Raw genomic sequence first — 71,722 nt, forward strand, 5'->3', positions numbered from 1 at the left:
CGAGCCACATCACATCACATCAGGCAAGGCGGGAGAGAGCGAGCGACATAGAGAGCTAGAGACGGAGAGAGAGAGATAGGAGGAGGAGGAGGGAGTTTGGAGGCAGAAAACTGTGCTGGCAGTATTACATAAGCCGGCAGCCCAGTCCCACTGCTCACATTAATGTGGTTAGGCACTCGGAAGTGATGTCCATTAGTCACAAGTGACAAGGCAGGTGAAGACGCGGCATCCAGCAGTGATTTTTAAAAGCCATTGTTGTTTATAATGGAGAGCATTACGAACAGATGAGTCACAAAAAAAACACAAAAAACAGGAAAACAACACACACATTATGAGCAGATGAGTCGCCTACTGTGCCGTACAAACAAAACAGACAGAACCGGGACTGATAACACCCCGTTGGGATGGTTTAAGACAAACGCACACGAACATAGGCACACACATACATGATAATGACGTATGGAATGACATGCGAAGGTCCCTGTCGGAGGATGCATGAGCTCTCATTTGAATGTGAGCGGGGGTGGGGGTGTTTGTGTGTACATAAAAGCTGCGTCAATCAACACCATAATCAAAAATACATCAAAGGCTAAGATGAAGATGAAGTGGAGCTGCTGCTGTGAATGACAGTCTATACATGATCAATGCATCTGCATTTCCACACATGACACAATACACACATTCTATCTCAAGATGTAACCAGCACATCTCTGCCATCTACGAACCATTAAAGTGATACCCAACGGCTCTGATTATTAAAGATATTACTCATCATTTGTCGGTAACTGCAAAAGAGCTATCTCTTCTGTACTTCCTCCACAGGAGATGCACATTGTTACTGTACTTACATTATAACATTATTTTCTCCATGCACCGCTATGCAAAAATCTGAATCCCTTGTTGCTTTACTGCACGAACAGCACTGATATCCAATATTAATCTCAGTGTTTTAGTGTAAATATTCAATGCCATTTTCTGTCATTTTTCATCTGATAGCTAACTTATTAAGAATGAATGCTAAGAATGCTCAGTATTTAGAAAATTTAGAGACAATAAGACATTTGAGATTTGACGTAATGTGGTGGGTGACGATGTAAGTCACTGAAAGTGAAAAAGTAATTTACACATGTCTTGTTATTGACAAACCTGTTAAAGGAATACTGTGAATTTTGGGAAATACACGTACTTGCTTTCTTGCTGAAAGTTAGATTAGACCACATTCATACCTTCTTATTAAATACAAAGCTACATCCAGGTTTATCTTAGCTTAGCAAGGACAGGAACCATGGGGAAGCAGCTAGCCTGTGCGACTACAAAAAGTCTGCCGACCTTAATCTCTTCAGCTCACTAATTACATACAATACTACATATCGTGCTAACTTAATTCACACATAAACCGAAGTGCAAAAAACAACAAATAGCGGTTTTATCGGGGTTATGTGCTAGACTATTTCTTAAGCTAAGCTAACTGTCTCCTGGCTGTAGCTTCATGTGGTATCAATCTTCTCATTATGCTCCTGGCAAGAAAGCAAATGGGAATTTACCCAAAATGCCAATCTATTCTGATTAAAGGAACATTTTCGACCCAGCATTGCTTTTCAGTTTATCTGCATCAATGTATAATTACCCAGCAACAGGCCACTTACAGGCCTTAAACCTAACCCAAACCTCCATCCCAGCCCAGGCCCTTCAAAGCTCCCTGGGGATGATGGTGAAGGGCCGGATGGGGCAGGAAGCCTCCAGATCCAGGGCTGTCAAGAAGCAGTCTGGGGCCTGGCTGGAGTTCCGAGACTGCAGGGCCTCGCCCAGGCCACTCCACGCCTCGTGAGAGGTGCTGTGGACTTGAACCGCATCACGCAGGACCTTCTCGCCAAGGTGGAAACGCCCAGTTTTCACCAGCAGACGACCCTGAGTGGATGGGGGGATGAAAAATGTAGTCAAAGACTCAAAGTTGACCTATGGCATGCATTTTCACATCACAGGATGGTGTTCAGTACCTTGTCCCAAATATTTTTCCATCCTAAATGTCTACCATTAAAACATTTTTTATGACAGGATAAGATCAAGTAAGCAGATGGTGGATTATAATGCCTGCCTGTGGACTAGTTTAGTATGAGAAAAAAACAAAACAGCAACAACAACCAACTGTACAACACTTACGACTAGAGTCATATTCAACTGGGATTGTACAACTGAAGGGAGAAAAATCCACAAATCGTGAGATTAAGAGCAGCCCTCTGCTGAAAGATGATGCAGTATTTTAGGAGTAGGTCACATAGACACACACACACACACACACACACACAGGGTAATGAAAGCTGTGTGATGCTGTGTTTAACCTGCGTGGTTCAGTGAAGGGGACCATTTAAGTGCAATCAGGTTATGTACACTACAGCTCACTGCTGATGATTTGCCAAACCCTCACTTGGTTTTTCCTGTAACCAGGCAAACGGAAAGGTTTGTGGTTTTACGCATCTCAGATAATGTTAATACAGAATGACAATCAACTTGAGGTGACTTCGATCCTGCTGAGGAAGCTAATCCATTACACTGCACTCTCTTTTGTCTGTAAAACTTATTGTTGCATTGTAATCCTGATTCGAGGAGCCGCTGCCAAAAAGCAATACATTTACAGGAAACAGTGGCAGAAAATCAAACCCAGATGATGAATAAGCAAACATGGGCGTCCTGGAACAGACATGTAGCTTCCTGCAGTTTTGCCTGTAATTTTACTTTTCAGTCAGGCTTGTTGCCCTATTTTTTTTGCAATGTTTTCCAAATCTCAGCAATTAACTGACTGAGGACACATTGGTTATGTCATCATAACCAAAATTATATATTTAGAAGAAGAACCATCACCAGTGTTGGGCCAGCTACTTGAAAAATGAATCAGGCGCTTGAAGGCGCTGGGTTCACACACACTCCAACTTTGAACAAATCCAAGCGATTGCTGGATACTTGCATACCAATGTCTAATGACAGCACACACAACACAACATGTAACTCAGACGACTTTGGAGTTACCAGAATTTGTATTTCTCCTCTATATTAGAGGTTAGATCACTGCACCAAGCTAACACAATGCTACCAGACCAGTCTGTCCAACACAGAAAGACTAATCGGATAGCGAACAAGCCCACACCAAAGATATGGAGCGCTACTGGGATTACTAAATGTAATAACAGATTTTAAAATTGTTGTCCCTTACACTAATAATTAGGTTTACACAGTTTGTGCTAAATTGCCTAAAATATCCATAGACATTGGTATGTTCCTTTACTGAACATGTTATTCCAAAGTCTTCCTTTGTAGTGGCGTGCTGGGAAACTTCTGCCCAGGGCTCTGCCAGGAAGAGTGGTGGGTATGCATGCAATCTCCACACTCACTGGTTTTATATTGCATGAATGTATATACTGTGTGTGTGCGTGCGTGTGGCATAAAAAGCTGCGGACGGAAGAATGAGAAGTATGGAACTGGCATTTCATGTAAAATGTATGGCTATATATACTGAATAAATGGTTGTTAAAGCCGGCAGTAAGCTGTCAGGGCGTGTGTGTAAAAAAGAATATATGTGAGAAAGAGAGGGATATAATGGATGATATCGGTTGTCACCATGTTAAAGGTCACACAGAACTTTGTGGGAGTGTGTTCTGTCTCTTCATAGCTCAGCTCAGTTGGTGTGCGGTGTGTTTGAGCGCCCAGGAGAAAAGGGCGTCACGCAACCGACCAGCAGCGTGGAGTCTCCAACACAAACATACTGCACACACACATACAAGCTACAGTGTCACATGCACGCTCAAGGTGACAACAGGCAGCTTGCACAATATCATCCCCTCACTTACGTTGACTGTGCTGCACACGCACACACACACACACACACACACACACACACACACACACACACAAGCGCACACACGCTGAGCTGGCCTGAGGTCAGACAGACAAGTCTTGTTATGTAGTCTCTGCTCACAAGCTCCAGATTAATTGGGCTGAAATTCACATAGCTGTCTAGGGGCTCTGATGCAACTTTCAATAAAAGCGCACACACACACACACACACACACATACACACAGAAGGAGAGACACAGACGCACAAACAAACAAACACACACAGATTTTCTCTCTTCCCCCCGTCTCCCTTTCTTCACTGCTGCTGTGAGGAAAACACAGCGGAAGATTGAAACTCTTGGGTCTGGAAAAAAAACCTGTCACAGGATGTACGCTGGGTTACAAGCTTGAGCGTGTGTGTGCGTCTCTATCAGTTTGTGTATGCACAACCTGTTCTCGTTCCAAGGTCGTCAAATACCGACGCACGAGGTACCCTTTAGCATCCGTATGAGACATCATCTGTGACTTTTGGTTTCACGTGGCTCATGAACAGTCATCTCCTGGTGCATGAAAGCCATCCATCTGCCCTGACCTGCTCCCCACCCTACCTGACTTACTCTGAGCATCTCATTTTACTGCAGATGGGTTTATATTAGAGTTAGCTGAAAGCCAGATGCGTCTCTTACAGATGCTGAGGGGTACCTTGTGTGTCTGCATGAGGCGCCGAAGGGGGTGGCAAAGTGGTTTTTGAGGACCTGGCACTGAGAACGGTCTGGTGTGCATGCATGAGTGGATGTGGGTGTATGCTCCAGGTGCATGATGCATTCCTTGCCAATGCTTTGGCCACTGGCTTCCGCATCTCACTGTCTGTGCTCTTGTCTCCAGACTCACAGGGGTTACATTGTTCCAACGTTTCTAGCATAAACACAGTCGGCTACTGGGCTAACACACACACACACACCAACACTGACGCCGTGCCATCTGTGCCACATGTCAGTAATGCTGGTAACCATGGAAAAGTTGATCCTTCTAGGTCAGCAGCTCAATCAAACAAACACTACTGTATACTGTACACTGTGGTCTGACATAAACACAGGAGAGACTGAGCATGACAACCTGACAGGAAAGCACACACACCAAAATACACACACAGTGGCCAGTGGTTGTCTGCAAAACCTAAAGGAAGAGCTCAACAATTTAGGAAATAAACGTCTGTTTTCCTTTTGTTTGTGAGATGAGTCAAACAATAGAGCCGGTTACGGGATGCGGTTAGCCTAGCTTAGCAGGGGGAAACGGCAATCCTGGCTCCGTTCAGTGTGAAAAGATAAGCCTACCATGACCTTAACAGTTTCAAGGCACAAGTTTCATTCATCATTTTACAACACAGGGTTGTGGAAATGCCAGTTGGATGAATACATAATAGGAGATAAAAAATAGTTAAAACAATTTTTTTATGGTGGAGTGGAGAGGATGAATTGAAGAGTCTCACAGCCTGAGGAAATAAGCTGCTCTATTTCTTGACAAACAACAGTTTACCCACCGCCCGGAGCGGCACTCTCTGGCTATAGTGTGGGTTGCCAGACAGCATGAACGGAGAGACCGTAGGGGTTTTGGTCTCTGCAGGCATGGTGCCAAACCTGAGAACCTTAAGGCCTGGTCACACCAGCATTTAAAATGGCTACATTTAGCAGCGGCGTAATTCCCCAAATAACCACAGTTTGAAATGTCTTGTGTCACATTCAACTTTGGTGAAGTTTAATCTACAAATTAAAAGCACTGACCAACAGCAAACGTGCTGATCTTTGAGGAAAAAGTGTGCCAGGAGGAAGACATCATAGCTTATTAGCTGTGTTGCACCATCCAGTTTAATTTAAGAATAAACTTCTCCATAAAAGAGACATGTGATGGTGCAAATGTGTCTTTTGATTAAACTGTATTGACTTATTGCCCCTTAGTTTGAGTTAATGAGCAAGCAGTTAGCTGGCTTGTTGTTTCCCTTTTCAGTGAAGCAATAAAATGAAACCCTGTTCATTCCTGTGAACACCGGCCGAAGTAAACAGCACAGTTCAGAGAAGATAAAACGAAGCTCAGGGAGCTATCGTGATTGATGATCGCTAGCATGTTTGGGAAAACGTGCAGATTAATTTCACTGTGCAACTGTCTGGTGTGACCAGAACTTTCCTGAGACGGGACTTTAGGAAACAGTTTGGGCACAGTTACTGCTAGTCAGCTGTTATTAAGAAAAAGCACCAGCATTTACCATTTAACTGACGTTTGTAATCAGCTTTAGAGGTTTTGGAAAGTGTTTTTCTTTTCATTTGGACAGAGCCATGTGTGCTGTTTCCCCCCCTGCCTCGAGTCTTTATGCTAAGCTAGGCTAACAGCATCCTGATTTTGGGTTGGTACCTAACCCGCAGACGTCAGATTGACACTGATCTCCTCACTCTTGGAAAGAAAGTGAGGTATATGATCAGATCAATCTAATATCAAATATATGTCAGATCAAGCATGATCAGGGGTAAACTGATGTTTGGAATGGAGACCACTTTTGGTTGTGGTATGTGAGGCCACGTAGGGTCGGATCAGGAAAAGATAAACAAGAGGTGGTAAAGTTTATAGAGGGGGCTATTAGGACTAAATTTACTATAGATGTAGACATAGATTGCCACAAAAGAGAACATTCCTCAGTGGGACAATACCCAGAGCATGATCTGGTCTTTGAGATAGGAAAGGTATGGGTGGAGTTAGACAAAACGTCATGCTATATATTGTGTTGTCTGTATGTTAAGGGCAGAGTCTTCTGATCTGAACCTGAAGCTCTCTCGATTGGCCGGCATCTGATCTGATACTGCTTGTTAATAAAAGTCTCTTCAACTCAAGCTTGTATCAGCGGAGTTCTTCCGACATCATCATCATACCACTGCTTGGCAGGACCTGGCTGATAAACATCAAAAGCAAGGCTGCATTTCCCAAAATGTTGAACCTTTTAAGTTAAAGGGTATCAGAGAGAGATGACTCTTATGAGAACAGAAAATGAGTAAGAATGGCCCAATAAGGAACAAAATGTCTGAGGGAGCATGAGAGCGAGCAGAAAGGAAAGGAAGTGAGTGAGCAAATGCGTGTTCAAGAACATTTAGATTGCTACCAAGTGTTTCTGGCATTACACTGATAAAGCTGGTATCTATTGGTTTTGCTTTAATTACTCGCAGCCATCTGTCTCCAGTTTTACCTCAGCTGATCCCATTGGGCTTGGCAGCGCAGGTTTGTTTCTTGTCGTGCCATTAAAGCACAACTGAGCTGAGCTGAGCCAAAGTGAGCGAGTGGGCAGTGGTGTTTCCATCCATCTATCAAGCTAAATTTAAGGAAACTTTTGAGACGCCGCAAACAATACACAGCATTTAATCAAGTGTATTTCCATCAGCTAGATTGAACAGAATGAAAAAAAAAAAAGCTTCCTGAATGTCACAAACAAACACACCCAACTGAGATTTGATTATAGGATTGATTAGCATTGGGTAAATGAGTTTTTGTTCTTTGGTGTCAGCTGATATTATTCATATTTCATACTGTGCAAAGACAAAAAGAGTACTTTGTAATATTCAAACGTACCAACAGCTAAGCAGCAACCAGATTTATTTACGGGAATAATATTTATTGGATAACTTCTTTATTACCAAAAACTTTTTCTGCCTCAGGCGAGCATTAAAACTTTTCATTACATCATAGAACTGGGATGCGAATGCAGCTAATGTATAAAGCCACACACTGATTAAAAGATGCAGCGCACGTAGGCTTTAAACAAATGCGTGACTGGACGTGGGTCCAAACTGAACGAACAGATACTGAGACTGCTGGTCAGCTGGACGCATACTTACATGACATAAACATAAAATCAGTGACAAAATGGTCATGTGAGTCAGTTCCCAGTAAAAAACAGCACATAAACGAACATCTTCTAGACAGTGCGGAGACAGCTGAACTCTAAATTTAGACTTGCAATCTGCTGTTGTCAGCCATGCTGCATGCAGAGCTTGACTGACCAGACCAACCGGAAAATAAGAATAAAGATATAAATAGTCACGTTTTGGTACAAGGTTATAAATTGTTATTTAGTTTTGGCGTAGACATGGTGGAGTGTGTGCATGGCATGGTTCAGTCCAGAAGGTCCAGAATAATGCAATATGGCAGCCAGGGGGCAAGTTATGTCAGCAAACTTGTAACCCAAGTCTGCTGAAAGCCTGTAGGCCGACATCTACTACACACATGCACACAGAGTAACCCAGTGGCCTAATGCCCTGCCACTGAACCAGGAACAGAGCCTGTACCTGAACCTTTAATCCCATCAGTGGTTAAGTCTGGGCAGGCAGGGAAAGTCTGCTGTATTTACCTTGGTCATGTCGGCCTGAGCTTTCCTTACTTAGTAATCCCTTAATATACAGTTTCACTCTTTTATTTCCCCTCAGCGTAATAGTTTGCCATTTGGTGAAGTATGCTGGTTTGTGTAGTTGTCTGGAGTGGGATCAGAAGATTGATACCACTCTCGTATGTGTCACTAAAGTATAAAGATACAGCCAGCAGTTGATTATCTTAGCTTAGCATTAGGACTAGGAACAGGGAAACAGCTAGTTTGGCGCTAGATACAATGCATTAATTTGATGTCTTTAGAGGTGTTGGTAGGCATATAGAACAGGGCAAAGTTAGTCTAGATGTTTATCCCTGTTTCCAGTCAATATTACAAACTAGCTTTCTGCAAGAAAGGGCATAACCAAATTCTTCCAAATGAGAAACTATCTCTGAAAGTAGAGTGGGAAAATCACCTTGTTCCATCTGACTGACTGTGTCATATCCTTTCTGCTTGAGCTTGTTCCAACGTTTCAGTGAAGATATGTGATGTTTATACTGAGAGAATAGCAAGTAGGATGTGCACCTAATCCTACGGTGCGTGTGAACTCGTAAGGGTTAAAAACCCAGCACACATGGTGTCTAGAATCAATTCCTGCATTGCAAAGTACTTTCTCACCTCTCCACAGATCAGAGCAGATGTACGAAAATAACAGTATAAAATCAACATGGCACACAGGCATAATTGCATGTGCACACTCGCATGGGAAGACAGCAACAGGAAGGGAGAAGAAGAAGGAAAAGGGGGAAGGCAGAGGGATACAGGAGCCACAGAGGAAAAGGAAGAAAGCAAGGAAGAGAGTGTGAGTGAGCAAGCTAAACTGGGAACAATGAATAGAGAGAGGGAGATGGAGTGAAAAAAAGAGATGTGTCAAAGAAAAAGGAAAAAATAAGTGAGCCCAGATGAGCCATACATAGCAACGGAGGCACCAGCCAACTCCCAATCGTCTCTCTGATGAGGCCCCCCCATTTTTTTTCTTCCTCTCTCTTCCTCACACACACACTCTCTCCCTCTCTCTCTGGTTATCAGAGGTCTTGCTCAATAGAATATATTTCCCTGGTTGCTAGGCAATCCCATAAAGCGGCAAGAACGTGCAAAGTGTTATAAATAATGTATTTGCATTATCTAATCAGCTGACAGCCACCCCCATCCACACACAGAGAGAGGTGGGGGGAGACAGAGAGACAGAGAGAGAAAGAGAGAGATGGGGGGCATTTGATAATTGGAACGCGATTAATTCAATGAGCACAAGTCCGCGTCCTTGAGAGTATGCATGCATATGTGAAGCAGTGTATGAATATGCTTGTGTCGGAGATGAGGAAATGTAAAGTGTGTGTGTGTGTGTGTGTGTGTGGCTGACTCAGAGCAGGCTGGGCTACAGAACAGGAGGGATGAGATGTGGAGGATGTAGGGAGTGGGTCAGATTCATTTCATACCATCGCCGGAAGCAAGGCTGGGCTGTGTTTCAGTATCAGCTACCCATCGGAGCACACACACACACACACGCACATGCACCGCATGCCACATGTACACACACACACACACACACACATCAACCAAACACTTACCATAATGAGGTGAACGCCACAGACAGACAAATGTGTAAAAGCTGACATGGCTAATACCTCGACAGGTGAACAAAATAGATGCTTAGGTTTAGCCTCTGGACTGTGACAACCAAGACACTACAAACACACATATACGCACACACACACACACACACACACACACACACACACACACACACACACACACACACACAGCATACCATAGTCCTATACTGGTTTCCCTCACTACCACACCCTCACCCATCCAAAAATACTCTGAAACCAGCAGCTGACCAGAGCTGTGAGTCACTGTCTCGTCACTGCATTTCTCTCTCACACACACTCACTCACACACGCACACACACTCAAAAACCATGTGGACATGGCTGATGCTAATATGCAGAGTGAGTGAAGAGCTGTGTGGTGAATAAGGGAAGATGGTCGTGGAGTGTTGATATGAACCACACCGCAGGGGCTGCTGAGCTTCTGCACGGCTTCCAGTTATGGGTTTCCCTTACTCACATTTCCCTTTCCTCATCGACTGTGGCCCCTGTGGAGAAAATTACGACTTCACTCCACTCTGCTTGGCTTAGGTGAAGCTACTGTATACAATGCTTTTATAAGAGTACACCTGACTCTCAATGTCTACAAGAAATTTGGTTGTCACAGGCCAGAAAAATGCTTTCAGTCTTAAAGGAAAGAAACAGAAGTCAGATGGAGATTAGCCTTGCTTAGCATCAAGACTGGAACATGGAGAAACAGCTAGCCTGGTCTTCTCAAAGGTTCAAATATCCACCTTCTGACCCCTCAAAGCTCACCAATTAGCATTTTATATCTTGTTTGTTTGATGAGTGTGCAAATGCATAAACAGCAATTCATGGTCTTCAGGAGGGTTTCCTAGTTGAACTATTACTTAATAACACTTCCATCAGGAAGTACTTCCCTGCAGCAAGGAGAAGTCACTGCTCATGGCCAAGTTTGCCAAGTAATGGCTCCAGTATGTAACTCCCAGGAAAACCACAAATGGTTGTTTTTACATGCCTGTTTGTGTAAGGGAGACCCAGAGGGGACAGCTTTGCTAAGCTAAGATAATCACCTCCCAGCTCTAGGTTTCACAAAATGTCAAACTATTCCTTTGAGACAAAATTACATTTATGAGTGGAAAATCAGTTGTATAGATCAAAAGGCATAAGAAAAGTGTTGGTCAGGCAGCTCGTGACACTGATTAATGCAGCGAGATGTAATGTCTTTTCAGTGGCTTTAAAAAAAAGAGCCTCTTGCTCCCTCTCCCTGTATGTTTCTGTTCTCTATATCACCACTGTAAGCTGTCCAATACAGGCAAAAAGCCTCAAAAATAATGTGAATAACATGCATCTTTTTAAAGCAATAGAGGCTTCACATTGATGATACTGTCTCATACTGATACTGTGTCTATAAAAAACTAATCCACATAGAAGATCCCAAGAATGTCGCCGTGAAGCCACAGTAGGAGTACGTCGTCTTTTATCTGTTGCCCTAATAACACAGAAAAAGCTGAAAAAGATCTTAAGGACATTCAAGGAAAGTACAGTATGTACTTTTGCAGAATAATAGCTCAAGTGTAAGAATATCAACCAAGAATACCATCAGAATTCCCCTTAAGGCAGAGCAGAATAAATGGGCCACCGGCGCACAAAGTGTCCACAGCAGATACAGTATAAAAATAAATGCATGAAGCAGAGCCACAGAGTAGCAGCAACTGTAGGTTGTATCCTGGCAGGCTGTTGCAAGCCAGGAATATGGGCAGCGCTCCAAATAAAATGTCCCACACAGTGTCCCACTTAGGCTCCATCACAATGCAAGCATGCAGCTATTTACTGCACTGCTCCATTAGCATGTCCACTATATTGCATAATCCACAACATATAATGTTCTATACAGCAGCAGTCTGTTAGTGCCTAATACAACATGTGTCTTAATCCAAGTACATACATGCAGTTAAAAATGTACAAGTAGTCCACATGTGTGCCAAATCCATGGAGGAAGGCACAAACACAATCATGCCTAACACACACACACACACACACACACACACACTCACACTTTCAGACTGAGAACACATCTGCCCTGTAAGAGACCCAGAGTAGGACACTGCCAGCTGGCTTTGATTCTACTTTTCACCCCCTGGGATTGGTTCTCCCACAGGCCAAATATGGAAGAGACGCGTACCTCTGTCTACCCCAATGGGACTGCACTGCGCTGCACACACACACAGCTAAACGCACACTCAACAAAGTGCACAGTAGGAGCAAAAGCATTAGCCTTATGTGGTCACAAGGTGGGTAGCGCTTAAGTCAAAGAGATATCAACCAGCACATCTATGGTCACTATGGAGACCACAGACATTGTGTGTGAGCCTGTGTCGGGCAGTGTGAGTCTTGGATTTGAGGAATATCCCTCTCTGGTCCCTTCACCATGACAACAGAGAAAGTTCAAAGGTCACAGCAGCTATGGTTAATCCAGTGGATCATCTGGAAGACAGACTGAGTGAGGCAGTGGGTGAAAGTGGGCGAGAGAGGATCTTTATAGTGCGGAAGTGAGAGAGAGAGGATCTGCTCAGATGAAAGAAATGAGGGGGAGTGATCAGCCGAGAGAAAACAAGTCTTTGAGCAGTATTTGTCATTTGTTGGTTTTGGAGCAAAGTTTGTTTCTATGTTCTGAAATTTGAAGTTTGCCCCACAACGAATGAACACATCTAAGGACACGTCTGAGCTATAACGTGACCATTAACACTTCAATGCGCACAATGCTGACACAGTGCAGCACTGCACACGGGAGAAAAATGGTAATGATTATGAGCAGCTGCTATCGCTACTCCCTGCTTGTGAGCTAATAGTAGCAGCTAACAGCAAGCTAGCCTAAGTTAATTTAAACACAAGATACTTGTGCTCAAAAAGAGGATTCATTCTCAGTGAAGAACCTTGGACCCCTAATCTGCCTCTATACATGCCAAAGAGCAGTGATTCCTAACACGTCTCTGGGGGTCATCAGGTGGATACCTCCCTTCAACAGTGTTTCGCCTACTGCATCCCAGAGTCCCCCCCCTAGTGCCAGTTCACACTGCTCCTACACAATCCAAACAGCACTGCCACATTCAACTGACCCAGAGATGCTCCAGGTAGTGGCCAGTACCGATGCTACCATTTAGCTAATGCTAATGCTAACCGCTGAGAAGAACAGAAGAAGACAATACAGTTCCGATGCTACCATTTAGCTAATGTTAAGTGCTAACCACTACCTGCTAAGAGGAACAGAAGAAGACAATACAGCTAGATTCACCTATACTGTTAATGTTAACTGCCAATACTAACTGCTAAGATACTATCATACTACCACCGCTTTAGCTATTGTTAGCTGCTACAATGCTACCACAGGCCTAGATGCCACATGTAACTGCCGATTGCCACGCTACCATCATCTACCCCTGCCTCTCACCAACTGCACCAATAAAAGCGGGGTAGGAATACAAACCCTGGTTTGGGTAGGGGGTACAAAATAAAGAGGTAGAGTCAAAGGTGAAAGTAGGGATTGGATACAGACCTTTGTTCGGGTAGGGGGTAGAAAGTTTAGAGGGTGCTGAAGATGGAGGCCTAAGCCACAGACTAGATTTAACAGCCTCTTCTAACATTTCCTTCAAGAAGCAAACAAAACAGGAAACAACCAAAAAGAACAAAAAACAAGCCAACTCTGTATCTTACAACGCAAATTCACCTGAACAGGCCACATGGTCCCAAAGAATAATTTGCTTTGAATAAAACAAGAAAAATGCAAAAGCTAACATTGTTAGCTTTCTCCTCAGAAAGGAAATACAGCTCCGACATACAGCACAGTTGAGTGCAAGAGGCTAACCTATAGTGCACAGCCTTTAATATAAGGAGGGATCTGTTCAGCTCTACCAGCACACCTGATTCATTTTAATGAGGTATTGATTAGATATTGATTAAACATGCCAGGATACATGAATGCTGTGGCGAAGAATCACAGATAATTCCCCTGATATTGATTGTTGAATCCTTTCAAAGCAAAGCCATTGCTATCTTTATGATTCATTCATAAACTTGTTGATTTTGTATCATTCAGATCAAAAAGGGGATGGTATTGGGGTATTTTCACCAGTTGCTTTTGTCAGCAAATGAACATTCTGAGCGAGAATGTTTTATTGGATTGAGTAAATTATACTCAAAACAATATTTTTACCAGGAAATTACCTGCTTACTGAGCTGAAGGTCTGCATGCTTAGTGTGTGTGTTTGTGTGTGGTCATGTTTTACTCACGTTGTGGAGACAAAATGCAAGTCCCCATAATGTAAATCATTAAATTTTAGGGGGACTTGGGTTAAGGTTTGTGTTAGGGTTAGGGAAGTAGTGGTTATGGTTATGGTTAGGGTATAGAAATGAATGTCAGTTTATGTAATGTCACCAAAAATGATGGAAACCTCTGTGTGTGTGTGAACAGACGGACCGGAATTTCTGTAAATATGTTTAGAGGAAAATGTGTGTGTGCAAATGTGTTGTATCTCAGCACACATATGCAGTGTACACAGTACATCCGTGTAAAAGTGTGTGAGAAAGAGCCGACACAGAGGAATTGGTGTGAACACACTGTGTCCAAGACAGCTGGTTAAAACCTTGCAGTTTCCTGTATGCGTTATCCCACATGATCTACACACACCAAGTTATGGCATCTTAACACGTTAAAATCTGGGAGCATCCAGTTATCCCATTATTTCAGTTAAGACTAGTGTGGTAACACCACTTCTTTTTTCTTTTATTGTATTATAGCAAAGTATTACTGCCTCACACAGAACAGTGGAAGGCCATAAATCTCCCAAGATATCAGATTTTAACCTACTGAGATGCAACAACATGGCATGTATAGACAAAGAGCTTGCTGGATGACATGCCTGTGATGCTACATGTTCTTTGCCAGCTGGCTATGTGTGTGTGTGTGTGTGTGCTGTTTGTGGGGTGTGTTTGTTTACAGGTTACAAAGAGCTGATTTACAGAATTGAATTTGGTCTAATTTAATTTTAAGAGGGTTTAAGAAAAACACTGGTGTGCATTCCTGTGTGTGAGGCGGTACACGGCTACATGTGAGTCTGACTTAATTCTGAAGTTCTTGCGTAACATACAGCGTAATGTACTTTAGTGAACTCAAGTAAAGCATTTAAAATGTGTGCACGGATGTGTGTGTGGAGTTATATGCTAGGGTGCATACGCGAGTGTGTGCACATGTTCGGCTCGCATCTTGCATCAGTGGTAATTTAATAGAGTCAAATAAAGCATTTAAAATGTGTAAGTGTATCCATGCATGTTGTGTGTGTGTGTGTGTGTGTATGTGCACAGTGACCACTGAACACAATGTTACATTAATTCTAATTGAATTTAGCAGCTGCTAAAGCTTTCACTATCTCTCACCATGTGCACGAGTATGCGCTCTCCTGTGGGATTGATGGCCAGGGCCTCGTCATACAGGCCTTTGGCCTCGTCCAGTTGGCCCCGCAGCTCAGCCAGGTGGCCCCGCTGCAGCAGCACCGAGTGTGAGTTGGGGAAGAGTGCGTTGGCCTCGGCGATGCAGAACTGGGCCTCCTTCAGTCGACCGTCCGCCATGAACAACTCCCCTGGAGGAGGAGATGGAGAACGAGGAGGGAGGGTGAGAAAGGTGAAAGGGGAGAGGGTGAGAGGTAGGGAGTTAGAATGGAGGTAAAAGAGAGGAAGAAAAGAAAGGAGAGGCACAGGAGGAAGAAAGGAGGAGAGAGTGATGCAGGGGGGATGGAGCAAATTTAAAAGAGCAAGGATGGTGACGGAGAGGAAGGAGGGAGAGGGTCAAGGGAGTTCGAGGAAGGAAAAGAGCAAGAAAATGAGAGATGAAGAGAGGATAATCAGGGAAAGAGAGAAAGGAGAGAACTGTATTAATCCCAACAGCAACATGTGAGAGTGACAGAGATGAATTAACTGTGAGCTCAGCAGCATCATGTTAAAATGTAAACTGTGCCGCGCTGAAATACAACTGCAAAAGACTGCACTTGGATGAAGCAACATGCACATACACAAACACTCGCACACACACACACACACACAAACACACACAAACACACACACGGACGACGTGAAAGAGATAGTGGGAGCAATGTAGTGCCTGGGAAGTCATGAAAGTCTTGCCTAAATATGGCCATTGCACACTAAAGCAGCCTGCCTCCTTTCTTTGCTGCTGCTGGGAAGATGAGGACAAACCCCAGACATACACACTCACTCACACACACACACACACACACACACGCACACACACACACACACACACACACACACACACAGAGGATCACGCCTACAAGCATGTCATTGTCCAATAAGACTTGGACACAGAGCTGACCAGAGGGACCCGCCCCTGAGGCTGGAGCAGACCAATATCTGGACGGGATGTCGACGCAGTGAGCTGTCAATCATCCTCATGGGTGGACGCTGGGTCAACACCCAGAGAAGCCATGAGAAAGAAACTCTTCAGCTCTGAACACTGAAAGCACTGTGTGTGTTACAGAGAGAGATAGTGAACTGTGTTGTGCAAATATATTCTACACGCCGTCTGCTCCCGAGCGCTGTGTGTGAACCCATGTGTGTGTTCGGTAGCCGATGTTTTGTTTGTTTACCTGTGTCTCATAGATGCACAGATGGGAAATACTTAGTGCATCCATGCTACCTCTGTGAGATAAAAAGAGCCATTTCCCAGCCTCGGGGTTCCTTTTCATCGCTTCACTTCAGGGAAAAAAGATTCAGTGAATGCTCTCTGGTTATGTAAGACCCTTTCCTGCTCCTCACCTGAGCTCTCAGAAAAACACTATTAGATCAGTGCGTGCATGTATACAGTTCATTTATGTGTTTGCAGGTATGTGTGTGTGTTTGCAAGGTTACAGACAGCTCAGTGTATCCATATGAAAGCGCCCTCTGTGTGCGTCTTTTCCTACGGGGCCGACGAGGATGTGAGTTTGAGAGAGGAAGTGACTGATGAGAAGAGGAATGCTGGGAAGGAGAGAAGGGGGATCGGGGGTTCAACTGGCTCAGCCTTGAGCTAGGAGGCAAGCCCCTGCTCGCACACATACACACACACATAGTTTAGCCCGTATCAACAGCGAGCATGTTCTATATTCTCAGCAGAGGAATAGCACAGTTCAAAGGTTCAACATAGAAAATGCCCTTCAAATTAGAGTAGGCCACAGGGGACGTGACCCCACAGCCCCTTCGCCCATCCCATCCTATACTGTAACACACTGGTATGCTGGTTGCATCACTGCCTTCACTTGGCTGCTGTATGGATTCCCATTGCCGTTCTCATGCCTCATGCACTCCAGCTGAGTGGATGGATGGAGTGTTGTTTGTGCGGAGCATCTCTCTACTCCTCTCGCTTCGTTTCAATGCTCTGCTCTCCTGTGAACCTACACAGGCCGATTGAGGCTGAAGGGGTGGAAGTAATAGCAGTATGCATCACTTCCATTCTGCCCTTAATAGCACAGTGGCCCCATGCATGCAGGTACAGCGTGCACTGCTGCATAAGGCATGCAGTCTTCAATGGGAATGAAATGGTTCACCCACTAAATTGTTAAAAATGTCCTTGTTTACCGTTGTTTGTCATGGCACATATAACAGAAAATGGCTGCAGTAATCACACTAAATTACAGTTTTGTTCAGTGGTTTGTAGTAGTTTTGTATGATAACAGGGCTACAAATGTATCATTTTTGGCTGAAATTGTTTTGTGTATCTATACATACCTTTCATGAATATAAGCAAAGTGAATTTCTGTGACTGTAGTGCTCAAAATGCCACAAAAATATGTGCTCACAAGTGCATAAATAACATCTCAGTCCCCAGAGAGGCTGAAATTCTACTGAGCTCGTAAGCAGGTCAGTAAGCTGCATAAGACAGTCAGCCTGCAGAGCTTTCACAGTAGCATCTGCATAGCACAGCCTCTGCAGAGAAGAATTTCATTCAAAAGTTGCCATCAGATATTCTAATTTTTGTTCTGTTTGAGCTGGATTTGCCTGATGAGGTCATTCCCAATATGACAGAGTTGAGGTTTCCATCCCTGCTGAGGATGTAACAGTCTGGATATATTTGACCAACACATTATGCTTAATCACAAGTTTGTGTGGTCTAAGTAGAGATCCTTGAGGTACACCACATGTTCCCTCTGTAGCTGATGAAATAAAATCACATTTTACGATTGGGAGGAAAAACAATCCTACTTGCTGAAAAATTAGTATATTAACATTGTGAGCACGTTAGTGTGCTGAATTAGCATTCAGCTCAAAGCATCACTGTGCTTAAGTACAGCCTCATGCAGCTGCTACCATGGCTACAGACTCTTAGTCTTGTGAGATATTCATTGCCATAGTCTTTCAAATAAAACTCAGAGAACTGGAAAGCTTTAATTGTCTGAAATCAATGTTGTGTCCATTTTGCACTTGGCAATGGGATTATTATTCATAAAGCTTAATAACACTGGGAAACACAAAACCATGGAATCCGATTACTGTCGATCGTTGGTTTTCAAAAGAACATTTCCTCATAGCCAATTTTTTCAGCTTAGAGTCAATAAATACTGTATGTGGCCAGAGTTTCCCCCGTTCGGCAGCAAATTGACTCAGTGACTGGGATTGCACGATGCAACCCAAAGAGTGCAAGAGAAAGTAAATATAAGAGAATCCAAGTTTTTGAAAATTGTGTTGTAGTTGTGTGTGCTGTTGTCATACCAGCCTGCAACCAAATGCGTTCCAGGGTGGTCCATATATAGGTGGGTCCATGGCGACGGGTGGAGCTGATGTCCGACACCTCGGAGAGTGCCGCCTCCAGACGAGACGCTGCAACTGACGAAGGGCTCGGCGAACCTGTGAAGGGAGGTGAAGGGATAAGAAACAGCAGCCATTAGAGTGAAAACTAAACCCTGGTTGACAGCGTGATTATACTTCAACACAATGAATACAAATATGAACTAATAAGAATAACTAATATGTTATAGATAACACATGGAAACAACTAAAATATGTAGCAAAAACACATAAATTCAATTTAAAACCTTTCAAATATGACAAGGCTGATCATGAAACAGAGGTCATTTGTTCATTTCCCGTCAGAAAACAATACAAGGCAGAGGAAAGTCATCCTGAGAAACACAAACATCCATTCTCTTTCAATTTCAGAACATCAATAGATGTCCTGTGACTGAACGGCGAGTGAACAGAAACACAGGTGTGGAGGTGAGTCACATCATTGATATTTAAACAGCACATCTGCTCCCCCAAACTGGGTCGCAGACACGCAAACATAATTTTAATCCACAATAGGTCAAATGCCGGGGGATTTGGACTGACCTACACGTTCACCTTTCTGCCTGGTATTTACCCAGCGCCAGAGAAAAAGGAGGATGTGTTTAACTTAAAATAATCGATTCAGCATGTTGCAGTCCAAATATGTACAGTGGCCGTCCCTTATTACAAAGACTTTAACCAGAGCAGACCAGTGGAGGCGTCCTGGAAGTCAGGCAGGGTGAGGTGGATGGAGGGTTTCCTGGCTCCAGGGCTGACCTCTGACCTCTCAGCCATCGGTATACTGCTGCTGTCGTCTGTCTCACTGCAACACACATGCGCACACCAATGAAGACATGTACAGCGCAGGACAGACATATTACATAATATACAGTGCATATACTGAGCTCAGAATTCGAAGGCTCTATGACTTATTCACATCAAGTCTCAATTCAAAAACCGTGTCTGAATTGTTATGTGTGAGCAAACATAAGACAAGACAAGATAAGATAAGATAAGGTAAGACTTCAGTAATCCCCAGCTGGGGAAATTCGGGTGTTACAAACAGCAGGCAGTAGCAAAATAGCAACAGAATAGGGAAATACAAAATAAGAGTTGACTATATATATGGACATTTTATACAAAGAACTATAAAACAAGAAAAAAGTGTAAAGAAATATATATATATATATATATATTGCCCTAAAGAACTATAAGAAATATTGCCATAAAATTATACTGCCAAAAAATTCTAGAGAATTAAACAGTTTTAACACACGTGCACGTGGTGGGTACGGATAAAGTAAGTACAGCATTTATACTATTGCACAGTAATAAGTACATGTGTCACAGTAGAATGGTAAATCACACATCAGCGCAAAACCAGTCTGAATATGGACCCGGTGCAACATTGAGCAACGCTGGAGCTGAACACTCTGACAGCTGTTTGTATGAAGGACCTGCAGTAGCGTTCCTTCTTCCAGAGTGGATGCAGCAGCAAACATCTTCTATCACTACCCCCCTCAGTAATGAATACATTGATTCTGTGTATTGTAATAAAGAAAGAACATAAGTTGTCTGCTTTTTTCAAGAAAATCACTGCTTTCTGTTAGGCCTTAATAAAAGGAATCGTATAATTCCAAGCAAAACATGAGTGTAAAAGGTTCTTTATGTAAGACTACCTTCAGGGTTCCTGTTACTATAATGAATAATAGAACACTTCACTGCATATCAGTTTTGCTGCATATCAGTTTTTGATGTGGAGGCTCAATATCTCAAAACCGCTCAGATCGCAGACCAAACCTTATAATTCAATGGTCACAGTGTATCAGAAATGCATGAGTGGATGAATACACACACGCACACACACACACTAACTCAATATAGGTAATCAATACTGTAGCAGCAGAAGATTTCCCCTCCCAGCTTGATCATGCACAGCAGTAAAAAAAAAACACTCCAGCAGTGGGGTATCACACATTTGATAGCACATGAAAAGCAAAGGAGCACAAACGCATGTGCACGCTCACCTGGAGCGGCTGACATCGTAGCGGCTTTGCCAGTGTTGCAGCATTTCTTCACAGGTCTGCAGAGCTGCAGCCGGGCCAAAGAGGGCCTCTTCAAGCTTCGCCTTTGTGAACAAGAGGCTGGAACAGAAAACACACACGCATTAATCTCATGCTGCGTGTTTCATGTGTGTCCTCTCATTATTACATTAAAGTGGGCCTGTAAGGAAGTTAAACTGAGTAAATTGACCCAAAGCAATATCTAGTTGGACAGAAGACCAGTCAAGCCTGTTCTTATTGTTGCAGCCACCTTGTACTAGATTGTGTTTTACTTGAAGCTTGAAAAAAATCTGCTTTGAAAGAGCCAGGAGGCCTTTTCTTACCATCTATGACAACCTAATCCAAATAACAGACAGGGAGAGTTCATAATCTAACTCTTTCTCGGTTTGAAGCGGCGCTGCAGCTGCAGCTCGCTTGTGACAATGAGGTTGTCGTTTGTGCACTGTGTACTTATTTGTGCTTGATGTCACTGTTTTGGTCATTTTAGGAGGGTGATGGGGAGAACGAACATTATACAACTATGCATACTCTGCATGTACAGTTACTAAATGTTTGAGCTTCTACAGCAGCTGAGTAAGTGCTTAGAATCCATCAACATCTCACGGATGCATGCAGACTGAGGCACACATGGATCAATAGAAACAGAGAGGAGGTAAAGATAGTCATCAACAACAAGCGCTAAGAGTGTGTGCACATGTGCGTGTGTACGTACGTGTGTGTGTGTGTGTGTGTGTGTGTGTCGGTGTGTTGAGAGGTTGATGAGAAGAGGCCATAGAGTGTTTCCGCTCGGCCCTTTTAGTTGAAGACAACTGGTTAAGTGATGTGGGAGTCTCTGATGAGAATGAGAGAATGTGTGTGTGTGTGTGTGTGTGCAGTAATTGCCAGAAGGGGCTCTCAGAGGATGCAGTCTGTGATGAGCATCATTCATCCATGAGTGTGAGGAGAGAGAGAGAGAGAGTGAGAGAGACAGAGAGACTATGGTGTTCACCACATCTGACTCCCGCCTGCCTAGCTGTCCACCGCCTCCCTGTTGTTGAAGGCTCCTCCAGTTATTCTGTAGTCTCCTGTCAGGGGGGTGTAGAACGGAGGAGAAAGGAAGGGATGAAAAATGGATGGATGGGAAGGAGGGAGGGTGAGGATCAATAGCAGAACGAGACGAGCTTGTGTCAGGGGAGAAAACTCTCGGTGAAATGTGCCTCGTTACAGGCTCACGGGTCGGTGGACGATTGGTGAGAGGGTGTGTGTATGTGTGTGTGCGCGGGGTGTAAGGAGAAGATGGAGGGATAATGGAAAAGAAAAAAAAGAAAGTGTATGTGTGTGGGAGGAAGGGGGTTGGATTTTCTGATGTGTGGATGACAAGTGCTGCTGAGGGACGTTGTGTTAAGGATACGCCTGCCAGTAGGGGTCCACCAGAGTGTGTGTGTGATTGTGTGCGTCTCTAGGCTCCCCATTACCAGTGTGGCAAAGCATTTAGAAGCACAGTGATGGTGTAAACCAAGCCTAGTGTTGAAATGTGCCGAGAAAGTGAAACGTGTATGTGTGTAGGTGCGTATCATGCGCACAAAGAACTGACTTCTCTTACTGCGTACCCTTAATATACTAACCTGAGTTAACTGCAAATTAAAAGCTGTTATTCTAATCATGGCACAGTCTCAGAAAAAGTGTGTCTGTCTAACACAAACACTGGTGTCTACAAAAGTGAACTTTTTTGTGGTTATGGAAGGCCAAAACATTGCACCAGCTTGCAAATTTAAGTTGCAGGTAACACCAGCACAAGTGGGGTTGGATGTGCACCTTATCCACTTTCTTCACTTTAAAAGCAAGAAAGGGAGTAATTATGCCTTTTGAGCAACTGGAGGGCCTTTAATGTGAAACATTTGTACAAGAAGTGTTGAACTTCACTGACACACTAACATTAGTACCAATAGAAAGACCAGCAAAGAAGAGCAGGCTGCAATGGACAGAACATGCAGACAGATCTGAGCATGTATAAACAGCAAACAGAGAAAAGCAGGAGACATCTGACTTACTACTTCATTTCACATCAAAAGCCTGCAAGGAAAGAGATGCATTGTGTGCTTTTAACTTTAAAGGTGAAATATTTGCACAGAAAGTGTCAAACAGAGCTGCAGAGTGGGTGGAGTTACTTTGGGCGCACCTGTCCCATTCATTTTCCCCATAGATACTGTTATGTGACTCGCAGTTGATGAAGCTCTCCTGGTTGAATTATCACTTCTAAACATTAGCTTCTGTGGTAGAGAAGGTCTTGTTCATTGGATAAAAAGTAGAAAGTGTGTTAAAATTTCAGGGAGCTAAGTTAACTCCAACTCCCAAGGTGCACTTAGGAACATCCATCTCAAAATCCTGTCAGATGCGCCGCTAACGGCAGGTGGAAGCTAAAATCTGCATCTTAGTTCACTTTCAACGCTCTGTCTTTCTACGTTAAGATACATTGTTGAAGGATATTGCTGAAAGGAAATGAAATAGGAATACAGAATGGAGAAAAAAGTGGCACACATACTAAAATATGATAAGAAACAAGTATAAAAACTGGAAAAAGTGTGAATAAAACTTTAATGTAAGCCTGTTTCAACCAAAGCCTTCATTCTCACTGCAAGTCTGGCCAGTATTTGAGAATTTCCACATTCTTCACTGTAATTAAGGCAAATATTTACCCCGCCTTGAGTCTCTACAAAATGAGCTCACTGTGTACATTATAGAAAGCAATATCAAACTGGTCTAAGCCAACCGAGGATCGAATGTTTTCCACCTTGTTATTCACCGCTCGATCACAGCCAGTGTTTCCCTCGCAGCTCCAGAAAAGATAGATTTCATCAAGATTACAGCACTCAAAGGTACACGTCAGATTACAAAGGGCGTCATTTCCAGCCTCCTGGGAACGAGCCTCTTGTGTGCAAGGCGTAGTGTTTGTGGACGGACGGCAGCGTAGCTCGGTGTGAATGCAGCGGCCAGCTAAGAGCAGCGAGTGCCAGCGTAAAGTCCATATAAAAATAGCTAATCATGTTCCCTTGAAAAAAGTGGTCCATCTACAGTATTACTCATTCTGCACTCCCACAGATCAGAGTGTGTATTCTCTACAGGCACATGGGTGCATGCTGACACACAAGGGCACACACACATCATACTCAACTATATATATATATATATATACATGCATAGAGATTAACACACACAAGCCTATGCAGACATGCTTGCTTTGTGTAGCTGAGCATAAGCCAGGCATGCATGTGCACACTAATACACACGCTTGCACGGATGCACACACATGCACATGCACAAACACACTCGCTCATGCTGCAACATCCCGTTAGATGAATGCAGAATCAAAGGCTGGGATTAATCATTCTCTTTAGTACAAACTGCTAGACCATGATCACTCTCTCTCCCTCTCGCTCTCTCTCTCTCTCACACACACATGCACGCACACACACACACACACACACAACCCTCCTCCTCTCTCCCTCTCTCGCCTCAGCTCTCTCAATCTGTAGCAGAATCCCATTTCACATTGAAATGCATGCCTGTTTACTGGGTGATTAAAATTTCAAAGAAAAGGGAGCAACAGAGACGGAGAGATAAAAAAGATGACAGGCAAGGAGAGAAAGAGAGGGTGAGGAAGAAAGAGAGCAAGAGGGCGAGATGGAGGAGGAGGAGGAGAGAGAGAGAGAGAGAGAGAAAGACAGAAGATGTGGGGAAAAGGGAGGAAGGAGGAATTCGGTGTGCTACAGCGAGCTGACAGTTTGCTGTGGTGCAGAGAGGCAGTGGCTAACAAGAATCACACACATGCACGCACACACACACACACACACACAGTGACACACAAACACGCCAGATTATGATCTTGCATACATGTACACCCACATTCCCCCACCCCCCGCAACACACAAGTACACACACACACACACACACACACACACACGACAGTCGCGGCATGCCCAGCACCACGCACGATGCAAGCTTTGATCTCTGATGCTCGCTCACACATCCAAAGCAAATGATATTCAATGAGCTTGTTACTGAGAAAACACCTCCTCTGACTCTCTCTCTCTCTCTCCCCCCATCTATCTGCCTCCTCTGACTGAAACTCGGCCTCGACGGGTCCCGAGGGTGCTGATATATTCTGGTCGGGTTTGGATTTCATGTGCGAATCACAGGTAGGGTTTGGTTTAGGGCTAAAATACTGCTGATGATTAAATGTTACAATCAAGTACTGCCTTCACTATTAGAGTTTCAATGATACATTGCTGGCAATGCATACTGATGATCTCCTCCTTTTCATTCATTCTGAAGTATTTGTTATATTGTTCTTCTGGTATCGAGGCAAAGCTGTGTTTCAGCTTTGGTTTTTAAAAGCCGCTTTAACTGCTAATGGCTCTTACTCTTTTAGCTCCTTTTTGGTGCCCACCAACCTCTGTGGGATATATCTGGCTCTTTGGGTGCTAAATGCGCCACTGTGTTCACCACTGTTGAAAAAACGGATATAAAATATACACACACTGAATACTGTCTACCATGGAGCACTGAGATTTATTACGAGTCCAAAGCCCTCACTCATTATTCATTGCTCTTTGTTTGCTCGGGCTGGATGGTCTGCTTTTCCACCTGCAGCTTTAAGGCACATTCATGGTCTGTATGCATCTTACCTACGGATATACACGCTTCAAAAAAGTACAAGATTTTACTGTCTTCACTCCCAGGACTTATTCCTACTAACTGTCCCTAAAGTCTGTACTGAGCTGGTGTGCTCCTTCTGCTTGGAAGCAATTGCAAAATTACATTAAATGGTTATGTTTGTTTTATGTCTGCAACCTGTGTAATTGAGCTGCTGCCTGTCTTGGTCTTGGTTTTAATCTCAGTGAGACTTCACTCCTGGTTAAATAAAGGTTAAATAATAATATTTTTAAAAAAACTGCTAGTCACTGACTTTGTTCGTTCGATGTTTAGTGCTGGACAGGTAGTGTTATCACAGTTTTTTCTCTGCATAAAGCTGCTGTCTGTTGCTGTATACAAGGCTAACAAGAATGCTGAACAACTATCATAAAACACAAAAACTACGAGCTAAAAGACGCTAAAACACTGAAGCTGAGGGGAACTGCAGAGCCGAACGATCAGTCTGAGTCACTATGAGCTACTCCTCTCACAGTGCACAGTCATTTAATCCATTGTTTGTATAGAAATATTGATCAGTGCATCTTTAAAGGACAGCTCAAAACAATATTGTTATGGCAGACTGCAGAACATACTAGCAATTCATCAGTGGGGAGAGATGCGGGCTAACTAATGCTTGCTGAGAGCTGTAACATTACCCATGATTAAGTTTCCATATTATTTAGCACACTATAAAATGTTTCCAGTAACATTCACAGTCAGTTACTCGATCGTTATGGACATACTGATTCAGCAGCAAGCCACACCACGTTTGTTAAACTACACTCAAATCACTACTACTCCTACTTTGAGAGAGAGGGATCTTGCTAGCTGCTGGTCCCAGGCCAGTTGGGCCCAAATGAACTGGGCCAGGTCAAGCTGGGGCTAACATTACAGGCCTGTGCAGAACTCCACTGTCTTTCTCTCTTCAGCTGGCTCAGCTCAAACACGCTTTACTAGCATGACACAGCCCTGTAAAATTATTCTTAGAGCCACTGATCAATAAATCTTAAAGGTAATGATACAGTTAATGGACACTAATTCAGCTGTTCCATTCACTGAACTACCAGTGTATGGATTTGTATCTCTCTCTCTCTCTCTGACTCAATGTCTCTCTACCGCTCCATAACAACAGTTTGGGAACAACAACAACTGATGCTGCCTGCTCTACCCATATGACCTCATGGTTACCGGGGCGATGGGGATTCCTGGCGCAGAGAGCACTGTGATTGGCTGAACCTGGAAAAGAGCTCTGAAATGGGTCAAAGCAGTCAAGTGTCTCTACAGAGGATGTCTCTCTCTGTGTGTGTGTGTGTGTGTGTGTGTGTGTGACTGTGCATCTAGAAAGATAAAGAACAGATTCCACCTCCCAATTGTACGTACAGTACTGATCAGTAAAGCCTGTGTAATTACAAAACCATCGTCTTCCCTGCATCCACCCACTCCGTCTCTGTTTTCTTCCTCTTGTCAGGCTCTCTCTTACACTTCCCTTCCCTTGGTTGTTTCATCAATTTTCTTGTTTTTCTGCATTTCCTCTCTCTTCCTCTCCCTCCTGATGTATGGACGTACTCTATCTGTTTGTGCTGGGACCATGGAGGCCAACACTGACCCCAAATGGCTGTATTATGAAATGATTTACTGGGCTTTGAAATAGAGAAAACACATCAGAAAGATGACGCAACATGCTTCCATATTATGGTGAATGTGAAACAACTGGCCTGGAAAGCTGATCTTATCCAGCTATGATATGATGGAGCTAAAGAATATGTTTTTTAATGTGTTTGTTCATGATGAATCCCTCCTGTGAGAAAATAGGAGCATTTCAAAAGAAAGTTTTGGGCCTATACTGCTATATGATAAAATATTACACCAAGTAATACTATGCAATAATATAACATGTATGTGCTTATCGAGCCTTGGTCAAGTATGGCACGAAATGTTGGTGAAATAGTGGCTGCATGGTTAGAGATGCCAGCGCATAGCCCAAAGGTCACAAGTTCAATCCCTGCAGCGTGTCCTTTCAGAGAGTCCCAGAGCAAATCACTGAATCCCTCCCTGCCCCAAAACAATTAGAGTAGAAATGTCCAAGTCAGTTTTCATGCCGTTTAAGCTGTTCAGTGTAGCAGGCCGGTGGGTTTATGAAGTGGACGACTGAGTTCTGTCAGGAAAGCAGCGCCAGGGCTCGGGTCAGAGCTGCAGTGTCAAAAGGGTACGGGTGTATGAGGGGCATAGGTACCGCAATGCAGGCCTCCGCTCTGGCACGTCTAAATAAGGCGTCAAGTGTGTGTTTGTGCGTGTGCGTGTGTGCTTGGCCTTCAACAAAGTGGAGCGGAGACACCCTATCCCTACGGAGAGGACTAGTGTTAGGACGGGGCCTTACTGTTCCACTCACTGGACACACACACAAAAACAGCACGCAAAGCTTAAAAAGTACATCCGTACAGCGATTGATCGGTGCCTTATCATCAATTCAACAACACTTTCACCAACATTTTCTATTGCCTGTGCAAGTGGGATGGTATATCGGGTTTTACTTGAAGTTGCTGGGGTGCTGGCTGAGGGCCAGGCCCAGGGTGTCCAGAGCATGACGGTGGTGTTTCTGGGCGCTCAGCAGCAGGGTCAGCAGGTGGAGGGAGTGTAAGTCGTCCCCACAGAGGGACAAAGCTGCCTGCAGGGGCTCTATGGCTGCTGATACCTGCCAGACACACACTTATTCTCAGGTATAACTTACAATCTGTGAGGTTTTCTGAATTAATGCCTGTTGCTTATTAACAAAATATAAAATATTTCTTCCATTTGTTTGCTTTTACCTGCCGCACAAGGGCCAGCTGTAGAGCCAGATACATAGCAATCTGCGCATCCTGGGGGTCTAATGAATGAGCCCTGTGGAGGAGAGATAGCCCTCATAGTTCATGTTGCATCAGCAAACGTTTTACGGCAGGAGAGTCAAGTTTTGCTGGCCATATGTATCATAAATCCCAAAAACCTGACTTTTAGTGGGATGAAGAAGAGCCTGCAGCCACACTAGCGGCTCTCTGAGGCTGAACTTAGGCACAGCCGTGCTTCGAGCTAAATTGACATACTGGCGTGCAACGACAATGTTAGCATGCTCATGCCGTGCATATGCTATGTTAGCGTGCCATGTTACCATTATGATTTAGCGTGAATGCTAAATGCTACATCCACTTTATGATTTAAGTACAACCGATGAACAGAGAGGCACGTGATGGAGAAGGGAAGAAACAGAACTTACTTGCTTAAAGCTTGTAGTGCTTTCTTGTTGAATTCATTACGATCAGCTTTCAGAGTGGCTGCAGAGAAGAGGACACAACCAAACGTTTACTCGGCACAGTTTCAGCTTTTGTATATTTTAGCAGTAAAAGTACACATTGTATAAAATATATAAACTGGAGGCAAAGTGGGTAGAACCAGTCTAGTTTGACATTCTGGAAATAACTCTCTAATTTCATGTTAAATGAGAGGATTGATACCACTCACATGTATCACTCTGCTTGTTAAATATGAAGCTATAGCCAGGAGACTGTTAGCTTAGCATAAAGGAGGCAAGCAGGGGAGACAGCTGTGTCCAAAGGTATTAGATATTTTTTTTTATTTTTTTTTTTAACCTTTATCTAACTAAGTAAGTTGCTGTTGGCTTCCTGGAGACGATATTCTCATTGTATTTGTCTGTCAGTTATTCTGTGTGTCCTTACCCTCAGAGGCCTGCAGACTGCAGCAGAGACCCAGAGCCAGGTAGGCCCGGGGTAGAAATTCTCCAGCTTCTTCCCCCATAGACACCACGCTCTGCGACAGAGCCTCCGCCTCCTCGAACTGGACACACACACACATAAACACACACTCAGTAATCCTCTGAAGGATGCTAGTTTAAATGGATATACTTCAATGGGCAATTGAAATACTGAATTACTCTGCTCACTCAAATCCAGTTAGATCATGAAACCAATAACCTATAATGTGAAGCAGTGGGAGAGTCCCTTCGCAGCATTGTGAGGTGCTGTGCTGTAGTCAGGACCTGCAGCATCCTCTGCTGCAGGAGCCTGTGAGACGGAAAACTTTGAAGGACTGAGACATAAATGTGGCTGAGGCGCGGCAGGGAATGGAGTATTGATGGCCGAGCCTGGTGTGAGTGTAGTTTGAGGACAGTCCGAGTAGATTCAGTTGAAGGACAACGCAGAGTTTTCTGAAGGACACAAACACACACACACACGCTCGCCCACACACGCAGCAGTCGACTGCAGGCGGTGTGTGGCTGAGCCGAGCCGAGGTGCTCTGAGCCGAGGAAAAAGTGTGTCACTATGTGTGAGGTATGGCTGGTGGCGGGCGGGCAGGTGGGTGTAGGGGGGTAATGCCTTTGACAGCACGCCACCGCAACAGCAAGCCAACTGCTCTGACACCCTCCCCCTCCTCCGCTTCTTCCTCTCATCATTCCCCTCCTCTGCTCTCTCTCTCTCTGAATCCAGTCCTTGCGAGTTCAAAGCCTGCACACAATAGCCAGTCATTTAAACACATAGCCGTCCGCACACATCTTAGGAGGATTACGTTTTTTTTCCTCCGATGAACGGTGTGAAAGGAGAGCATGTCGTTGCTGCCGGGTGAAAACCTTGCATTTGCAAAACTGCTCTTCAGGAATTTATAAAAGCAGCTTTGCTTTCAGATTGCCAGTCGTTGGGTTTATTGTGACGTCCCGGGTGTGGAGAGGGGTTCACGGGCCCTACATGTATACTGTTCCATACGCATGTATAGGAGTATCATAAAAAACCTGATAAATTATTAGGAAGTTCTGGTCTGGTCTTGGGGCTAGTGGGCCGACGCGATGAGCAAAAAAAAAAAATTGCCGGGTACATAATAGTCCAGACTGTCCAGTGGGGCTGATGGTGGATAATGGTGGCCCATTTATGTAATGCCCCACTGCACTGTGGCCATAGTGTCCCATTGTGATTAAGACTGTAAGCTCCTTAGTGTCTCCGGCCTGCCATGATCTCCAGCCACTGACAGATGTGCTCTCTCCATTCGCCCCTGTTGGCTCCTCTTGTCTAATCTCTGACCCCTTTCTCTCTCTCTCTCTCTGTCTAACTCACCCTCACCCATTCTCTCTCTCTCTCTCTCTCCCTCCATCCTAAATACCACCGTTGATGTGACTTTCTCCTTCCTGCCCAGCTCACGAACAGCACGACAATCCGAGCTGGCCGGGCTGCACGGTGACGCGTATCTGCGTGAGTGACCCCAGTGTCAATCCCAAAACATTAGCGACGCAGTGCGGCTGTGTTACGGCTTTCTGTACACACACACTAAATATTCCATAAAGCTGCTGTCCATGTAGTGCCAAATTCTGTGGCACAACTTCGCCTTTCAGCGTATCATCTTATGAATGTTTGCTGAAGCTAAGGGGGCAGGTTTGAAATTTGATCTTTTACATTTAGAAAGTCAGCAACCTTTTTTGCCTGTGGCCTCTTAATGCAAAGCAATGGATAATATGCACCCTTATGACAGGTTGCATGTTAGTACAGTTGAGTGCAGTGACACTGATGAGTAGATTTCCCCTCATAAACTTTCATTTGAATTGACCCAAAGAGGTAAAACCATACAGCATCTAACAATAGGAAAGAATACGAGGCTACACCATGTGAGCAGCTCTGTGAGGCAGCACTCAGGCACAGTGATGCTTTAACATGCTCACAATGACAATGCTAGCATGCTCATTTAGCAATGTTTACACCATATCTTAGTTTTGCATGTTAGTATGCTAACATTTGCCAATTAGCCCTAAACACAAAGTACAGCTGAGGCTAATGGAAGTATTGGACAAATTTAAATGTAGACCTGGTGGTGGTGCTACAGTAGGTGAAAAGGTGAAAGAGGATCACTAAAGTTATTACAATTCACCTGAGGGGGACGTGAATGTGTGTAACAACTTCCATGGCAACTCATGAGAGTTGCAGAATGCTCGAAAAAAAACAAAACAAAACAGTATTTTCATGATCCCGTGTGTGGATCCTGATCTTGTTATAGATTGTTTCACGTAGAGGAGTGAGGAGGGTGAAGAGTCGAAAATTTCCCAAGAAAAGTCAGAAAAAATGAACCTAATTTTGTTTTGCAGCAGTTAATGTTGTATGTCTCATCATTTTGATTATCTCATGATCCCTAAGATTTATCTAGGGACTCCTTTATCTGGATGTAAACATCTGCTGCTGCGTATCAACTGTCTAAATAAAGGACTTAGCAAGAGCAGCAAGAGCCACCCGTGGCTGAACAGACAAGGAAAACAGCTCCACCTACAGAAAATAATTTATGGAAATTCAAAGGTATCACAGCTAAAGGTAGCAAAGGCATCACAGCAAGAGCACTAATCGCATAAACAATCAGGTCTTAGGTCATCATTCTAATATTAATGTCTGCATGCGTGTGTGTTTGATTCCAGGTGTGTGCGCGTAACATTGTGTTGCATTGTTCTGTACATAAGTGTTGTTTTGTGTGTATTCACCCAGTGCAGTTGACCAATGCAGACTTTAGCAGCCAATAGGGGCAACGAGGGGTCCTCTGGTCTCATCTTGACACACTCTTTAAATACAGACACAGCTCCAACTCCCTGAAACACACACACACACACACACACGCGTCACTGACAAATTGTGATTCATGTGCACGCAGCAGCCAGTTATCACGCAGCCACAGATGACACGGATCGCTTTTAAGCGAGTGTATGAAACACACATCATCTGTCCTTACACAGACCTAATAGACCCATTTAGACACACAGTCACTTAATACATGTAGGCCAATCATTAATGGACCACGTGCACGCGCACATGCGCTCACACACACGCACACACACACACACACACGCACACACCCAGCTGGCCCTAAATAGAAGTGGATCTGACGACACTGAGGCGGCCCCTTCTCCTTCTAGGGAGCAGCCTATTTCTAGAGCTCTCCATTGATCTGCAGTGTCACTTCATCCTGCAACCCAGATCAATTTTTCTGTCACACACATGGCACACACACACACACACACACACACTGAGGGACGGAGAGACAGAAGGAGAGAGAGAGACAGAGGATAGTAAGCTATTTCAGCTCCTTCTGAAAACTCCCATTTGAAGAAAGTCCAGTTTTTTTAACATTACAACATTTTTTGTTTTATTTAGCAGCAAAGAAATTCAACAGTATTTCCCAGTAATAATTACATATATATATGTAATATTTTTCAGATAGGGGTGGGGTTTGCCATGAAGGACCTGGTGTAGACTAATAAAGTAGCTGAATGCCCTTTTAGTGCACATTTTGTGCAATACATTTACCTGTGTAATGTTTCAATGGAGTAAAACAGCAGTAGATTGGACAGTTATCTGTGAACGCTATTTGCTGCACGTCTGGACATGAGGGCGAGTCAGGAGCGCCACAGCGCACAGGACAGAGGTATGGCAGAAGACGGATGTCTCCTTCGGGTGTGGCGTGGTGTGTGTGACGGGCTGCTGCTGGTATATAAGGAGAAATGAGCTCACCTTCCCGGCCGCCATGAGTGACAGGCCCAGCTGGTGCCAGAGGTGGAACTCGTTGAATGAAAACTTCATTGCTCGCTCTAGACACTGCGAGGACGAACGCAAACACACAAATATGTTTTAGTGATACAATTTATATAAATGGGATGCGTAGGCACAGGTTGAGGCAGGGGTCTGACTAGGTAACCCTAGACTGAGGCAAAAAAAAAAAAAAGTGAAATGCATAAAAAACATGTGTGCTCAAAGAGAAGACCAAGTCAGGGAGGCCAAGGTTAGGAACATTACATTTACTCATTAAACTGAAAGGCCACTCTTCTTGACTACATTTTTCTAGCTTGAAATGACTGTCAGTCACCACTCGCCACCCACTCAGTGCTGTTTCAGTACATAATAGTGTGATTGATGTGTGTGTGGACGAGGAGAGGATGGTGTGGAGCGCCGCTCAGTCAGATGTTGTCAGTCATGCAGAAGTGAGCTAAACCAAGAAAAAGGTCTGCCTAATATTCTGATTAAATAATGCACACTTATTAGAACAGCTGCGGACCATTTAACATGCAGACAAAGATGTCCTGCTGCACAGAGCTCAACATTTCCACCTGATGAGCTGACAGTGTGCGGACTATGCTGCTAACTGTAGTACTGAATAGACTGCGGGTATTCCTCAAATGATACTACGAAGCTGAGTATCAATTAAAAATACAGTTCTACTCATAAGGTCTTAAACTAATATGACACTGCATCTGTCACTGCTGCTGTTACACATGTAATGGTGCTGACCCTTATTAACCCTGCTAAAAGAGGGATCTGACACATAACAAATCCCAATGTAACCCCTGGTTAGGGGGTTAATATGCAGAGTTAGAACTGGGGTTCAGACAAATTGGCTTCCTGGAAAGAGAAAACTGCCAATAGCCAGAGGTAAATACGCACACTGACTCTACTACTGTACTTAGTGGGATATACTTCTTCTCCACTGCATCTCAGATGGAAAAAAAATGCTTTTCATTCCACATTTACTTGACAACTGTAGTACTATGCTACTCACTGTGCAGATTACAATTTCTAAATATAATGCATTTTTATAGATCGAATACCCAATCGTGCCCAAAGTACAACCAAGGCAGCCAAAAGCATCTCTGTGAGGCTGTAGTTTGTCACAGTGGCCCTTTGAGCTAAATGCTAACATGTTTAGCAGTTTGCATTGATAACCATGAAAGTTTGTATGTCAGCATGATTGCTTTTGCGAATAAGCGCTAAACACAAAGTACAGTTGAGGCTAACGGGAATGTATTTTTGCAGCTGTTTCTTCATGAAGCGCAGCAGTCAATGAACAGGCAGTTTGGCCTGATGATGGCGCCGGATCACCGGGTTTACTGCTATTGACACAGTGAGAAACACGAACCTCTGTATTACATTTCATGGAAATCCATCCAACAGTTGTGAAGATGTTTCATTCAACAGCAAATATTACAACCCCAGGGTGGCGCTAGATGAAAAGTTAAGTCATTAGGGAGTCATTCACTGGGGTTTTTAAATATCGTTGCCAGATTTCATGGCAGTCCATCCCAAAGTCTGGACCAAAGTGAGGGAAGGACTGACTGACACTGACACTGACACACACTCTACCCCGAGCAGCTACTTACACATTAATGCACCTGTAATATTAGTCCAATAATTTAACATATATAATAATACATGCCTGGAGGTAGTTATAGAATGTACTTTTATTGAAAACACTTTTAAATGCAGGACTTTTACTGGTGATGGAGTGTTTCTATACGGTGGCATTAATGGATCCACTCCAGGATTTGAATACTGTACTTCGTCATCATTGCCATTAGCTAATTATATTCTGTTTCCAGACAAGCCATACATATTATAATGCATATTTGTGCATCCTCTGACTGAAATTTGATAATAGAATCAGAATTTGCTGCAGACACCGCATGGATTGATTAATGCTTCAGAAAGTCTGTAATCAATCAATGTGAATCTTACTCATCTCATCAGAGATTGATGACACCGACTGGCTGACATCTAAGTTTTAATAAATGGCCCGTACTGGCCTCATATATCAGCAAAGTCCAGGTAGATCCACCTCAGTGTGTATGACTGTGTGTGTGGTCCTGCTTATAAGATGACTGATGCTATCAATGAATCAGTCAGACAGGTGGACAAACCTAATTTGAGACGACCCCCCTAACCTCCACCTCTCCAACTTCCCAAATGTGGGTACAGGTCACTTTGGGGGGGTAGCAGTGCTTGTAAAAAAGTGAGAAACGGAAGGGAGGAATTTGGAGCAAGATACTGAGAGAAAAAATGGACGAAGAAGTACAAAAAGACAGACAGTGAGGGGGAGGCTGAGAGATGGGGAAAGACTGAGAGACAGTGCGAGAAAAAGACACATAATCCCTTTGCTCAAAGTGATAAGGACATTCATTAAAAAGTTTGGCAAAGACAAAGCTCTCACTAACACATCTCATCTCTCACTCTTCTGCTCTCCTCCCCTCAGACCTCCAGCACAGAGTGTGTGTCTCTGTACATGTGTGTGTCGCCGCACCTCAGAAAGCATGGCGTACTGCCCCCTCCTGGCCATGCCGATGGTGAGCAGGTCGTAGACAGAGGTGGCATCCTGCAGGCTGGCCTGGCGAGCTTCGGCCTGGTCTGGCAGACGACTGATCACCGCCTCGCCACTGGTCTGGAGGAAAAGAGAGATGCTGAGTGAGGAAGAGGAGGAGGAGGAAGGAGAAGGAGGAGGACAACTAAGGAAGGGAAAGGTGGTGAGACTGATGAGTCCCAGCAGACTGGTCCTCTGTTGAAGGGAGTGTCTATTCTTTGTTTTGAAAGCAAAAAGGCTGAGAATGTGGAGAGTAAGGGAAAGACTAGAGAAGGCAGAGTGTGTGTGTGTGTGTGTGTGTGTCTCACCATGGACTCCGTGATGAGCAGCAGCAACACAGCCTCCTCCACCACGTCCTGAGGACAGAAGCAACTGCCAGGACACAGGAAACAGGAAATAGGACCAATAACAGGAAGTCTATCCCTCACACACACACACACACACACAGCTTGCTCAGAGGTATATTGCCAGATTGCTGGGAGTGTCCAGTTTCTGTCTCAGTCGTGGTGCTGTAACACAACACGGACCACCGTGGGTGTATCACTACACAGCACTATCTCAGATGTCACACACACACGCACACACACACGCACACACACACACACACACACACACACACACACACACACACTGCCTCCTTCATTTCTTCCCTCTTTACCTCTCCCATCTCTTTCATTCATCACTTTCTTTGCTCGGCTCTGTGTCCTATTAAAGGACACATTTACCAGACGCCATCGTGGCCTTTTCAAAAGAGGTAACTGATGACAAAAGCCATGAACAATACCGAAGCACAGCTATTCCTCAGGGTGAAGTCTCCTGTTCCTGCTCTCCTTCTAATCTCAGACATGGATTTAGATCTTCACTTATGATAGTGTGGGCAGGATTAGTCATGTGGCGGTGACTAAGTATGGCTCGCAGGGCCCGAGCAGCGAGCGCAGGATCCCTGCAAAGGGGGAAATGCAGAGACGAGGCAACAAAATGTCGATAGAGTTTAGCGCGCTGATGCAGATAACCAGGTGGTCATGGTAAATGTTATGTCACTTTATGTCATGTTATGCTCCAGTACGTCGCTGTGAGTTATGTCACTTTATGTTACGCCATGCTGTGATATTATGCTATCCTTTGTGGTTATGTCATGTTATGTTATCATGTTATTTTATGCTGTTATGCTGTTACATCATGTCACGTGTTATGTCCTGTTCTGTCCTGCCTTGCTGTCTCATGTTATATCTTGTTTTGTTCTGTTTCGTCCTGTTTTGTCATTTTCACGTCATGTTTTGCGGTCTTAACACGTGAAAGCTGGGCTGCGGTTTGGGAGGAGTTCAGCCGGTCCAGAACTCTGCTGCGCTCTCAGTTGCTCGGCCCCACATTGGTGATTAAAGGGTAATTAAGGTAATTGGTTTTAGCTTTGAGATTTGTGTTTTCCCAGTTCAGCTGACCATATCACTAAGTGTAGAGGAAAAAATTTAAAGAGCCACTGGAACAATATTCAGTTTGTGTTTTATCATTTGTACTCTAGATGCACATTTTTTATCAAAAAAAGGGTTATTTTTTCATTTAACCTTTATTTATACAGAATCCTTTACATGCTTGTTTACTGCACTGCAAAGGCTTGAACTTGTCTTAAACCTTAACCCACAGCTTTTGTTCTGTTAATGTGTTGTGTCTCAGTATTCACACAGTATCCGTAGTCAGTGTTGTACTTTAGGAACATGTACTACCAGATCTGTCCTTGTTCTTCTTTTTCTCTGTCATCGTTGCGTTTCTGTGCTTAAAGTTCTCAGAATTTGTTGTAACAACCTAAATGTGGCTTGTAATGACAGTTAATTAATTATGATGCGACATAATCATGTATTTGAAGGACCGTGATTGAACATCTTAATTCACTGCCTTATGCATACTCACAGGGACTTGAGGTGTGCAGCATCTGTTTTCTTTTCCTTCAGACGAGGTCAGTTCTGGACCACATTGATACGCGTGTGAAACGGTTTGAATGACGCGGTATAAACTATGAGTGCTCTCCAGGAATGAGTGTTACGTGACTTTCCGTGTGAAAGGATGTCCTTTCACTTTGTTACCTTATGATGACTCATGATGACTAAGAGAACTGGCGCCACCCTGCAGCTGCTGCAGCTGTTGGTGGGACAGTATCTCGGACCGAACTCATACAACATGGGCTGAAATTGTAACTTTGAACAAGGAAATTGACACCTAGAGATTACTGCTGTGGGCACAGTGGTGAGCAGTTGCATGGAATGGATCAGAGAATTAAGAGGATTGAGACAGGTAGAATGAAACACAAGAACTGAAAACAGAGACGAAACAAACGATACGAACCAGTCAGTGCTGTAACGTTGCGGTGGTTTAACAGTGGGGTAGATGGCGTCTTTGGAGGCGGCGGCTCCCTCTCTGTGGAGCCAGGCTGAAGGTGGAGGGCCCAACGGGGGCCAGTAGCTGTCCTCACTCACGGAGCTCAGCAGCACCTCTGCTAGCTTCCTCGCTGCAGACTAGAAGGAAACCACAATGCATCAGGGGAATACAGCAAACCCTGCATAGATGCACATGCAGATGAGATCACTTACCAAGTTCTGTAGACAGCAACATGAGAAGTAATAAACGTTTGTTTTTTTACCAATCACACTGCAAAAATGTTTAAGATAATCACATTTTCTATTTATTATGTATTCATCATATTCTGTGTAGATTATTTATATGCTTCATTAAATTGTAGGCTTGTATAACTTGTTTATAGTGTGAGCTCATAGCGACTGATCTACAGCTCTATGCACTGATACACTACAGAATAATGAATGCCTGGTAGCTAGCAATGCAAACTACAGCAGCTACTGGTGTGTGTGTGTGTGTGTGTGTGTGCGTGTATGACACCTCACCTTCCTGAAGCTCTGAGACCCTCGTGACTCCACCACCCTGAGCACCCTACGCAGTTGGTGAGCACCTTGTGCAAGATGACTAACAGACACACACACACACACACACACACACACACAGTAGGCGTACATCAGTGTGATGTATGGATTGTGAAGGTGTAACATTGAACAAATAAAAAGGCAGAAAAAGAAGATGACAGAATGATAAGAGAACTTGGTGAACAACAGCACTGATATTCTGACTGCACCCTGCCTCACATACCCTGCGGCTCGCCATGTAAACAATATAGAGACGTTCTATGGCGATTGGAGCGATGCACCCAGTTCCCAGTGTTTTAATATTTTAGATACCTTATTGACATTAATGATGTAAGACATATTAGAAAAAACTCTGTGTAACACAATGCAATTCAATACAGCACAAACTGCAACCCAGAACTAAATATACATATGAATCAAAGCCTCTGTAAACAAAAACTAAACATTATAACCTTCATGAAGGCAGCATTTACTGAGGGAGTGCATTACTTTTTGCTCGGTGTGCCTGATAAACTGAGTGTGTGACAGTTTATCAAACGCCACTGTGCCTTTCTGAGTCTAAGAGCAGCACTGCCACCTGCTGGTCACAAATTACAATGCATCACTGCTGCACTGAGGTCAAGTGGTGCTCAAAAGCTTTTCCTTTATTTCTTCTCCTCCTCACTTTCTAAAACAGACTTAGGTGAAAAAGCCCAAGGTTGCTTCCAATACAGATGAATAAACCAAGACTGCAGCCATTTAACTTACTGCATAACCAAGTGATGTAATGCAAACACAGCTCAATAAATTCTGACTTTTAGTTGGTAGTTATTTAAGGAAACAATCAGCTACATAACAAGAGCACATACCAGTTTGAAGACATGCAATCTTTTACTGGTTTTTTTTTGTCTTAAAAATTAAAGCAGTTGTATTTTCAGTTGGTATTTCATCAACCACTAGTGTGTATCACTGGTTAATATGTATTTTTCATCTTTTAACGCATAAAGTAAGGGTGAAGTCAAAATATAAAAATGCAGTTTTAACAGAACAGACAAATGGTTTCCAGAGCAACACATTATCAAGCAGACACTGTGCATGTGTATGTGTATGTATGAGTGCAGGATGGGTCAGACTCACCCCCTATGCAGCAGGCAAAGGTAAGCACTCTGTAATGCCCCCTGGATGAAGTATCCCAGCTCCATGTCCACAGGTGGAGGAAGAAGACTGGCTTTGGCTGTCTTGGGGTGGGGTGTCGTTACTATCTGAAAATGCACAAACAACAAAGGTTTGATTTGCCATATTTAAACCATGACGTAATCAGAGTGAATGAAGTGTATATCGTGACCTATAGATTACAGTAGAGGATTAAGTATTCAATCCTTTTCATGACATAAACAGGAAAAGTAAAGCGTCAAAGAAAAAGTACTCCTCATGCAGAATGGCCCCTATTATTGAAGTGTGTATTGTTGTACTGGATCATTACTATTGATGCATTAACATGTAAGCAGTACTGTAATGCTGAAGTTGGATGAGGTGACATTAATCATATATTCATTCATTCATAAAGTGGCCATATGTTGTAATAAAGTCTTAATCTGAAAAGTAACCTGCAACTATATTTGTGGGATACATGAAGTTGAAATATGAAGTTGCACATGATGGCAATACAGAGTATATGTGTGTGTGCATACTCTACATGAATGCAAGCGCACCTTATCAAGCTCCTGCAGGTAGGACAGAGCGGCATCACAGGCCCTGAGGAAACAGGACAGACTCTCCTCCTCCCTCTCTGACAGACGGACACGAGACACTGCAGAAAGTGTCTGGTGGTCCAGAGACAGACCTGAAACACAAGGATAGGCCATATGTACGGTTCGACCGTCACCACAAAAAAACAGTGAATTATAGTTTACATATTCTGCCGGCCATGTTAGCAGGTAATACAGGCAGCAAATGCAGTGAGCACATGAGATACAGGAAATCATTTGTACAATAGAATGTACAATATAGAAATTGCAATTGTAATAATGTTGGAAATCTTATAATTAATCAAGTGTTTTATCTAAAAATATCAAAACAAATGAGAGGAAGGAAGGTCATATTTCTGCTGCTGTTGCGGAATTGAGTTTCAAAATACAACATGCGGAACCACGTCCAGATCAATGCAGGGAAAACCGAAGGGCTGGTGGAGGACTTCAGCAGGTGAACATCCAGGGGTCAGACACTGACATGGTGGGAGCTAACAAGGATCCTCTGTAAGTTTTACAGTTGGGGGACATTGAAGTCTTGGCTCCACATCCCTCCATGCTATTGTCTCACGTATTTAATATAAAGCTATTTTGATTTCACAGCAAACTCCTTCAACTCATGGCCGTAATGCTTGAATGAGAAAACGCCAAAACAAATGCAGCTACTCTTCGCACATCAAAGTAGCTTAAATGAGTAAAATGTATTCATACATTTGTATAAGAACAGAATCTACATTTGTTCTACATTTCTTTGACGTACTCTCCCCATTTTCTCAAATAGTGCCGTGCAGATGGATGCTCTGAGCATAGAGGAAGACGCGAGCACAGAGAGTCCTGCTCCAGATGCCAGGTCTGACGTCCGTTAGCCGACTTATTGGTACAAATAAACAGAGTGAGCAGGAACATTTATAGACCACAGGGGGCCGGTGACGGACTGCAGCCTCAGACCAGACGCCAGGCCTAATCAAATAAGCACACGGCTGCCAATGGAGAAGACATCATCATCCAAATATTCACATCTAACTTCATTCCCACAACAACACGCAGTACCTACAGAAAAAGGCATGGGAAGGGGCTATGCAACCCCCAAAGGGTTTGATCTGCTTTCTCATGCAGCATGTGAGAGTCAGTCATAACAATCCCCTGTAAATATCATTTAGTGAGTTTCAAACAATGAAAGGAAATCTAAGTCTAACGGTTCCTGTAATGAGATCCTCTTCAGTTTCATGAGGTCATGTGTGGTTATCAGGAAACAGGGGGTGTAATCCAGTTATCCAGAGCTCTAAGGATGGACAGTGTAGTGTCCTGTACATGACCTTTGACCTTTAATAAAGCTGCTTCAGTGTGTCAAAATAGACAAAATACTTCAAGGCTGTATCTGACTGGAAAAAGCACATTTTTAAAGTGACCCTAAAATAATCTGCCAGAACAAATCTTCATTTTTGGACTTCAGACAGCTTGTGTCCATGTGTGACTGTGAGTAATAGTAAATGCTTCTTTGACATATGACTCACAATCATCAAGTTTTAAAACGGCGTCTGTGCAGAAATCTGCCCGTTCTGTTCCCTGAAGGTCTTTATGTGTTACTCCACTCTGAATCCATCCCGTTTTAGACGTTATTAGGTGTTACCACTCAGGTTGTCTTCAGGAGAGGCAGCTTGAGAGAAAACATCGAGGTTGGGGCCAGATTTTCACATCATCGGTGTCGTCCAAAAGCTGAGGTTCAGACTCAACACACACACACACACACCGAGAGGTTACTGACACAGCTATCTGTCCAATCAAGCTGATGTTTTCCAGACGCGTTGCATTCATTTCCACAGATTGGATTTCATCCGCCAGCCCACCTCCCTTCCACTTCCACTTCAAACACCCTACAAGGTCATTGTGATTTTAGGGCTGTAATAACTCCTAGCAACGGGATTAGGAATGTGATCATCAGGGGTGTTTTTCAGGGAGACATGCCAGTCCTCAGTGCTGCCTCGGCTTACTTAAGGCCCAGGCTGACAGGTAGGAGATGTGCTGTCACTGAGCAGCGCCACGGTGGATGTCCAAACAGTGTGACAGCTAATGCAAGGCTCCGGCTGACACACCGTGGGTTTATGAAGCCTGTGGTAGTTCCTGCACTGAAAGAATACCACACTAAAGGCCTACACCACCTTGTTGTAGGGACATAAATCAGTTAACACAGTCACACTATGGAGACTCACTTTCCCTTTGGGGACAAAACACAAGTCTCCATAATGTAAATGATTAAATTTTAGAGTGAAGACTTGGGTTAAGGTTAGGTTCAGGGAAGTAGTGGTTATGGTTATGATTAGGGTAAGTCTCCAGAAAATGTGTGCGTGTGTGTGTGCGTGTGTGTGTGTGTCTGTGTGTCTGTGTGTGTCTGTGCTCTGTGACTTTGTGACTCACTTTTTAATGTCTGGGGTCCATTTTCGCTGGAAGAAAACACCCTCTTATGTGTTACTGGCAGCTTGTCTGTTTATAGCGATGACTTCAACATTTTTGGCCTCTTGGGGGCAGTGTAGGCCGTAAACACTGACATAGTTTCACACCCCCCCCCCCCCCCCCCCCCCCCCCCCCCCCATGGGTAACTTCTTAGCAAAAAGTTGCTTATTTACACACTGGGCAGATATGAACATCACCATTTCTTTGGAGTCATGTTTACGGCCATCTGAGAAGTGATAAGTTTAATATTCACTATAGCTTTTGGCTCTGTTTTCGTTCTCCACCAACTCCTGAGGGAAATATCTTCAGCTGCTGAATGCTCCAATGTGTTGAACAGCCAGTCGCTTACTGAATCTGTCTGCTGTGTGGTGCTGAGCTGGTAGTGTGCAGTCTGTTCATCAAAGTCTCTATGAGCAAATACTCATGTGATCCATCGTTAATATAAATAAATATTGATTATAGCAGCTACAAACTGAAATTTGTGCCCAGCTTTGGCAGTAACAGGAAAACTGTTACAAAACACAATTTAAAGACTGTGAGTCAAAGTGAAGCTGCAGGTCGCTCTGTTAGCAGTTACAGTTTGGATCATGATGGCGCCGTCCTTTTCGCTTCTAAATAGATTTGGCTCACCTGGAGGTTTTTTACAATCTGAATGATCATCTATCTGTGTTTTGACTGACGTCTTTTAGCAATGTGGCCACGGTTGCAGATCTCAGCAATGGATTTGGTGAGTACAGCATTTTCATTACGATTGCAATGATGGAAAAAGACTGAAAATACAACCTGAGTTGTAAACGACTGGCATTTCCCTTTAATATTTCCAGAGGCATCTGGTACCTTTAATGACAAAAGCCTCGGCCAGCAGGCGGAGGTGGTAGGTCGGCTGGTCGTCCCTTGTCAGCTCCTCCAGTCCCACCCTGGCACACATTCCCTGGGCGTCCCGGTAGCGACCCTGCACATAGTGCACTTTGGCCATCAGCAGCAGAGCCTCGTTCAAGTACCTGGGCTGGAGGACAAGGGGAAATAAATGGGTTGGCAATAACTGAGGGGGGAACACAAAGGAAGAAGTTTGTATAAAAAGCCTCCTGTGTTCTGTGCCAAGCTTTAAAGAGGCAGAGAGGAATCTACAGGATGACCTGAGGGGACCCAGGTGACACTGACCGTGAGGCGGCCTCGGCTGAGGATGGTGTTGAGGTGGCCTTTGGCCCGGCACAGTCCGGGCTGGGTCTTGTCCATCAAAGGTGTGGAGCTCCGCAACAGGTCCATGTTTTCCTGCAGGCACTCCTCCAGCAGCGCCTCGGCCATCAGCAGCGTCCCGTAGTCATCTAGGGGGCGCGATTGAAAAAGTCGAAAAACAACAGTGAAGTGAGTTTGCTGGAGTGGGTCTGAGCTCAGGGTCACGGGTCATTTGTTTCTGTAGCCAAAGCAAACCTCAGGCAGTCCATTAAAAACAGCATTTCCCACCAGCTCGGGGAGAGGAGTTCAGTCCTGAAGTCTATTTAGAAGCTACAGTTTCCATTTCCCTCATACCTTCCTTAAATAGCTTTAACGTCGTAATCATATGATAAGCGCTCCACGTCCACCTACACTGAATCAAGATAGGACCAAAGCTTAGTCAAAAAGCAAACCGGCTCTGCTCTGACAGGGCCGCCAGTGTCCAGTAGTAAACGAAAGTTTTTTGTGTACACACACGCTCGATTAAAGCCTTCCTGTTTAGCTTTTTCACTCTGTGTGTCTCTGTGTTCTGACGCCAGCCCTGTGAGCAGTGTTTACGTCCTGATACACTTCACATATCTGCCGGTCAGTTTTATCAGCGCAGCCAAGGCTGAAGCTATCAGTGAGGGGAAGGTGAGGCATAAACAGCAGGCCGTGCCTCGGCCCGTAACCACGGCGAGAGCCATTTCACGATTTCACACAAGCCGCAGCCCAGACTTTGGAAAGAGCAATAAAGTCAGCACGAGGTAACAGTGTTGTTGCACAGTTTGACATGAAATATTTACAGTTTCTATGCAAGAAGGCTGCTACAGTGATAAAAGAAAATGTACCCTTGAGCTCTACAAAAGTCTTCTGTGGTTCTCTGTTTACCACGTTACTGCTGAGGAGTTCAGCAGTGACTCTGGGGAACAGACAAACCTGTTGCTATCAGTGATGGGTATTACTGCTGGTGTGCGTGTAGAGAACAGCAATCATGTCTGAGGCCGAGCAACAGCTTTCCAATAACAAAAAACTAAGGTGTCTACAATCACTATCTTCACATTGGCGATGGATCACGTGGGTAAACAAAATCAGTGACTAGCTGGTGAAAATATCGGCACGTTTAGCAGCTTAATAAGCTGCGCATTTCCCTCAGATGTTGGTGGAGGCCAAAGCCGGAGCTAAAAGAACGGGCATTCAGGTGAACACAGGCATGAGTCGGAGAATGCTCCGTAACTGCGGGTGTTAATAACGTGGATCGATTTAAAAGGTGTGTGCACTGTGCATTCTGGCTTGTATACTGCAGGTGGAGAAGCTGGTGCGAGGCTGTGGTCGGTAGGTCAGTCTAAGCCCTGCATAACCCCTAACCTTGGGTAATTTTGACCAGATACTAAACTTTACTTGGATGATTCTTGTAATTTACTGAGTTAATTTGTCAATGATGGAATGATTTTCTGTTTCAAAGCGTTAACGTTGCCAGGAATGGAATTACTGTGAAGAGATCATGAATCCTTTCCATATATGGAGCTTTAGAACGCTTCAAACAGCTTTGCAATATTTTTTTGCAAGGAAGGAAAGGCATTCAACATGTTTGTTAGACCTTAAGAACACACACAATACAGTTTGAATACTGGGATCAGCCTGTAAAACATACATGACCTCAGTTGCTGGTGTGAACTGATGGGAATATTCTGGGAATAGTCAATAGTGGTGTACAGTGTCAGCTTTCAGCAACGACACCTCAAACAATCCCATCTTAATCACTACACCACTAAACTTTAAATCATCCACAATAAAATACTTTACAGTTTTACAGTATAGGTCAGATTTTATCACGAGGTTGAACTTCTCCTTACTTTACCTGCAGTGAAGTTCCTCTATCTCTAATCTTACTCTCCTGGTGCACCAGGACTTCATACACACTTCATGTCACATCAGCAAATGTGAACCATGCGTGCACCCAGTAATACCACATTGATTTAACACTTCAGTGCATGTGCAGGCAGGGAGAAACTGCTGCTCTGCGCTATCAGCCACTTATGGGCACGATGACAGCGGGCTTGCAGTCGAGTCACCTGAACCCATATTTACTCAGCTAAGGCGAGAGGTGGAGACAGGCGCATTAGTGACTTACCATAGTAATGCTTTATGAGGCACAGAAGAGTAAGTGTGTTTGCATTTCTTTGAGCACATGTGCAGCGTGGAATGGTTTTAAAGGTAAAGGCAGGCAGGGATAGAGCAGATGATACCGTCTCGTTGGCTGTGAGGTGGGTTAACAATGTGGACGGCCATGCAACACCTTTGATCATGTACACAGCTTTCATTGTGGATACTATAAACTTCCAGGGAGTGACGTTTTATTGTTGGAGCCATCCGGCACCCCTCTCTGACCCCTGGTCTGACCCACTGGAACAACTCTGTATTGTTATTACTATGTGTGGAATAAATGTATTGAGGAAACTTTTAAGTAGAGTAACTCGCTCGCTCTTGTTGAGAGTCTAAAGTCCAACCTGTTTGCAGTGCAGCCCATGCACTACAAGAAATGTCCATCGTGGACAAACCCTTTAGTTTCTTATTGAATACTAAAATCCTATTTTTTTGCAAATTAGTTGAACAAATCTGCAAATTGGATGAGATACAGTAAATCTCCAGTAACCACTGCAAATCAACCTCTATCCACAAATGTTTCTGTAGGATTTTCCTCAAACTTAGTGACATTTACTCTGGAGACAACTTCCTGAAACTTCCCTAAAAACAAGTGGAATTGAAGCAACTTTTGGCGGAACCCATCAGGAGGCAAAAGATCCCGTCTGATTACTGATACCTGCAACTTTTAGTCGGTGTTCATGTTTTGCAGCGTGCCGATCAGAGAGCAGTAAAAACAGCCAGGGAACGACAGCAGATACCTCAGCTTCATGCCTCCAGGTGCGGACCACTCACCGTCCTCGTGGAACCGCGCAGCGTGCATCTGGTCGATGATCGCCGGCATCTTGTCCCACTGGCACTCGGCCCGGTACCGCTCCAGCTCCGCTTCCAGGCGGATTTGGGTGAAGGAGACCCGGGATGCCATCGCCGCTCTGTCCCGGTGGTGACTGTACTCCCCGGACACGATGGGAGTAACTGCAGACTGCCAGGAGAAATAAATGTGTAATCTTTGCATGGGGAGGGGTGGGTGCGGGTTTCTGCTGAAAGGTCATCAAAGGCTCAGCGCAGAAGTAAATAAAAGGGATTTCATACGACTTTCCAATGCGGGAGCATGTCTCATGTATGTTGTTGTTATTATAGGAACTAATTCATCGTTTTATAATCTATAGTTAGGGCTAAATCTTAATTTAAGAAAGAGAAATCCTCCAATATTCAGAAAGCAAACTTTTCCTGTGTGAACCTTCTGAACTTATTATTTTTTTACTGACATCTTGCAGAGCTTTACAGTGCATATATATTATAATGGCTACTATTATGCAGAAATAGTATTGTAGCAGTTGGCAATGCATTAGTGACTCCTGACAGCGCAGGTGCTTTTCCTGAAAGCAGTGTGGCATTTTGAGAGGGCTTGATCTGTAGCTGCTAGTGAGGTAAAAGGAAGGGTGTCCAGCTCTGATCAGCCTCGTCCTTAATCTTTCCCGTTAACACTTTAACTGGATCAGGTAGGGCTTAAACAGCAATGCAAAGAAAGCTGTGGGCCAACTCTTCTGCAGCGAAGCGTGCAGCCCCTGAGGAGACAGGGTGCATGTATGTACGGTGCTGTTTTCTTATTTTAATAGCGTTCATTTCATTAATGACTTCCCAGAAAAAAAGCCATTTGTAATTGCTTGGCTTGCTCCCTGATCTGGGTCCAGGCACTGGCTTACCTCCTGGCTCAGTTACAAAATAATACATCTGTCAGCTACTGCACTGTGACATGGAATTGCAGTTTCAAGCACTATGTTGTACAAAGAGAAAACTAAAAATGTTTTTCTTTCAGTTCACACTAAGAAGCAAATTAAAGGGGAAACTGGAGAAATTCGCATACATCAGTTGAACAACAGTTGGTATTTTTCCTATCAACCACAGCACATCGCATAAATACGGGGGAGACAAGGGTCACTGACTACTGAGGGGTTTCACTGAGAGTCTATATTAGCTACTTTATGACATTTAAAAAACCTCAAGCCTCCTGAACAGAGATTTAGCAGCGTCATTTTCTCTCTGGAAACTTGACATTTGCTTGACACAAACGGACGCTTCTCCTCCGCCTCGGTGGACTTCGCCGTCAAGCCTGTCCGCTGCGGGTTTGACAGGACCGGCCGCTTTACTGCTGAGGTCAGACAAGCGCCGTCAAAGTTCCTGTTCTCTGCCAAGATAAGCCACGTCGTGATGTACTTAATCTCATAGAAAGTGCCACGGCAGCTCTCAAATGACAACGCGACATTAGTATTTTGTGAAATAACTTAAACATTAGCTTGTGTCAGTGATAGCTAAATTACCTAAGGGCATTTGCAACTTAATACGATTTCACGCGGCTTACAGCCACTTTATTAAACAGGAAGTATGCATTTTTTTTGCCTACTCAAAGGTATTTCTTGTGTTGTTGTGGTGTTATACTCGTATACTTATCTTGCTATTGCCTTGTTGGAACATGTGCGAAGTACAACACGATTCTACTTCAGTCGTGAACAGCTAAAAGTAACAACTAGCAAGATTCTTAATGAATACGGACGTTGTGCGGTGAACTCTCTCGCTTCGCTTCTATACTCTCCGATAACGTTAACCAATCAGAATGAGCTGTCGTGTCCAAGTGGGGCTACGGCAAGCCACATGGTCCTTAACAGCTGTGACTGATCATTGTTGTCAACCAACTAAGAAAACAGCGTAACTGTGCACGGAGTCCAGTGAAGATACAAATTATTATTCAAGTAAGTATGAAAACAACCCTTCAAATAAATCTACCATCGAACGTCTCGTATGGTTTGAGCGTTAAACAGGCCGCGGCATTTCGACGCTGTCCTGAAACGAAGCTTCATGCTAGCGAATCATTTTAAAGGCATCTTTTTTGCTAATGTTTCCGTTAATGTTTCCGCTAATGGCAAAGATAACGTCAGTTATGTGACTCCACAGTGTTTAACGTTACACCAGGTAGCTCCTGTTTGATGTTTTCACATCAATGAAACATCACTATTCAGCCCATTGTTTGTCGATGGTAGTGAGTGTCTTTTTCCCTTCACTACGTTTACATGCATGTATGACTTTGACTGTATCTAACATACACTGTTGTTATTTACAATCGTTACTTTACTGACTGATGTCTCCTCTGTGGGTAATGTGGCGTAGTTGTTCGATAGATATATTACAAAATGTTGAAAAGCAAAATCGAATATGCAAATTTCCTTTTATATAAATTGGGTATGTCATATGTGATGTGTCCACCACAGATTTATGGAGAACAGCACACAAGTCTTTAATTGAACTTGCTGCCTGTCTGTCTGTCTCTTTGCCTGTCTGTCTGTCTGTCTCTTCTCTGTCTGTCTGTCTGTCCAGCAGAATGAGGAGAAGCAGGTGTGGTGTGCAGTGCGGGGCTCTGCTCCTCCTCCTGTCCTCCTCTCTGCTGTGTGTTCGCTCACAGGTGGAGTCGCAGCACCACCAGCAGCAGCAGCAGCCGCCGGTCGTAGAGAGCGCAGCTCACATATCCGGCCACGGTCACGGTCGCCTGGACAAGAACATGATCCAGGACAAAGAGTGAGCCACGTCTCCGCGTTCACATGCTCTCTCTCTGCCAGTGCTGTAGATGCATGATTCGACACTTGTTTGCACAGAGTGATGAACTTTGAGCACAGTCTGCGGCGTTCACACACTCGAGAACTGTGCTTTTTGACTCCTCTTTTGTCTTGCAGCCACATCATGGAGCACTTAGAGGGAGTGATAGACAAACCCGAGAAAGACATGACACCCCAGGAGCTGCAGCTGCACTACTTCAAGATGCACGATTACGATGGCAACAACCTGCTGGATGGGCTGGAGCTAGCCACAGCTATCACTCATGTACACAGAGAGGTAGGTGCGTGTGTGTGTGTCTGTCTGTCTTTGTGTATGTGTGTACAGCATGTGTATATCTTTTTTTGTCCTCTAAGATCTGACCTTCATGCCTGTTAGTTTCAGTGCAGGTAATCATTTGTTGCTGTCTGTTAAAGGATGGAGTATAGAGGGCATGTGTGTTTCCCAGCTTTTTATACTTATTGCTAATTGCTACCTAGTTAAAACTTCTGCAAAGAGCATTTCACAGTAGATTGCTTCATCAGCTGCACTGCATGTGCCACAGGTTTTTCACTCCTCCTTCTCTGTGTGTTATGCCCCAAGTTTATGTCAGAAACATGTCAGATTACAGAGGCAAATTCTCACTGGATCATTCCACCTTTTCTGTTGCTGAACACCTTTATTTCACCCAAAAGGAACATACCATGACAGCAGCACCTCATTTCATTAAGCAAGCATAAAGCAAAACTTGACAGGATCTCAGATGCATCATAAATATCAAGCGTGTTTAATCTGATCGTACTGTGGACTTGGGAACAGCAGGGTGTAGACCAGCTGTGTTTCTGGCTAGCCTCGCTGGAACGCGTGCAAAGCTTCCATGAATTTTTAATTATCTTGTGTCTTTCTCAGGAGAGAGGAGAGAACAGCCAGCCAATGAAAGAGGAGGACCTTATTACTCTCATCGATGACGTTCTGAAGGACGATGACAAAAACAATGACGGTTATATAGATTACGCAGAGTTTGCCAGATCACTGGAGTAAGATGTCACCTGAGCACTGACGTTCCTCATGTCCACAACGACAACAAGGAATCAAACTGAGAAGCTGCCACCAAGCGGTCAAGAGAACCACCGTTTAACCTTTGCTTCCTCTCTCACAGGCGATCAATCAGGGTTATTGGTAATTTATGAAGTTTGGGAAATTTTTGTACGTTTATTAAAGTTTTTTTTTTATCTAATGTCCAAGCTGGTAGCAGCAAACCTGGTTAAAATAGTAAATTGTTAAGCAACAAAAAAGAGGAAATGCCTTTGTTTTTGGTTCGACTCTGGTGTATGATCACACTAGCAGTGACATTTCTGCGCACTCTTCTTTTGTAGGCTCCTTCAAATCATGCCATTTTGTAAAGGACTGCTTCCCCCAATGTCACTAACAACAGCTTAGCCCCTCAATGTATCTAACCCAGTCTGATGAGCTTTAAAGATCTCTGCGTTGACTTCTGACAGAAGCTTATCCAATCAAAGCCCAATACTTTCATTGGGCAACTATTGTACATCTACCAATGAAAGCTGTTCTCATGAAGGTCTGTGGACTACCCGAAGTAACCTGGACATTATTCATGTCATTCAGAACACACAAAATTCCATTTACCTCCATCGTATTGGTGTGGCAGCAGAGGTCTCTTTGGCAGTTATCGCACAACTGTGGCCAATCAAACCAACACTACCTGCATCGCTACTGTTCTTGTGATTTTGGTAGTTTTAGGTGAATTCTCCTTTAGTACACTCACTAGTGTGTGTTCTACTTTTAGTGGTGCTACACTTAATCCACTCTGGTTGCCCAATAGCATGTAAACAGAGTGCCATGACTTTAAATGGCCAGCACTCTGTTTAACTGCTCTGCTTCACATGTGCACACACAGCACGGTGGACCGATTCCTTCTGTGAATCCATTTCATTTGCTGTTAGTGATGAGGAGGAGAAAAACGGGTCGTTCTCATAACACTGGTGGCCTTGACTCGCTCAGATGTGCAGTATATAGCCTGATGTCGTGTGTGTGTGTAGAGAGTAGAGGTTTATTTTGGAGGTTACAGCACAGCATTGAATGTTGCCAGCAGAGACTCCGTGCAGCACAGTGGCACGTCAGCGCCACATGTTACTGTCTGAGGTTGTATTTGCTGTTTTCATGAAGATTCCCACATTTAAATATGAGCCAGTCACCATCATCTGCACTGCAGTCGGTCAGCCAGCAGATACTTGACGTGAATCTGATGTCACAGAGTGAATGTAAAGCAGCACAGCACTGCTGATTCTTCGTCACTGGATAAGCTAGACTTAAAGCACACTGGTTGATGCTGCTGCCACTGCAGTCGTTTAAAAGCCCACTTCATGGGTTTCCAGTGAAGCACTTGTTATATAAACCATTGAACACAACTCGTTTGCTTCGACTCATTAGCTGCCTTTAAAACAGATATGGATCAAACATGTCAGGTCTCTGTGTGTTTCTACGTTTGTTGAATCCATCTGTGACTCTTTCTAAAGTATGATTTCGTATGGATGAATTCTATATTTTTGCCATCAGTATTGATTCTTCAATCAATTCAGGTTGTTAAATGGAAATGTATTAAAAAAAATGATTGCATAACAGATGCAACTGTGTTGTCTCTGGGATGTGAATTAAAAACTAATCTACAGACTTTGGCTTGTGATGTGTTTATTAATGAATTGTGGTCATTCATGAGATCACATTTAAAGAGCACTGCAAAAAAAAATCTGTTGTTACATGTACTGAAAAGACTTTCAGACAGGTAATTTTCTTACAGCACAGTCAGTTGCTCTAAATAAATGTGCTGTACTACAGTGCTCTCACTATTAATAAGAGCAGTGCATGTTGAGAGTAAATTTTCAAATCTCAGGGTCAAAAAGATTCTGAGCATGTGAAACGATGCTCAGCGATAATTTAAACACCACATTTCAAATCATTTTCATGTAATATCTGACGTTTTTAAACTGGCCTCTGCTACTTCTTAGCTCCAGTGAGAGGCCTGGTCCAGGGGCTGCATGGCGGCCAGCGAGAACATGGGCGAGGTGAGGTTGCTCCTCAGCGGGTTGTACCAGTCTTCGTGCTGCCGCTGGGTGGCCGGAGGTGGTGGGACGCTGGGGCAGGGGCACTGGCTGACCGGGCCCGGGTGGCGGGAGTACGGCCCGGTGTTCAGCATGGGGGAAAGGCGGGGGATGTGGGCCAGGGGCTGGGCGTAGTACTGTCGAGCCATGCTGGAGGGCTGGACGTGCACGCCCCCCAGCAGAGCCCTGTGGCCCGGCACCACGCCCACCGGGAGAACTTTCTGCGAAGCCCGCTCCTGCTTCCGCTGTTTGGCTCTTCTGTTCTGAAACCAAACCTGCCGAGACAGAGACAGGTCAGGGACAAGGACAAGGACAGGTTAGCTGGACTGCAGCCCTCTGATACAAGCAATACCAGGAACGCCTGATGATGTCATTCAGAAGGATTCAGCAAGTTAAGTCGGATGCTTGTTAAGCATGTTTCCTGCAGCATTCCTGCAATATGATACATTTAACTCAATAATGGACAACAGTGATGAAGTCAGTGACAATATTAGTTGATTAAAGTGCAAAATGATGCTGTCAAATTGTTTGTTTTTGCCTAACCAACAGCCCTAAGGTGCTCAGTTTCACTGATATAACAAGAGCAGTACATTTTGAAATGCAGAAGCTGGAACCAGTGACTGGTTTGACATTTTCACTCGATACATGGAAATTACAATTAATCAGTGATCCAACTTATAGATGATCATCTAATCAATGAATTAGTTCAGCGCTACTGGACTGCAACATAGTGCCGCATTTTCCAGGGCCTCTTCATTTGATAATAAATGCAATGTGTGAACAACACGATACACGTATTGTACACATGTGTCAGTTTTCTTGCACTGCAGTCATTTGTTTTTGTGTACGAACTACTTTTGTCACATTTATGGTTTCTGTTAAACTGCAATCAATGGGTGTGCAAAACACACAGACCTGTATGCGAGCCTCGTTGAGCTTGGTGATACGGGCCAGCTCCTCTCTGTAGTAGATGTCAGGATACTGGTTTTGTCCAAAGGCCACTTCCAGCTGTTCCAGCTGCTTGTGGCTGAAGGAGGTGCGGTGGCGTCTCCTGGCTGCCGAGGGATAGGCCCTGCTCCTCCTGCCAAGGCCGACAGCCACGGAGGTCTCACACAATGACCCCTTCCTCGCCGACTCTCCTATATCTATTTCCAGAGGAAGACAACCAGTTTGAGGCTTTGCATGGGGACGCTGAAAAAACTTTCACTTTTTTGGAGACAATTCTCCGGCTCCTGTTTCTCGGCTTCTTTGGCGTGATACAAAAAAGTGTCCTGAACTTGTAAAGGAGCATTTCACCGATGACTGTCTGAAAAAAGAGGGATTACACTGACTTTATGGTTCCCACTGCCATCAGGCAACCTGAGAGCCACAGAGGTTTAGCTGCCAAAGACAAGCTCGTGAGAAAGAGATACCAGAAACTGGGGGATTTGAGCAAGATTATTAGCACAGTCACTAACAAAGTGACTAATCTGGCAAATTGGTGGATGGGGCTGACCTTGTTGTTCACATCATGGTGGTTAGAGAAGAGACAGGAAATAAATCAAATTATATTCTTACTGACAAAGTCTTTCTTTTCTCTTCATTATTTTTACCAACCCTGGTTACATATTCATGCTATTTCTTCCACTTTTCTTTTAGATTATTTAACTGAATCTAAGTCATGTCATTGCATTACTATGCTATAGCTTTGAATACTGTTGTCAGTATTTTATATTGCTAATTGGCAACTTGGTGTCTAACACACTGTGAGGATCAGACTAAATACAGATTTTTAATGCTAAATGTTGAGTTTTAAAGCAGCTAAGTTCCAACGTTTTGTGCTGAAATTCAATGTCTAAACTAACATTATCAAACTGAACAATTTTGATTAATTAAAAGAAATTCCATGTTTTTGAGCCTGAAAATTGCATTCAACTAAAGGCCCTTATAAATTGGTTTTAGACCATCATACAACACTAGAAATCTACTAGTTCATGCACAAAAAAAACCTCCATCCTAGGTCGTGTTGGACTGAAGGACTGATTATAACAAACAGACTAATATGGTTTTTACATAAAGCATTGTTGTTTTTCTGGACTCACCTGCACTGGAGCTGACGGTGGCCATATCAGAGTAAACCTCTGAACAGTCCTGGTGGCTCCTCGCTGCGTCTCCTGCTACCTTCACCTGGGCCATCACTGCAGCTCTTCTCGCTGACAGGACGATCTGCGCCCTCTGATCCCCCACACAGACACCCCTGACCATAAAGCCACGGGTCGTGCCCATGCCCCCACCCACCTGGTCTACCCTCTGAGCTGAGATGACTTGTGGACCTGGACAGTTTTATGAAACACTGGGGTGTGCTAATGATCTAGACTCTCTCTGTTTTTAGTTATAAGTATAGAAAACAGCCTGCAAATATATATCTATATATGTCCATGTGTATTTTATACTGCAAATCAGTTTTTGGCTGTAACTAAGTGTATTTACTTAAGTACAATACTTTACGTAAGTACAAATCTGTTGCACTTGAACTTTACTTTAATTTGTCAATTTTTTGCTACTTTGTTCTGCTGCTCCACGTTTGAATAAGAGGTAATTGATTTAGTCATGGTCAGACAATAACACATACAGTATATGACAATATAACAATATTCTACCGCATATTGAGTACTTCTTGATGCTTAAGTAAGATTTTTAGTGCACCACTCTATATTGCATTGACACATGGGTGTAGAAGTGTGTATTTTATGGTCACAGCTTTGGGATTGTTCAAGCCACTGTTTCACTGAAACATCAAAGAAGTGAAATTCTCATTGTTTTAATTCAGGCAGCTGAGCTGAGACAGTCTTTGAGTGAACATTGTTCTCTGCATCAGACCTGATAAGTTGCTGCTCTTGCTGTTATATTTTTGATCAATTCATAGATTGGATGGTGAGCTGCAACTGCCCACGTGGCCACCAGGTGGCTCTGTTACGTCAGGCTGTGTCACAGAGACATAGAAAAAACTGAATGTCAAAATCTTGCATATGCAAAAGGCAGAATCCTCATCTATTTATATTTTGTCACAGGGGTGGGTGTGGAGACCACCCAGCATACTCTCCAGTCTTCCAAACACAACCCCTCTCAGGTCATGTTCCTGAATTTGTTTCCCTGCATCTTGACTGACAGGGCACCCGGTCAGCTATCTTAACCCAGATGAACTCCTGCGTAACCTCCCAGGACCCCAACTGCTATCAGCGGTTCCAATGATGCTAAACTCAATCCAGGCAAAGACAGAGAGGAATGACCCCCTCTCTCTGAGCTGGATACTAGGAAGAGACCCACTAATGTCCCACTCAGCACTGAGTCATGACAGGGCACCGTGGAAGTTCAGCTCGCATAGTTGGAGAGCAGCAGCTGGCTTTTTACCAGGGCTCAAACAAGACAGTAATTCATCATGGACTATATTTGTTGAACAATGCTATTTGCTTGTGTGAGTTTATCCATATAGTGGCAGTAATGTGTGCTTGGAAAACTCTGCTGGGCACATACAGCTTATGCAAGGAGGCTGGTTACAAGATCAGACCTCCTAACATTAGTGTGTGTTTGATAGTGCTGAATTCTCAGTACCCTCGCTCCTTCCTGTGTAAAATGTCTGTCATATCGTGAGCCATCTGACCCGAGCTATACATGTGACTCCCAAGAACCACTTGAAGTTCAAATGCAGACTGGAGATGTGTCACACTGATACAGCTGATTGAACGCCCCCCCAGTCTCTGTCCAGGATGCTGGCCAGGAAAGTGTAATAGACAGAATGCAGCGATTGACCCCGGCTGTTGAAGCAGGCCTGCAGGAGTGTCTTTTACGTAAGAATCCTCTGGCTTAATTTACAAATGACCATTGAGATTGAACCAACTTGACTGTAGATTCCTTGAGAAAAGTCCCTGGCCTTGTTCTGGGCGCTCTGCACAGCAACATCTAATTTGATTCCTTGTGACACGTTGTCTGCAAGGGCCAAGTCCTGTGTGTCCTGGAAGAGCTTCCATCTTTCCTGCATTGTGTGTGTGTGTGTGTGTGTGTGTGTGTTTATTTGTGTGCGGCTGCCAAGTCCTCTACGGATCCCATATTCAGCTCACATGTTTCCTGTCCCAGACTGAGCCACAAACCCCCCCTGCAAAGGACACTGAGCCTGTCTGTGTTGCTTGTCTGCACCTCCACTCCTGTTTTCCCCCTTATAATCACTATAGCAAAAGTCTTAAATTGTCTTATCTTAAATTCATTTAATTTCAGTAAAGGTTTTGGAGGAGGTCGGTCTTGAAACAAGGATGTTATCTCATCTCACTGGGAGAGCTGTACACTTGTTTGATGAAAAACTAGATTGGTTCAGTCTATATCATTTTTATATATCAAAATCAAAACCATATTTCGCAGAAACCCCAGACTTCCTGTCTCAAAGAGGATGTGACCATATGTCCTTTTCTTCACTCCAGATGTCGGTCCACAGGAATTTGGTTGAAGGCACAAAATGAATAAAGTGAACATTTGATTTACAAGTAGTGAAACTGAAGTAAAATCCGGACTGATGGCTGTGTAAAATAAGTTTCTCTTTAGAGCCATGAAGCGACTCATCTTTGTGCTGTTAAACATCACAGCAGTTTTTTCCTGCAGAGCCCTACTGGGAGAGATGCAACAATGAGGCTGCCGCTGCTTTTCAAGATCGCCTCGTGTTGGCAGCAACCCTCCAGTTAAAATGTACCTCACAATACTACTTTAAAGCTACTGTTATCAATGTCTTTCAAATTAGGATCAAAATTAGTACGTGTATGTGAAATGGGCTGCTTGGTGTGACAAACTCAGGCAATTATTCCTTGACCCAGCAGTTCACCTCAGCCCTACACAGTGTTTTAGTGTTTTTGATTCATTCTCAGGGCTCTCATCAACAGCGGACAGGCAAAGTTGGCGACTAGCTGGTGGACACAGCAAAGCATGAAGCACTTAAACAGCCTCATATTTCCCTCAAGAGCTGGTAAAAGATTGGTGAGTATTGGACTTTTTTTGTTTTTTGGCACATTGTTGTTTGCTCTACAGACTGTAAAAAGCCTATTGAGGCAAATTTGTGATACTGAGCTGGATGAATAAATCTAACTTGACTTCCATTCACCTGGTGGATAGAAATATGACGTAAAATAAATGCTAAGTTTCTCTGAATCTACTGGATGTAGAAATAAGCAACTGACTGTTAACAAGGCTGACTATCATCTTGAACAGTATGTCCATTCACAGCTTGTTTCTGCTGCCCCCAAGTGGCCAAAAAGTCCTCTAGCCTCAGTATGTGTGTGTTTCCAGTGCAAATGTACATATATTATGCATATTTTATTAAAGATTATATTTTCTCTAGCTTTGTACTGTTTTTTTACTGACATCTTTATACCAGACAGACATTTCATGTCAATCTACACATGGGTGAATGGACAAAAAGTCTTAATCCACACCTCTGCTGTGGGAGACTGTACTTAGGCACAGGGGTGCTCTTAGCTTAATGCTAACATCAGCATGGTAACATGCAACCTTGACAATGCTAACATGCCGATTGAAAAAAAAGTTTTTTCCACATCATCATCTTACCTTATCTTAAATTATGCTTGGGGGATTATGTCATAAGTAGTGGGACAAAATTCTATTTTGACCTCATGATGGTGCTTGATAAAAAGCTACCAAAAATTCATTTTCACCATTCATCCTGAGGGGGGACATTAAAATTTCCTGACAATCCATCCAATAGTTGTCAAGACATTTCAAAACCACAAATGTCAACCATATGGTGATGCTAGAAGAAAAGTCAGGCAATCACTAAAGACCGTAGGAGTCATCCTCTGGGGACCGTGAAAGCCCATATCAGATTTGGACTGCTGATTGCACTGAGTTGTACTTGGAGATGCACACAGAGGCAATAAATTGTCAAAGTAAACACAGGCGCAAACAATCAGTAATCAGGCATGTTTATTAAATGAGATGCCTGTTTCAGTTAGACAGTAGTGAATGCTTTGGAGGCTACTGCGACTGCAAACATCCTTTTTGTCTGAGCGCCCTGCATGATACATGAGTTCACAGAAAACATACTACCTTCTCAACTCCGCCAGTGCACACACTGAGCCATCTCCGCTGACCCGTAGCAACATGTGTGTAATACAGCACAAACCAACAGCGCACAGAGAATAAACTTGTCTTTTGTGTTCCCGTAAGTTTATCTTTCCATCCTTCTATTGTTGGACTGCAGCGAGGGCCAGAGGACCTGGAATCTTCTGAGAGCATCTATCATCAGTGTGTTGTTGTGCACGGTGTGCAAGCAGTGAACAGGACAGGGGATGCAGTTATGTCTGGAGGGAAGCTAAACCATTGCTTCAGTGTTGGCTCAGTGACCCGAAGCGTTCTTACAGAGATCGTAGATAGAGGTCACGGGTTTGATCAGTGTAGTAGCCAGATGTTCCATTGATATGTCACTGAACTGTGAACGAATATCTTCTTGCTCACTGCAGTCAGTATAATGTGAAACATAATGGAGATACAGTTCAAGAACTTTGGGGAAAAAAGCTCATCTCAGTTTCACTTTCAGTCTTCCACACATGTACACACACACACACACACACACACACATAAGATGCAGAGTACACACATGGCTACACAATTTGATACAGTGCACAGTGTGCACATGCACACACTTACACACCACATCGCAACCCCACCTCTCCTACAGTGCACTCGTAAGAAAATAACATGCAAGTCATATTACACTGGGTTCTCAGTTTCAAACATCATACACACACACACACACACACACACACACACACGTGTGCCCTGGGTGCACACAGGCCTCTGTGTGGTTGTGGCTCTGTCCAGTATGGACACATAGAGGAAATTCTTCCCTCCCAATTTCCCGGGACTGAACTGGGAGTGACCCGGTTGGCAGACACACAGCCTCGATGGAAGGAATGTAACCCAACTCCCCCCGCCTCACCCTCAACACCCCCCTCATCCATCCAGCAGTCTGCTGGCCCAGCTGTGTGAGCACAGAGAGAAACATACAGTCCTGTACGGTGAGAAGGATGTCTTTTATCTCTTACCAATTCATGAAATTCCTCACTACTTGAATGTTCATCTTTGAGGAGTCTGGCGTGTGTTCATTGTGTTACAGATTCATCTCTGTTTGACATCGTCTCTGGGCCTCACTGAAACGCCAGCAGACAGTTTAATACACGTGTTTCTTTTCCTTTTGCAACTCAGAAAGGACTTCCAGTCCCACCAAAACAATAACCATACGGGGAGCAGCAACTAAACCAGGAACAGCAGGGCAAAGGCAGCAAGAAGAGTCGAAAAAGTGAAAACAGAGATGGTAATAAGACCGTGAGAGCTACTTTATTAAAAAAAACAAAGTGCAGGAAAAGAAACTGCACAATAACAACAGTGAAAACACAGAGAAACAACAGCAACCACATAATCATGCATAACTCCCAACACCAATAAACAACAGCAGGAACAGTAACATAAATAGCATGTTAAGGTTACATCACGTGAAAGTCACCATATAAAACATTTGACTTGTGAATACGGCCAAGTGGTAATTATAAGCTTTAATTAGCTCTAAATGAGGAACCAATACCTCAATTAGAGCTCAATTGGTTAAGATCAAAATATGAGATGACTTCGAGTCATCAGGTGGAAAGAAACACAACTCCAGAAAAATGATGAAATGTCCTGAAAAGGTCCTGATTCTCTCAGTCTGCTACCATGTGTGAAAAGGCTCTTTTGGAAAAAATGGTGATGTCACAAACTTCTGTGCACCAATCACAGTTGAGCAACATTTGACTCTGATCTGATGACAGTTGATGGCTTTTCAGTTTTTGCTGATGATAAAGCAGATGTGAATTTTTAAGTTTTAAACTCACAATAAAAGATACCTCAACATGTTTTTTTTCCCTTGATGTTACTTGCATTGTCATTATTTAATGTTGCAGAGAATGTTTTCAGAGGCTTTAACATTGCTGTGTGCCTGCTGGGTATGGAAATAGCCATCTGTCAACTTTCTAAGATGTTATCGGCTTGTTGTGCTGCCCCCAAGTGGTCAAAAATATCTATTAAATCAGGTTTAAATGCACATTTCTTTATGTGTCACAGCCCAGTGATGGCTAGTCGATCAGTGTGTTACTCCTTTTTAACACCAGCCACCTCGGGGTGTCCAGTGCTTCCTGTTGGAATCCTTCTCATCATTATGTCATGAATGCAGTGAAGGTATCATGAGGCTGACTAAGCAGAGCTGATTTGATTCAGGTATTTATGTAATGACCTGAGCTTTCTGCATGGATCAGCCTTCAAGCCAAACCTTTCTGTCTTTTTGCCTCTCAAGTGGAATCTAAGTATAACAGTGTTGTATCTTTCTGCTCATTACAGCCTCATTAGGGAGAGCTTTTTTAGTACCTTCAATTTTTCTCCTTTTTTTGAAAGCTTTTTGGCTTGAGTTGTCTTTACTTTCCATTTTATTCAGACAGATTTATAGTTTGTTACACTTGGACAATGCACGTAGTTACTGAAGAAAACTATGGCTGTTCGTCTCAATACAGTTACAACCTGAGTCATTCTGGTTGGAGGTCTGTCTCTCTGACCACTGCGCCAGGCTGCAGTGTGAGGTGTTGGGAACCACTGCGCCCATTATGACTCAGCAGATGGTGCGATATGTACCACCCTCTCCGTGCCCATGCGTCTGCAGCAGTACTCTGTGTTCTCTCATGACATTTAGCTCATCTGGGCCGTCATATTACCCTGCGCTGTGGGAATCTCATCTTTCCCAGCCACAGATAAGAAGCCAAGAATGCCAGGTTCGAACTGGACAGGTTGTTCTGGGCACTGCAAAGGCATCTCGCTTTGCAAGTTATACAGCGCAGCTTTGAGTCCTACAAGCTCAAATATTGTAAAATGAAGTACGTCTTGACTGTAGCTTTAAATGTAATTCTAAACTTTTTTTTTTTTTTTTTTGACTGTTTGTGTTTCACTTCCATGAAAATGTCAGCTTTATTGTGGAGTGATTGAGATAATGGTGGCGTGTGGCAGCTTGCCCTGCCTGAGGTTTTCGAGGTTCAGCTGTTTGGCTGGGAGGGCCAGTGGATTTGTAGAGCTGTTGTCTGGATGCCTCTTCCTGCTCCAGACTCCCTTGGTGGTGTCCTCTTTCCTCCCCTCGACAGGCTTTTATTGGCTCAGCGGGCCTCCTGTGGTCCTCAAAGGCACTCCCCGAACTCAAGCATGATATTTTGCACCCAACCCCGCCACCCCACCCCTGTCCTTACCATGGGGGAGGAAATGGCCTGGAGGAGCTAGAGAGTGGCATGGTATAATTATCTATCCTTCTGCATCTCTCTCTTCACCTTGGTTTCCTCACAGCACATCTCATGATTCCTCTGTGGCTCAACATTGCATCTTAGACAGGGTCAGTGTACTTAACACAGCATCAAATCACTGAACTCTAAGCTATGGCAAAGATGCAGTATGGTTTACCAGCACAAAACCCGCTTATATCAAATTCACAGACAAACTAAAGCAATGACTCACAGACAGGATATCATTACTTGGTTATATTTGGTCTTCTTTGCTAATCCTTAGCTACAGTTGCTATACCCGTTATGCTTACACTCAGAATTCGTCATCATTTTTGAAATAATTGACCCTTGATTTCAGACTTTGCTGCCGCTAGCTCATTTTATCAGCTGCAGCGAACCATCCTGTTGGTTGAAAACGCTGTCTCTGCTGTTTAATGTTTGGATCTGACTTGTTTTAAAATGAGAACTTAGACATTGTAGGCTTTCAGAACTAATGTGTGCCGTGAGAATGAGGCTAACTCAGATAACAACAGAACAAAAAACTTCCTACAGTTAGAGCAGATAAACAATTTCTCACATTTTTGCTCTTGTAAATTTGGAAAGTCTAAAAAAAGACACGTCCCTCTTAACTCTTCATATGTGGATCTCCCTACTTCAGCCTCAACATGCAGAGAGATCCAAAACTTGACAGGCCTGCTGGGCCTAGCGGTCGCCGGGCTATGATTGGAGTCTGGTCGGGGAAGTGTTGAGCAAATGGTCAGTTAGACAGTTCATCAAACAATCGTTGTTCTCCGATAAGTTATGACTTACAGGATCATTTTGGACTCGCCACATCCTACGTAACATTCCTTTACAGCCCTCTGGTTATGTCTTTTTTTGCTTGTGCAACCTTGTTTATGAGCATCTATTCGCATTGGTTGTTCAGCGCTTCCTCTTGTGCAACTTGCTGTTCGCAGTGGGGTGTGTCATAACCATGGTGACGGCAGCTGGGCTAAAAAAGCCGCTCGCAGCTTCTCCTGCATGTCTGTCCTGCACACTTACTGCTGCATCATGGTCATCTGTGCTAAGACCCACGCTGGCCTCTGGCATGCCGCGCTAACCTCGCAGAGCAGATGTCTGTTCGCCACCAGCCAATCATATACCGTAAGGTCACATGTGCATACTTATACTCATGTAGACATGCATGCTTCCCGACTTAACACACACGTAGGCTATATTTTGCTGCACAAACTCATGCTGTGTGTGCTCTCTCGACTCAGATCATCACTTGCATTCACACTGTTTGACCTCTAGAGTGGTATTGGATTTCTACTGCAATTACAGTGAATACTGCAGTCTAGTCTGTGGGCTATTCTTAGTGAAAACACGCTCTTTAAGTGAAAACATGAGGAAGAAAGCTGGAAAGTTTTACAGGCTACAGATCAGATATAAGATGCATACTTTAAGAGATCATCAACTTAGATATCTGATGCACCAAGACAGATATATTCTTGCGTTGTCTTACTCCGTTTCCGCTTGTTTTTGTCACAGACATTGAGGGTTTGCAGCTTTTGACTGAAGTAATTCCAAGTCAAAGTAGATATACTTTTGTGTCCAACAATGTATGCTAATCTACTTTACTGTCATAGAAGCTATAGTTCTCAAAGTAGCTACATCACTGGTGTGAAACGTAGTGGCTGTGGAGGAGAGGAGCAGCAGTGTGCAGTATGAGGGGAACTGGCCATTACCGAGCTGGGGCACATCAGGGAAAATCCAAAAATCCAAAAAAGAACACAGTAAAAGAACACCCATTAATGCCATTTATTCAACCGTGTATTAAAACTGACTGCAAACTGTGCCACTACTATTTGCATCTTTTACTGTGCCAGAGAATCGTATAAATCTGAATGCTCTGGATAGCATGTTGGACTCAATTTGACCACCCATTATGTGGTTAATCAATTCAAAGCTGTTTTACGATTGGTCAACAGCATAAATTTGCATGTATAAAGTTCAGCAGAGTAGAACTCGACCTGAAAGCGATGCTACAGTTCCATTCGAATGATTGAATCCGGCGTGAAATATAGCGGTCATAAATATTGGAATGATGGGTCCTAAATATAATCTGCTCTCCCCATGTTACCCTGTAGCTGCTGCATATGTTTGGAATTCATGTGGGTAACCAAAGATTTGATCAATTTCAATCATTTACGATCACATAAGTAGGGCTGGGTATCGCACATCAGTGCCTTTTAGGTGCCGACTCAAATTTAAGTATCAGAAACTGCAAAAGTGCCAAAAGTCGGTATTGTCATTCTTTGATTAGATTTATACTTAATTATACTTAAAATAACCATTTCGCTCATTTTTCTATTTCTGCAAATTCTCAGGCAAACAATGAAACCTTTTAATACGTTTTTTTCTTGTTTTTTTTACAGAGCAACATTAGCATTCATTTGGAAATAAATGGATGGCCAGTATTCACACTCCTTTTAGCTCTGTTTTGTACTCCAGCAGCTCTTGAGAAACTCAGACTTTTTAGCTGCTTTACCCTTGTCTTCACTTTGTTCAGGAGCTAGTTGCAAACTGTCTGTTTGGTGTTGCCACTTAGCGTATGGTGGGGTTATTGCTGAGAAAAGCTGTCTGTTGCTGCTGTGAACAAGGCCAAGCAGTACCGCTGTGGCTACAAAACCAAAACAATGAGCTGAAAGATGCTAAAATCCTCCATAGAGCTGTGCAGTGCAGAGTTGGATGATAAATCTCTGTGAGTTCACCACTGTGAATTATACTTTGACTAATATACAAATATTGATAGTAGTAGTATAGTGCAGCTTTAATTACCATTATCCTCATTTAACTGTCAGTTTGATACATAGTGTTTATATTCTCTAGTACTTTGCTGAACTTTAATCTTTCTATGTTATAACCGTCTACCTTAACGAGTTCCCTGACCTTATCATTGCGTTAGCATGCATACAACAACACATACGTAAAGTAATACCTGCAGCATGCCTCGTCTCCATCGGTCAATTAATGAGCACCACTTCCCTGAGTTTGTGAAGGCTTCTCACGGTGCCAGCAGCAGCCACACCCGAACAGCTGGTACGAGGACAGTGGCACAAGGCTGGGAGGGAGAGAGAGAGAGCCGAGCGTCAATGCAGCGCAACACTGCCAACGCCACCGGCAGAAAGGCAAGGAGAGGGGCTACGAAGCCTGCAGTCCGCAGGCTGAGCAGCTGAGATGCACTGTTGATGCCCTGTGCCACTGAGTGTGAACTTTTAACAGCAGATTTTAGGGCACATTACGAGTCATTCAGAATAGCTATGACATAAAAAGCCTCAGTGCATGCGCCACTCTGTGTGTGTGTGTGAACAGGAACAATGCAGCCATTTATGGGGTGAATGCCATAAATGGCTGCAGCCTTTAACAAGGGCCCTTAACATGTTAACCATGTGACCCACTTGAGAGAAAACGTCTTGGCCTTCATACACCCCTACACCCAAAAGGACGCCCATGTACAGTTAATACGATCCTTCATGTTTTATTGCTTTGTCACTGCAAGATATTCCTCCCGAAAACCAAGTTGACCTTAAATGATTTTATTCAAGGACATGTGACTCAAATTTTATTATCCCATGCAAAAGTGTTTCATAAAATTACATCAGGTGTACACGCAACAAATAGGGATTAAGTATGTGTGAACGAGTGGGAGCAGCCCTGACCTCTGACCTACAGAGTATGAGCTGGGCCGCCTTTGCCCCATTGAGGCTGTGATGTCACCCCGAGTACAGAACAGGCAGTGCTGGAAAAGAAGGCCTGAAAAAAGATCGGAGAAACACGGTCCAGCAGAATAATTATATGAGAGAGGGAGTGAATCAGGAAATAGCTTTTGGTTTGGGAAACTCAAGAGTTTGAGGGAGCGCTGCCATGTGCTAAATGAAAACAGGATTTGAAAAAGAGAGGAGTGAGAGAGAAGGCGAAAGAAGCCAAATGTGCTTTTTTTTCATGCAGAGGGGTGGCAGGGTATCCAGTGGTCAGCGAGGAGAATATCCCTCAACCTTCCCTCCCCGAGCCCTCTCTCCCACTAACTTTTCTCTACAAGACTCCCCCCTTTCCACCAACCTCTCCTGCCCTCCTCCTCCTCCTCTTTGCGCTCTCATTCTTTGTTGGCTGGCAGGCTCTCGGCTCTTTCCTCACACATTTTAATGGGTATCTTCCCAATCACGTTTTTATTGCAGGAAATTTCAGCACACCACATTGCGTGAGCCGAAGGAGCGCTCCATTCTTAGCTCGGCACCGCTGAGTGCCAGGGTGTGTTGAGCTTGCCAGTGTGTATGCTGGTGTGTGTGTGTGTGTTAGAGTGGGGTTAGGAAAGGGGGAGGTGAGCTGGAGTGGCGTTAGTGTCAGTTAGATGCCAACGTTACAGCTCTCGATGCCCCCTCCTCCTTCCCCCTCCTTCTCTTGGTAACAATAGTGAAGTCAGGGAAGGAGGTGGTGGAAGCCGTTGCGAAAAGACCCCCCCAAAAAAAGTGAATGCTGTCCTCTGTGAGTCAGCGCACTGTGGCAGAACTTCACAGGAATTTTACTCAGAAACCCCCCTCACCCCACCCATCACCATCATCATCACCAACACCCAACCTTTGACTTCATTTGTGAGAGCTTCAACTCCTCACCTCTCCCTCTCCTCTCCCCACTTTATTTTTTCCCCTGGCAGCCACCTGGGTTTTTCTCTGAAAAGAAGGCCGTGGTTTTGGGCCTGCGGTTTAATTGAAATAATATTTGCTGTACTCCGCTGCCTCCCCGGCTCTATTCTCCCTTAACAACGGGCATTATTTTTAGCCTCTGCGCCGAGTTCTGTCATTTCCTGTTGCAGGGCTCGCTGTGCTTTTGACCACAAGCGGGCTCAAACACTCTGTGCTCTGCCTCCACCGTCACACCATTCCTCACACACCCGAGCACAGCAGGTCTGTTCTGAACCACCCGTGTCTTCACATGACATCCACCCGAGACAAACCCGGACACTTGGGCTGTGACTCAAGGCTGCATTTCATGTAGGACTGACACCTAAAATTGTCTCGTCAAACAAGTGAAAAAAGCTGCTTAAATAATTTCATATGTCCCTAATGCAAATCAGCAGTTCAGCCAACAAAGCAACGATGGTTTGATCACTTTGACAAAGAATTTTACTTTGCTCTATGAAGTCTATGAACCATTTATTCTCAACAAAAAATGCCCCACAATCACCATTCCAGATTCAGAACCAGCTTGATAAATGTACAGAAATCTGTGTTGACGCTGGTGCCAGAGATATCAGTTGTAGTGTATACACCATACCATATGGTACAAAGACATGAGACCTCACATGCAGGGCAAGAGAAAGTTTGGACAGTAGACTATACAGATCACACTCCAAATATACATTCAACAGGCAGCAGAATGGCTGTGTGCATTCAGGCAGTGTGCCTCACAGCATGGCTGCAGCTGCAGAGGGAGGTGCAGCATCAGAGGCCGAATACAGTACAGTAATATGAATGGTACAGAAGTGTTGGTGAGCCGGGGCTGGATCCGAAGTAGACTGTGTACATGATTACATTGTAATACTTGTGACAAAGAACAGTGCGGGGAGAGGTGGAGCATCTCAGCTCATCCAAGTCATAACCCCTACCCCAACCCAATGTTTGCCAAACTGGCAACGGCAATAACCAAATTAGCCTGTTTGGCTAAATAAGCATAGAATTTGGGCCATTTGGATCTTTGTTTTAAGGATGAAACTTGCAATATTCTACATTTTACTTACCGTCAACAAATCCTAAGAAGAGACCCAAACCAATGACGTGTTACTTCGTGCCTGTACACTTCATCACCTTGTTTATGGCTCTCAGTCCTAAGGCCATTCATTTGTACTGAGGATGCAAATCTTTATAAATATAAATAATACACAACTATAGTTTCATTTAAAAAAGGCTAAATAATTTCCTACAACACCTGCGCACTGTAGTTTTTAGCAAATGTTTCTCAAACAGGAGTAAATAATACATTTGTCGAGGACTTTCAACTGTGTATTATTACACATATGGTGCTCAGGTTGGTGTATGTAAGACTGAGCCAAAATAAACTACAGTGTGTGTGTGTGCTCTCTGGCACAGAGCAATAAGAAATATCACGCTTCAGATACACACACGCACGCACACACACACACACACACACGATAAATGTATCAATCATTGATAAAAACTGAAAATATCACCAGACTTTTAAAACCTCTATCACCCTCTGCTGCTCCTGTTTCTTGTCCCATTGGATTTCTTTGCAGCAATGTCAACATGTTCTCAGCAATTACAGTAACTTGGTTAATACCAAGTTATTATTAGGAATAATAACACTGTTATTGTAGCAGTGGCCAAAACTACAAACATAATACCCAAGTTGCAATAACCCAGAATTATCCTTCATTACTATCCATTAAACTGGAAAGCCCGGGGGAAATAGCACGATGTCTGGAAATGTGCTTACAGAGTTGCACAGAGCAAATGCTAGAGTCAGATTACCTTGGAATAACTGGGTAGACAGAAAAGTTGTGACTGGAGGTCAAAGGTTCAGCGCCGCAGATGCCCTTGAGCAAGTTACTCAACGAGCGACAGCTCCAGCGGAGTTGCTCAATGACCTGTGGTTGTTTTGGGCAGTTCCCATGCAGGATATGAAGCCGAGCCTTGCTGAGAAAAGAGCAGGGAGCTCCAAGAATCTCTTCTAGTGAAACAAATATTACAAAAAACAGTAGCTAAAATTACTTTAGCATTCCACTGAAGCGAGCTATTGCCATGCCTGATTATAAAGGTTCTGTCTAAAGCAAAAATACTGAATGTGGTCAACAGAACATCCTGGAAGAGTTAGTCAGTTTGAGCCCTTTTCCTTGAAAACAAACAGCATTTATATAACGTAGATAAGAATAAGGCTGCATGCACGACAAAAGAAGCGTAAAAGTGCATTTAGGCACATCACTAATGTAATGTAAGCATTCCATTACAACATCTACAGTATGTCAAAGATCATTCTAGGCCACAGAAGCTCATATATTGTGTCTCCATCCTTGAAGCAGAGCTGCATGTGTCATCATGGCCTGATGAAATACAACATGTCAGCAGCGTGTAAACAGCGTATGGGGACCAGATCTGCCAGAGAAAATATGTCAACACATTAACAAAACAAGTGAACCTTCCACAACCTGGGTGGCTTGTGGTCATATAGCTGGTGCCCAGTGGTGTGACAACAGCTGTGTGAGTCACTGGGAAATAGAGAGAGGCCAGTGTGATAGTTAAGTGGCGGTTCAGCACCCCCCCTTCCCGCTTGTCCCATGAGAGAGACCCTTGGGCCTGGATGAAAAGCCTCTGGGCTCCTTTGTGGTCACCCTTAGCTGATTACTCTTCTGGGAAAGCCGGCTCAGAGAGGAAACCGCAGCACAGCCTCGTTCCTCGCTGTCTTTTGTCTTGATCCCCTCTCATTCTCTTTGTCTTCCTTGTTGTTTCACTTCATGCCTTGCAGACACCAGTGAAGGGACAGAGCAGCTGATGCTTTTCACTGTGCAGGCTGTGCAGGATCCTTTTGCATGTCATCAGTGTGGTTACAGTTATTAACAAACGATCAGCTGCATTTGTTATCACTGGGATTTAAGAACGGCAGAGCTACTTAGTTATTCAGTTGGTTTAAAGTTGCTCTAATTACTATGTGACTATGAGTAATGTGAAAGGTATCACTCACGGTGATGAACCCACAGACAATTCACCTCTCTGCAGCTCCCCTCAGCTCCACACAGCGCTTTATCATTTGAGTTTTACAGCTTTACTGTTCTGGTTTCGTCTCACTGCTTTTAACAGCATCCTTACCAGGAGCAGGGAGCTGATTTTAAAAAAATAAATAAGATGAAGGGGTTAGCCCAATGCTAACTCCTGAGATGTCTTCCCCCGGTGTGACCTGGTCGACGCGCTTCGCTTTGAGATACCGCGATTGAGTTGCTTCTTCAATAATCCACAGGCAGCGCTTGTTTTAACATGACAATACTTTATTGCTTTCTGATGCACCGATCGTGACAGATATCCAAGACCAAACATACAACTTCGCCGTAATCCCTCCGCGCCACAGCGGTCAAAAACCGTTTGCCCTTCCGGGTTGAACACCTGACGTCAACATACTTCCTTCTACCTTAATAGGTAAGCCCAAATAGGCTGGCATTACAGCGACACCCCATGTTCACATCAGTGAATGACACACAGAAACATTATAACAGAAAACACACATATTTGGCTCCTACACACCGGCCCCTAATTGTGATGACCACCAGACATAACAATTCATTAAAGTGATACAAAAAGGAGTCAAATTTCACAGTAAGCACCAACATTTTTTACACTCCATACACCAAACAAAGTTTTGTCACTGGTCGTTCAATGACACTTGATTTCATCTGTAATCTCACAGAACGCACAAAACCCTGCCTATCTGGAAACACCTCCAGAACTCTGCCAAGCAGCCAGGAACCACGAGGAGCTGAAGGATCCATGATCACGACAATGTCTCCAGCACTCAAGCTTCTCCTCTTCTGGTTCCATTTTTGTCTTTCTTGAAGCAAGGGTAGGTACTCCCGTACCCATCTCTTCCAGAAAAGATCTGAGAGGTATTGCACTTGCCGCCATCACCTTCTCACATATTGATCATCGGGTCCAAATACTCCAGGTGGAAAAGACGGTTTGCCCTTCAGGAGAAGCAGATGGTTAGGTGTGAGTGGTTACAGGTCATTAGGATCCTCCGAGAGTTTGGTAATTGGCCGATCGTTCAAAATGGCCTCCACTTCACAAAACAACGTGTGCAACCCATCATCATCCAGCCTTTGCTGCCGCAGTACCGAGCTGAGAACTCTTCTCACCAAGCGGATCATCCGTTCCCATACACCCCCATGGTGCGAGCCTGCTGGTGGGTTAAAACTCCAGTGGATTCCACTCTGCGACAAAGCTCCTTGTATCCTGTCCTGGTTCAGATTAGCAAGAGCCTCCTTCAGCTCTCTTTCTGCCCCAATGAAGTTGGTACCATTGTCTGATCTCAGATGTTCCACTTGTCCTCTTCTACTGATAAACCGACGCAAAGCATTTATGTAGGCATCTGTTTCCAGAGAAGGTGCCACCTCTAGATGAACAGCCCTGCTCGCCATACAGGTAAATAAAACACCGTAGCGTTTGCAGGTTGATCTTCCTCTCTTCACTTCAACTGGTCCGAAGTAATCCACTCCTGTGTTGGTAAATGGTGGTAAATCAGGAAGGATTCTTGCCTCAGGAAGATCTGCCATCTTTTGTTCCACTGCTCTTCCATTATAGCGTCTACAAAAGCCGCATTCAGCAACAATCTTCCTAACTGCTGAATTGGCATTGGTGATCCAAAATTTCCTTCTCACAGCAGACAGAGTGTGACTTCGCCCTCCATGGCCCAGACTTTGATGTACATGTTTGAGAATGAGCATAGAAACATGCTGCTCTTTGGAGAGAATGAGTGGATGCTTAGTTTCCTCTGGCATTGATCCCCTGCTCAATCTTCCTCCGACTCTCAAAAGTCCATCCTCCAAAACTGGGTCCAACCTGTATATGGGACTCTGTCGATTCACAGTTGCTCTTTTTGATGACAGAGCAGAGACCTCTTCGCTGAACCTCTGGTGCTGGCAAAAGCGAATGATAGCAATTTCTGCATTCACGAGCTCATTCAGTGTCAAGATGTTGCTCCTGGGCTGAGATGTGATCTGCTGTCT

The 71,722-nt window shown here is 44.0% G+C and overlaps 3 protein-coding genes across 5 annotated transcripts; 1 reads left to right on the forward strand and 2 right to left on the reverse strand.

Moving 5' to 3' along the window:
- Nucleotides 1-273: 273 nt before the first annotated feature.
- Nucleotides 274-47,181, reverse strand: ttc7a (tetratricopeptide repeat domain 7A). Of its 2 annotated transcripts, XM_041947730.1 has the most exons (20): nt 46,722-47,181; nt 43,749-43,912; nt 43,425-43,593; nt 40,101-40,231; nt 39,526-39,650; nt 38,374-38,452; nt 37,820-37,989; nt 35,791-35,854; nt 35,426-35,563; nt 32,869-32,952; nt 31,845-31,949; nt 29,056-29,173; nt 28,596-28,653; nt 28,153-28,225; nt 27,877-28,037; nt 20,639-20,755; nt 19,322-19,434; nt 18,558-18,692; nt 15,234-15,436; nt 274-1,908 (listed from the first exon to the last, which is right to left on the reverse strand). In XM_041947730.1, exons 1-20 carry the CDS (start codon nt 46,939-46,941, stop codon nt 1,690-1,692), a joined length of 2,646 nt encoding a protein of 881 aa, XP_041803664.1. In that variant the 5' UTR covers nt 46,942-47,181; the 3' UTR covers nt 274-1,689. The 2 variants fall into 2 exon arrangements, with proteins under 2 accessions (XP_041803664.1, XP_041803665.1); XM_041947731.1 differs by lacking the exons at nt 37,820-37,989; nt 38,374-38,452; nt 39,526-39,650; ... (2 more) ...; nt 43,749-43,912; nt 46,722-47,181 and adding an exon at nt 36,267-36,299.
- Nucleotides 47,182-48,567: 1,386 nt separating this feature from the next.
- mcfd2 (multiple coagulation factor deficiency 2, ER cargo receptor complex subunit) lies at nt 48,568-52,200 on the forward strand. Of its 2 annotated transcripts, none has more exons than XM_041947732.1 (4): nt 48,568-48,676; nt 49,299-49,496; nt 49,652-49,811; nt 50,421-52,200. In XM_041947732.1, exons 2-4 carry the CDS (start codon nt 49,303-49,305, stop codon nt 50,550-50,552), a joined length of 486 nt encoding a protein of 161 aa, XP_041803666.1. In that variant the 5' UTR covers nt 48,568-48,676; nt 49,299-49,302; the 3' UTR covers nt 50,553-52,200. The 2 variants fall into 2 exon arrangements, with proteins under 2 accessions (XP_041803666.1, XP_041803667.1); XM_041947733.1 differs by having other exon boundaries at nt 49,302-49,496.
- Nucleotides 52,201-52,533: 333 nt separating this feature from the next.
- Nucleotides 52,534-54,805, reverse strand: prop1 (PROP paired-like homeobox 1). The gene is made up of 3 exons (XM_041948187.1): nt 54,712-54,805; nt 53,546-53,775; nt 52,534-52,905 (listed from the first exon to the last, which is right to left on the reverse strand). The coding sequence occupies exons 1-3, from the start codon at nt 54,803-54,805 to the stop codon at nt 52,534-52,536; spliced, it is 696 nt and encodes a 231-aa protein (XP_041804121.1).
- Between the last annotated feature and the right edge of the window lie 16,917 nt (nt 54,806-71,722).

This window comes from Chelmon rostratus, chromosome 11 (assembly GCF_017976325.1).
Source record: "Chelmon rostratus isolate fCheRos1 chromosome 11, fCheRos1.pri, whole genome shotgun sequence".
Taxonomy (NCBI): Eukaryota; Metazoa; Chordata; class Actinopteri; order Chaetodontiformes; family Chaetodontidae; genus Chelmon; species Chelmon rostratus.

What these genes read in the sequence shown, in the direction of transcription:
- ttc7a (XM_041947730.1), bottom strand. Translation starts at nt 46,941, where the DNA reads ATGCAAAGATTACACATTTATTTCTCCTGGCAGTCTGCAGTTACTCCC. An exon ending in TGCGCGGTTCCACGAGGACG is followed by an intron (nt 43,913 to 46,721) that starts GTGAGTGGTCCG and finishes CGCGCCCCCTAG; the next exon opens with ATGACTACGGGACGCTGCTG. An exon ending in ACGCATTTGGTTGCAGGCTG is followed by an intron (nt 15,437 to 18,557) that starts GTATGACAACAG and finishes CTCCTCCTCCAG; the next exon opens with GGGAGTTGTTCATGGCGGAC.
- mcfd2 (XM_041947732.1), top strand. Translation starts at nt 49,303, where the DNA reads ATGAGGAGAAGCAGGTGTGGTGTGCAGTGCGGGGCTCTGCTCCTCCTC. An exon ending in AACATGATCCAGGACAAAGA is followed by an intron (nt 49,497 to 49,651) that starts GTGAGCCACGTC and finishes TTTGTCTTGCAG; the next exon opens with CCACATCATGGAGCACTTAG. An exon ending in TCACTCATGTACACAGAGAG is followed by an intron (nt 49,812 to 50,420) that starts GTAGGTGCGTGT and finishes TGTCTTTCTCAG; the next exon opens with GAGAGAGGAGAGAACAGCCA.
- prop1 (XM_041948187.1), bottom strand. Translation starts at nt 54,805, where the DNA reads ATGGCCCAGGTGAAGGTAGCAGGAGACGCAGCGAGGAGCCACCAGGAC. An exon ending in CACCGTCAGCTCCAGTGCAG is followed by an intron (nt 53,776 to 54,711) that starts GTGAGTCCAGAA and finishes CTCTGGAAATAG; the next exon opens with ATATAGGAGAGTCGGCGAGG. An exon ending in TCAACGAGGCTCGCATACAG is followed by an intron (nt 52,906 to 53,545) that starts GTCTGTGTGTTT and finishes CTGTCTCGGCAG; the next exon opens with GTTTGGTTTCAGAACAGAAG.